Source organism: Polypterus senegalus, chromosome 8 (assembly GCF_016835505.1).
Source record: "Polypterus senegalus isolate Bchr_013 chromosome 8, ASM1683550v1, whole genome shotgun sequence".
NCBI lineage: Eukaryota > Metazoa > Chordata > Cladistia > Polypteriformes > Polypteridae > Polypterus > Polypterus senegalus.
Genome location: NC_053161.1, coordinates 175,045,490 through 175,117,578, shown reverse-complemented (window position 1 = coordinate 175,117,578; position 72,089 = coordinate 175,045,490). Strand labels below are relative to the sequence as shown.

Below are 72,089 nucleotides of genomic sequence, written 5' to 3'. Positions count from 1 at the left end.
GGCTATGTGGCAGTTACAATTTAAGAATCTTTTTTCAGCTTATAAAAGGATTAATGTTATACTGTCGGATACATGTCGCAAATAATGAACATCACACATAATAATTGATTATACAATATCAAAAGCTACCTTAAAAGATAGTTTAGTACATTTGTCTTACAAGAATACACTCTTACAGCTTACCGTCAGTATTGGGTTACATTTTGTTCGATTGGCTTAATTCAAATTATTCTTTCTCAAGAGTAACAGGGATTCTGGAAGAGAGGTGAAAAAGAGTGCAGGCAGGGTGGAATGGGTGGAGAAGAGTGTCAGGAGTGAATTGTGACAGACGGGTATCAGCAGAAGTGAAAGGGAAGGTCTACAGGACGGTAGTGAGACCAACTACTGTACTCGTATGTTATATGGGTTGGAGACGGTGGCACTGACCAGAAAGCAGGAGACAGAGCTGGAGGTAGCAGAGTTAAAGATGCTAAGATTTGCATTGGGTGTGACGAGGATGGACAGGATTAGAAATGAGGACATTAGAGTGTCAGCTCAGGATGGATGGTTGGGAGACAAAGTCAGAGAAGTGAGATTGCGTTGGGTTGGACATGTGCAGAGGAGAGATGCTGAGTATATTGGGCGAAGGATACTAAGGATTGAGCTACCAGGCAGGAGGAAAAGAGGAAGGCCTAAACAAAGGTTTATGGATGTGGTTAGAGAGGACATGCAGGTGATGGGTGTAACAGAGCAAGATGGAGAGGAAAGGAAGAGATGGGAAAAGATGATCTGCTGTGGCAACCCCTAATGGGAGCAGCCAAAAGAAGAAGAAGACAATTCAATACAGCACAAGATTCTTGCCTCAAGGAGCAATAGTCCTGCTATATTCTGGCTATGCTAGTAGGTAGGAAGCTCTCTTTTTGTTTGACTTCTGGCTCCACGACATACACAAATGCTTTGTATTTTTATATGTTTACAAACATTTTAGCATTTGATAGCTTTGAACCTTTTATTGGTACTAACGTGAATTCTATTTTTGACCCACTTTAAGATAAAGCTCCTTCCATGATCAAGAAATATATTCCTCCTGCCTCTTCTGCTCTTGTGAAGTTTATTTCCAGTGTAGTTGCTTCATGTATATCTTAAACCCAAAAGTGAAAGAACGTGGTTTATTTTTCCCTACATCAGAGGTTCTCAAACTCGATCCTGGGGACCCAGTGTGGCTGCAGGTTTTTGTTCCAATCAACTTCCGTTTTTCATGGGACTCAGCCTAATTAAGTGAGTCATTATTTCCAAGTTTCTGTGAGTTGGAGTCAATGTAGAAATTACAGACCAAGTTTGGTAGATTTTTATTGAAATTTAATAAGCAGTTATATGGAAAATATGTAGTTTTTTTTTTAGCTGTTAACATTAATTTCAACCGCATTTTCATTCTGCTTTTCCAGGTGCTCTGGATCCTTTCTCCGAGGATCGATTTTCTTTTTATTCAGCGGATTTTAACATAATAGCTGCACTTTGACTAAGTTGTCTGTTACTGTAGTCGTGTTGCAGTTTATTTAAAACTAGCAAAATACCCGCGCTTCGCAGCGGAGAAGTAGTGTGTTAAAGAAGCAATGAAAAGAAAAGGAAACATTTTGAAAATAACGTAACCTGATTGTCAATGTAATTGTTTTGTCACTGTTGTGAGTGATGAGTGTTGTTGTCATATATATATATATATATATATATATATATATATATATATATATATATTTACACACACACACATAAACATATATATACATATCTATACATATACACATATATATATACACACACACATATATACACACACACATATATAAACATATATATACATATACATACATATCTACATATATACACACACAGCTATTTCGTATCAGTGCAATACGCTGTTTGTTAAAACGGTTGACTCCCGCTCTTACGTGCAATAACAAATCAAATCATTCAGTTGTCTTTGCTCATATGTCATTTTAGAGCTGGGCGCCTGGCATCTTTTTTTGGCCACAAGTTCGTTTCTGTTTGGTGTGAGGTTCTGTGTTGTGGAGATTCTCAGGATGGATTGCAGTTGCTCATCAGTGAGGCGACTCCTGTGTGCTGTTTTGTTAGTCTTTATCACTGAGAAGAGCTTCTCACACAGATATGTGCTACCAAACAGGCACAAGGTTCGAGCCGCATGTAGACGGACTTTTTTTGTTCTTCAAAGTCACCAAAGCGCCGTGCAAACTCAGTGCGCAATAACTCTAGCTTCGCGAAGCGCTGCATTATGGGATCTGTAGTTTATTGTGTTACCAGCGCTTCATATACCGGGCTTTAATAACAATAATACAGTATATAAAATGATCTCGGGCGGATATAATTACGCCGGGCGGATGTGGCCCCGCCCTTGAGTTTGACACATATGGACTAAATAGAACTTGAAAAGATATATTTTTTCAAATGTGATCGCGCAATTCAGATAGAGTTGACGCACACTACAGCCTGCATGCCTCAATGAGTCATCCTCCCCTCGCTCTTACTTTTTTACCTTTCATCTAATTAATACACTGAGTATGGCTTTACCAAAACAATCATTGATGGCGAATAAAGTATCCATTATTCGAGTATGTAGAGCGGGATATATATATATATACATATATATATACCCGTATCACAGGAGAAGTAGTGTGTTAAAAAGCTAGAAAAGAAAAGGGAACATTTTAAAAATAACGTAACATGACTGTCAATATACAGTATTTGTTTTGTGAGTGTTACTGAGTGTTGCTGTCATCAAGGATTTGATTATCATTATTTCTTTCAATCAGGTTCGTATTTGTAGGATGTGTTGTGTTCAAGTTACATTCCGTGTTTGTCAATCGTTTTAAAGATGACAGGTTTCATTCATCGATTCGTTTCTTACTGCATCAATAAACAGCTCGTCTTCTTCTTTATCTGAGACCTGACACACTGCATGCACGGGTTTTTACACTGTCTTCCTTTATCGGGACATTGACTTTTTCCAAGCGTGTGCTTTGTTTCGCAGTAGCTGGATTTATGAATATGCTTATCAGACGCTTCATATTTTTTGCTGCCTTTTCAATTGTGTAATTCGGTTTTTGTTCAGCGCTCTTTGGAACTGTTGCCTTTTATCTGTGCACTGCGTCAGTTCATGCGAGCCACTCGGTGTACATGCATCGAAGGTTCCCAGCTGTGCTGGTGCCATCTCGTGCTATGTCCATGGCTGTATTTAATGTTACCTTAGTCCTGGCACTTAAAACTTTCTCTCGCAGTTTCGCTGAGTTTGTGTCAAACACCACCCTGACCATCTCATCTTCCTCTCCATAAGCACAGTCCTTCACCCGTGAATATTTACCCGTGGCAGTTTGCTATTGGATTGCCGCTGACGGACGGCCTTATATGGGCAGGCACTAAATTACAAACGCCAGCGGCAGCCTGTCTATGAACTTAATTTAAAGTGTAGGTTTACATCGTGCTTTGTTTCCGAAGTAGCAGAACTCATCAATATGGTTGTATATGTCACTCGTTCGCTTCTTATTGTTTCGCTGCCTTCTCAATTATATGTTTTCTTCAGCGCTTTTTTGAGGTCTTCCTGATTTTCTATGTACTCCGTGATTACGTGGGAGGCGTGATGATGTCACACGAAACTCCGCCCCCACGGCGTTGAAGCTCATCTCCATTACAGTAAATGGAGAAAAACTGCTTTCAGTTATGACCATTACGCGTAGAATTTCGATATAAAACCTGCCCAACTTTTGTAAGGAAGCTGTAAGGAATGAACCTGCCAAATTTCAGCCTTCCACCCACACGGGAAGTTGAAGAATTAGTGATGAGTCAGTGAGTGAGTGAGTGAGTGAGTGAGTCAGTGAGTGAGTGAGGGCTTTGCCTTTTATTAGTATAGATAAATACATAAGTGAAAGCGACGCCTTCTCGATCTCAAAAGTATTCCCCAGGGGACTGAAGAAACAGACGGCACAGAATGAATAGAAATCAGTGGCAGTGTTCGTGTGAGCTCTAAAGCAGAAATGGGAATCGAGAAAGTAAAGTGCAGTGAGCTGCAGAAAACGGTAAAGAAATGACAAACAGAAATTCAGTGAAGCAGAATGAAAAATCCCACATTCTTTAAAGTGACGGATCCGACCTCGGATCGCTTACTTTTCTTTCCAAGTATTGTGACAAAGCCGAGTCACTCAAGCACACGAGCACAGCGTCTTCTTTTCTGCCACCAGCTGACTGCTCAAGTTTTGAGTAGCTTCCACTTGCAGAGCCACAGCACCATACGTCACCGCAGTTGTAGACCCACAGTTACAGACCCGGAAGTGGCGTCACCTTCGTTTCAGGACTGACTTCGTAAAATTACTTTTGGAAGGTTTCAGCAGGTCTCGGCAAAGCCCAGAAAGTAACGTCAGGTGAAGGACCCGTTCAGACATTGAATGAGAAGGAAAAAAAGTACATCAAACCAAATAATATGCATCATTGTGAAGTTCAGACGGTTTCTGTCATCACGTCGTGTCACACATCAAATTAAACAATGCGGATCGTTTCTGTGAAATATTAATATTAACATTTACGTTGTGTTCGGGTCTGTGGGAACCATTTAACATGTTGACAAAATTTAAATCATCAAGATCTGTGTTAATTGAAAATAGCTTTTCGTTTACATTCATGAAATGAAATGTACAATATAATTACAATGTTTGCACCACGTTAGAGTTTAGTAAACCGTTTATAATAAAAGTGATTACGTTTTTTAAAATGTACTATGCACGTGTGCAATATTGTTCTAAACCAATTTAGAATAAACATTTAAGCCAATCTAATATTTTTAAACATGAATGTGAAGAAAACGGCAATACGTATTCTACGCTAAATTATGCTGTATATTAATTGCCTTATATAGAACTGCTCTAGTTTTTGTCATTATTATTATTATTATTATACACGATGGGCCATCAAAAGAAAAAAAATAAAAATACTAATAAGAGCACACTTTATTTATATAGCACCCTTCCTATGTCCAAAATTCAGAAAGAACAACAGGATCGATATAACATTGGCTACAAATAATATCTTCACTAAATGAAGATGAATACAGGATATACAAAATATTCAAATAGAGTAAAAGACAATAATTTGGACTAAAATACAACATATAACAAATTCTTGAACAAATAACATAAATTGTGACAAAAATTCAAACCCCGAGTACCTGAACAGATAGAGGGGGTAAACTGAATGAAGGGGCAGAAAGTCAGGTCTATTTAATGTCTTCCTAAACAAATGAGTTAAAAAAAAAATGAAGTGAGTCTGCTGATCTCATTAATTTCGGGAGGCTCAGACAGCAAAGGAACACCGTTCCAGATATGGCCCAGATATACTATAACATCAGGACCAGACCTGGCATACAGACCCGGTCCAGTGTCTTTTTGCACAACGGCCCAATACCGGCACAGATCAGGATTTTTTACCTTGGCAAGATTTAAACCAGAGCTGGACCAGCATGAAATAATTTTGTTAAAATCCAGGCCTTTTCTGGCACAAATCTGTTACAGCCCCAGACTGACTCTGTGTCAGATGTGGCCCCTGTAGAGCCAAGTTCTTAAAATTACCTCAGCTTCTAATCTGGATATGGCAAATAGGGCTAACTTCTGATAAAATGTTGAAAAAAAAATGTAGATGAAATGATGATCTTGCCTTAATGAATGAGTAATACAGGGTCATCCTTCTAATAGTTAATTATACCTAATTATGCTATGGTCTATAAGAACAGCCTCAGGAAATCAAGGACTGGGCTAATAAAGGTCTCAAAAGCATTCTACAGAGATGCTAGCTTACTTCAACTCCAGTTGAGTTGGTGGAGTATACCTTTGTCGGTGGCACTTTCCAAACACATAGCATGAAAAAAAAAACCCTGCAACTCATCCATCCATCCATCATCCAACCCGCTATATCCTAACTATAGGGTTACGGGGGTCTGTCGAGAGCCAATCCCAGCCAATACAGGGTGCAAGGCAGGAAACAAACCCCAGGCAGGGCGCCAGCCCACTGCAGGGCACACACACACACACACACACCAAGCACATACTAGAGACAATTTAGAATCGCCAATGCACCTAACTTGCATGTCTTTGGACAGTGGGTGGAAACCAGAGAAGACACAGAGAGAACATGTAAACTCCACACAGACAGGACCCTGTAGGCAAACCCTGGTCTACTTACTGCAAGGCAGCGGCAAGTAGACCAGGGTACCACTCTGGTTTCCACCCACTGTCCAAAGACATGTAAGTTAGGTGCATTGGCGATTCTAAATTGTCCCTAGTGTGTGCTTGTTGTGTGGGTGTGTGTGCCTTGCGGTGGGTTGGCACCCTGGCCGGGATTGGTTCCTGCCTTGTGTTGGCTGGGATTGGCTCCAGCAGACCCTTGTGACCCTGTGTTCGGAAAATGGATGGATGGATGGATATATCTATATACAGTATATATATATACTAGCAAAATACCCGCGCTTCGCAGCGGAGAAGTAGTGTGTTAAAGAAGTTATGAAAATGAAAAGCAAACATTTTAAAAATAACGTAAGATGATTGTTAATGTAATTGTTTTGTCATTGATATTGAGTGTTGTTGTCATATCTATCTATTTATATATATATATATATATTTATATATATCTGTATATATATATTTATTTTTATTATTTTTATTTATTTATTTATTTATTAATTTTATTACAATCAATACATAGCAATCAAGTTTTACAAAAAAAAAAGAATTATGCTAAGAACAGATCGATCCCCACCCTTGAGAGAGAGAGCAAGCCAAACGGTGTAAAATTTAAGGCTTTTAAAAATACCTACATCAACAAATTCTCTGTGCTTTATAAAATCATTTCAAAATATTACTGATTAGATCCTGCCATGTTTTGAAAAAATCTGCACAGATCCTCTAACTGAGTATTTGATTTTTTCCAATTTTAAATAATATAACACATCAGTTTCCCACTGACTTAAAAAAGGAGAGTTTGGGTTCTTCCAGTTTATCAGAATAAGTCTGCGTGCCAACAGTGTAGTGAATGCAATCACAGTTTGTTTGTCTTTCTCCACTTTAAGACCCTCTGGAAGAACCCCAAACACAGCTGTTAATGGGTTAGGAGGGATTGTGAGTCCAAGGCTGTCTGAGAGGTAATTAAAAATTTTTGTCCAGAATAATGTTAATTTGGAGCAGGCCCAGAACATGTGACCTAGTGAGGCTGGGGCTTGGTTGCAGCGTTCACAGGTTGGATCATGTCCTGGAAACATTTTGGAGAGTTTTAGTCGAGACAGATGTGCTCGATATATAATTTTGAGTTGTATAATTGTATGCTTTGCATATGGAGCTTGAGTGAATTCTCTGCATTGCTACTTTCCACTCCTTTTCTGATATATTAATTGAGAGGTCATTTTCCCAGTGTCCTCTTGATCTTTGAAAGGAAGGGATTGTAAAAGGATTTTATATATTGTAAAGATGGAGTCTAACTCCTTGAAATTGAGCAATAATTTTTCCAGCGTGGATGAGGGTGCAAGATGAGGAAAATCTGGAAGGTTCTGTTTAACAAAGTTCCTGATTTGAAGATAGTGAAAGAAATTTGTAGCTGGAATGTTAAATTTGGAACGTAATTGTTCATAGGATGCAAAGACGTTGTCTATATAAAGGTCTCTAAGCAAGTTAATTCCAAATTTTTCCAGATATTAAAAACTGCATATGTTTGTGAGGGTTGAAAGAGGTGGTTCTTTTGCAGGGGTGCCACAGAAAGAAGCTTCTCCGTCTTAAAATGCTTTCTACATTGGTTCCAGATTCTAAGTGAGTGGAGCACAATTGGGTTATTAGTGTATTGCCGATAACGTGTGTTTATTGGAGCGCAGAGCAGGGAATACAAAGAAGTACTGCAGGATTTTACTTCTATTGCGGTCTGTATATATATATTTATATATATCTGTATATATATATATATATATATATATATATATATATATATATATATATATATATATATATATAGCAAAATACCTGCATTGGCAGCGGAGAAGTAAAAGAAAAGGAAACATTTTAATAATAACGTAACATGATTGACAATGTAATTGTTTTGTCATTGTCATGAGTGTTGCTGGCATATATATATAAATATATATATATATATATATATACATCTATACACATATATATACACAGTTATATATATATATACATATACACACATACATATATATACATACTGTATATATACATACTGTATATACACATATACATATCTACATATATACTGTATATACACATTTATATATACAAATCTACATATATATATCCACATATATATATATATTAGGGGTGGGACTCGATTAAAAAAATTAATCCAATTAATTAGAGGCTGTGTAAGAATTAATCTTGATTAATCGTATGTAATCGCACACGTAAATTTGCCCCAAATCGCAAATGTTTTTTTTAATTTAAAAGTGTTTTAGTGGGCGACAGAATCAAATAATAGACATGTACATGAATATTGTAAACTGAAGCTGTTTTAATTTCTGAAAAAAAGCCTTTAAACTGCATTTGAATTCAAAACAGAAACAAAAATATCATCCCTGGTTAAAATTGGGCAGACTTAAAAATAAAGTGGTAGTTTAAGTACTTTAAGTACATTTTCAGAATAGTATTGTCTTTAAATAATAATAACCAAAATTTCAACATAAAGTGCAGTTTTCTTCTTAAAAAAATAAGTCAGAAACATAAAAGGTAATTTGACCAACTTAATCTTTAAACTCTGAGTAACCTTAGCCAAAATTATTTTGTACATTAGGCTAAAACAGTGTGATCATTGAACATTTTGTAATTAGATGTAATTAGAATTACTAACGGTCACGGAAGTCCAATGATCCCCAGTAAGAGCCACAAAGTCTGCTTTCTGTAATGCATCTAATTTTGCTTGCTTTTCAGTGTGCACAAAACCATGCTTTTATCAAGGCTTTCGGAAGTCGAAATGATCAGTCGTAGGAGCGCGCTTTATTCCGACTCTAACATTTTTGTAGCTGTGATGTGTGCATCAGTGTAATGGATGTACCAGGAAATGATGCATTGACAAAAGTTCCGTTTGCTTGGAATTGAAAGTGTGATTAAATGCGTTATTTTTAACGCGTTATGGAGTACATGCATCGAAGCTTCTCAGCTGTGCTTGTGCTAATAAAGGGAAACATTTTAAAAATAACGTAACATGATTCTGCGTTAACCTAATATTTTTCATACGTCCCAAACCAAGGAGATCGAAGGTAAAATGAATCAGTAGCGCGTACATACTCAGTACATCCCTCTCGGGAATCGAACCTCGAATGTCGGCATTAGAGGAAGACTCTACAATTGAGCCACAGCATGTGGCTTGTCTATGCGAGTATGTACTGTAGATAGGGGTATATATATACATTTAAATATATACCCGTATCGCAGTGGAGAAGTAGAAGTTATGAAAAGAAAAGGGAACATTTTAAAAATAGCGTAACATGATTGTCAATATACAGTAATTGTTTTGTGAGTGTTATTGAATGTTGCTGTCATCAAGGATTTGATTATCATTATTTCTTTCAATCAGGTTGTATTTGTATGCGATGTGTTGTGTTCAAGTTACATTCCGTGTTTGTCAATCGTTGTAAAGATGACAGGTTTCATTCATCGATTAGTTTCTTACTGCATCAATAAACAGCTCGTCTTCTTCTTTATCTGAGACCTGACACACTGCATGCACGGGTTTTTTACACTGTCTTCCTTTAGCGGGACATTGACTTTTTCCACCGTGTGCTTTGTTTCCACAGTAGCTGCATTTATGAATATGCTTATCAGGCGCTTCATATTTTTGCTGCCTTTTCAATTGTGTAATTCGGTTTTGTTCAGCTCTTTGGAACTGTTGCTTTTATCTGTGCACTGCGTCAGTTCACGTGAGCCACTCGGTGTACTTGCATCGAAGGTTCCCAGCTGTGCTGGTGCCATCTCGTGCTATGTCCATAGCTTTATTTAATGTTACCTTAGTCCTGGCACTTAAAACTTTCTCTCGCAGTTTCGCTGAGTTTGTGTCAAACACCACCCTGACCATCTCATCTTCCTCTCCATAAGCACAGTCCTTCACCCGTGAATATTTACCCGTGGCAGTTTGCTATTGGATTGCGCTGACGGACGGCCTTCTATGGGCAGGCACTAAATTACAAACGCCAGCGCAGCCTGTCTATGAACTTAATTTAAAGTGTAGGTTTACATCGTGCTTTGTTTCAAGTAGCAGAACTCGCTTCTTATTGTTTAGCTGCCTTCTCAATTATATAATGCATGTTTTCTTGGCGCTTTTTGAGGTCTTCCTGGTTTTCTATGTACTGCGTGATTACGTGGGAGGCGTGATGATGTCACACGAAACTCCGCCCACGGCGTTGAAGCTCATCTCCATTACAGTAAATGGAGAAAACTGCTTCCAGTTATGACCATTACGCGTAGAATTTCGATATAAAACCTGCCCAACTTTTGTAAGGAAGCTGTAAGGAATCAACCTGCCAAATTTCAGCCTTCCACCCACACGGGAAGTTGGAGAATTAGTGATGAGTGAGTGAGTGAGTGAGTGAGTGAGTGAGTGAGGGCTTTGCCTTTTATTAGTATATATATATATACACATACATACATATATATATATATATATATATACATATATATATATATATATATATATATATATATATATATATATATATATATATATATATATATATACATACATATATATATATATATATATATATATATATATATATATATATATATATATATATACATATATATATATATATATATATATATATATATATATATATACATATATATATATATATATATATATATATATATATATATATATATATATATATATATATATATATATATATATATATATATATATATATATATATATATATATATATATATATATATATATATATATATATATATATATATATACATATATATATATATATATATATATATATATATATATATATATATATATATATATATATATATATATATATATATATACATATATATATATATATATATACACATATATATATATATATATATATATATATATACATACACACCATTTCCAGCACCACAGCCACGCACAAATAATTGAAATCAAATGGGCATTCTGTGTAAAATATGCAGTACTCCCCTGTGAAAAATAATTACTAAAGAAATAAAAGAAAATGCAGACTTATTTCAGACATTCCATCAATATCATGCCATACCTTAAAACTAGTTTATTTATTGTGGATATTTGGGGCACTGTTGCCCTGTTGAACCCGTCAGACAGACATCCCAGACACACGTGTAAAAACACCAAGAAGATTTTATTAATAATTTTCTCCTATAAAGTGCCCAACGCACCGCACTCTCCCCAATTCTCAATAATCACAAGTAATAATAACAATAATACAATCCTCCAACTCCCAGCAGCTCCGTCACACTCCCACCCAACTCCGGCTCGGTCTGCTGGGGATTCCCACAGTCCTCTTAAAGTCTATGACCCAGAAGTATTTCTTCTCCGGGTCAACTCCACATCTTCCTTTCATCAAGTGCCCCGGAAGTACTGCAGGCTTCCGTCCTCGTGACCCCGAAGTATTTCCGGGGTGGTGTAATCATAAAAGTCCTTGGGTTCTTGGTGAGCTCCCCCTGGCGGCACCCACGGCACCCAACAGGGCTGAAGAGACGGACTCCATGTCCCATGCAGCCCGGCGGGAATCCGAGAAGCCATTTCTATCCAGGGGAGCTGCCATCTAGCGTTCCAGGGGATGTAGTGTACTGAACAGGCTGGTTTTTCCAGTTGAGGGGCATCCTGTCCGAAATGAAATGCTGGCCATCCCTCACATTAGAAACATAAAATATTTTTCCATTGAGAAGTAACTTCAATTTGACAGGTTCTTATGTTGCCTATCATTGGTATATAATGTGTAGATTTGGTCTCATCCTATAATGTACAAAAAAATTAGTAATTGTTTAAAATTATGACACAAAATCCAAGTGAATATTTTAAATTAAACCAAAACCAGAAAGTCTAGCTTTACAGTCCATACCATGTTCTTTTTCTTCAAAGCATTGGTTGGTTGTTTCAACCAGGCCTCAAAGTCATCCACTTCCTCCAATAATTGTAAAGGAAACTGGACCTCCTCGGGCATATCAGGTGAGCATTCATTGTTTAGCCGCCCAGATAGTGAACTGATCATGACAGCCAATTGTGACAGCTGGTGCTTCACATGTTCAAGCAATGTGAAGATATGAAGATCTGCAGCTGAAAAATAAATACCAACACAATATAAAAAGGATACTATTCATTTTAATACTTTGTCCTTTATTCTAAAAGGCAATGAATCCTACTACTGCACTTTGGAGCAAACAACTCTCATATATGTTAAAAGAACATCCTTTGAAACATGTAAAATTTGACATCTTAAAAACCAAAACACTAAAAATTAAGGAATATACAGTGCATCCGGAAAGTATTCCCAGCGCATCACTTTTTCCACATTTTGTTATGTTACAGCCTTATTCCAAAATGGATTACATTCATTTTTTTCCTCAGAATTCTACACACAACACTCCATAATGACAACGTGAAAAAAGTTTATTGAGGTTTTTGCAAATTTAGTAAAAATAAAAAAAACTGAGAAATCCCATGTACATAAGTATTCACAGCCTTTGCTCAATACTTTGTCGATGCACCTTTGGCAGCAACTACAGCCTCAAGTCTTTTTGAATATGATGCCACAAGCTTGGCACACCTATCCTTGGCCAGTTTCGCCCATTCCTCTTTGCAGTTCCTCTCAAGCTCCATCAGGTTGGATGGGAAGCGTCGGTGCACAGCCATTTTAAGATCTCACCAGAGATGTTCAATCGGATTTAAGTCTGGGCTCTGGCTGGGCCACTCAAGGACATTCACAGAGTTGTCCTGAAGCCACTCCTTTGATATCTTGGCTGTGTGCTTAGGGTCGTTGTCCTGCTGAAAGATGAACCGTCGCCCCAGTCTGATGTCAAGAGCGCTCTGGAGCAGGTTTTCATCCAGGATGTCTCTGTACATTGCTTCAGTCATCTTTCTCTTTATCCTGACTAGTCTCCCAGTTCCTGCCACTGAAAAACATCCCCACACCATGATGCTGCCACCACCATGTTTCACTGTAGGGAGGGTATTGGCCTGGTGATGAGCGGTGCCTGGTTTCCTCCAAACGTGACGCCTGGCATTCACACCAAAGAGTTCAATCTTTGTCTCATCAGACCAGAGAATTTTGTTTCTCATTGTTTGAGAGTCCTTCAGGTGCCTTTTGGCAAACTCCAGGCGGGCTGCCATGTGCCTTTTACTAAGGAGTGGCTTCCGTCTGGGAACTCTACCATACAGGCCTGATTGGTGGATTGCTGCAGAGATGGTTGTTCTTCTGGAAGGTTCTCCTCTCTCCAAAGAGGACCTCTGGAGCTCTGACAGAGTGACCATCAGGTTCTTGGTCACCTCCCTGACAAAGGCCCTTCTCCCCCGATTGCTCAGTTTAGATGGCCGGCCAGCTCTAGGAAGAGTCCTGGTGGTTTCGAACTTCTTCCACTTACGGATGATGGAGGCCACTGTGCTCATTGGGACCTTCAAAGCAGCAGAAATTTTTCTGTAACCTTCCCCAGATCTGTGCCTCGAGACAATCCTGTCTCGGAGGTCTACAGACAATTCCTTTGACTTCATGCTTGGTTTGTGCTCCGACATGAACTGTCAACTGTGGGACCTTATATAGACAGGTGTGTGACTTTCCAAATCATGTCCAATCAACTGAATTTACCACAGGTGGACTCTAATTAAGTTGCAGAAACATCTCAAGGATGATCAGGGGAAACAGGATGCACCTGAGCTCAATTTTGAGCTTCATGGCAAAGGCTGTGAATACTTATGTACATGTGATTTCTCAGTTTTTGTATTTTTAATAAATTTGCAAAAACCTTAAGTAAACTTTTTTCACGTTGTCATTATGGAGTGTTGTGTGTAGAATTCTGAGGAAAAAAATGAATTTAATCCATTTTGGAATTAGGCTGTAAAATAACAAAATGTGGAAAAAGTGATGCGCTGTGAATACTTTCCGGATGCACTGTACTGGCACAACATGAACATAACAACAAATACCATAACATAACTAATAACTTGTTGACTTATGCTCCAATATGTTCAAAAGGTTGTTGAATATGTAAAACAAGTACAATCAATAGTCTGATCATAAATTACTAGTGCAAGGTATTGGTTCTGTTCCACATCGACCCACTCTGTAAGTAGGCCTGAAGAGTTCAGAAGTATTTTGCATTCTTGAAAGGTTTCTGGAAATTTGTTGAGATGTACTTTCAGAGAACAATAGCGACTGGTAAGGAGGTGGCAACTGAAGCGAAGAGTGTGGTGGTGAGCGACAAGGTGGCACAGATGGTAAAGGTGGTGATGGTACCTGAGGTGCAGAATGTGGGGATAACATGCGAGGTCCAATTGACTGTTGAGGTTTTGAAGATCTTGTCAAGGTAACTTTTGTTTTATTAGCTATGTCTTCATGTTCACTTTCATAGTGAGTGTCACCATAGTAGTGGCTGTTTACAGAAGATTGAATGTGCATATATTACTCAAAACCAAGGTTTCATACATTCAATAAAACACAAGTGAAGTCGAATCAGACTTACATTGGTTTAGGTGCTCTTTTCACCCTGCCTATATCCTCCTCATTATCTGAATCCAATTCTGAAGTTTGACACATCAAAGATTTCTTCATCCCTTGCCATACAGACATGTAATCACCTAAAAGCATTTCAAAAAGTTAATGTCAGGAGATGTAAACAATGTGCAATATAACATTATCACTTCTGTGCTCTTTTAAATCACTGCGACCTAGGCCCTATTTACACCTAGGATTCACATATTTTCTTTTTTTGTAATCGTATCACAGTTTGATAGCATTTAACCACCAAATTGAAACTAGGAAAAATTGTAAGAGACCTACATGAGAAAGTACGATTGGGTTTCAATTTGGATAAATGCAATCACTAGAGATCCCTTGTGGTGTTATGGGTCCACAGCTCGCTGAGCAAAGGGTGGTTTTTAAATAAATAATCACATGGTGGCCATAGCAAGCCACGGGGCTATCTGTGGTGTGGGCGTTTCTCACCGTGTGCACAGGTGAGGGACTGCCCACATCCGTGATTGTTCCCGTGGCTAATGTGCTGCAGCTACTGTGGCCTCTCGCTGTTTAAAAGAAGCGCAAGTCGGTTGGGAAAGGAAACAGATCGGAAAAAAAGAGAAAGAAAAGGACGGAGGTTACAGGGAGCGAGGAAGCAAATCGGTGAGAGAGAGAGAGAGAGAGGCACACAAGGAACGTGTGGTCGAGCGAACGAGCGCTCATGGGCAGCTGCAAGGAAGCTGGGTGTTAGGCCGACGCCCAGGAGTCGTAGTTGACGTCACTCCCGCTGAGTGAACAGGTAGCGGGAGTGACCAGGGAAAGGCGACTGGCCGCGGAAGGCCAGAAAGGCAGTGGGAATCGGGAGGCTTGGTGGTGGAGTCCCCAACGTGAGCGATCTGGCCGTTGGTGGGAACCAAGTCTCAGGACTGGGATGAGTGCCAGACCGAAGCCAGGGATCGGGAGGTCTCCAGTCTCATGTGGACATGATACAAAAAGGGGCAGCTGCAGAGAGCGTCTCGCCTGCTGCAAAGCCCAACTGGGAGAAGCAGGTGAGACACTAGCATAGAAGAAGCACCGGGCTTGTTGTTGTTGTTTTTAAAGACTGCTTCCTGTTGAACATTTTAACCTCTGGTTTTAAAGGATTGTTTTTGTGTATTTTTAACCTCCACGTTTTTCTTTTATTGGATTATTTATTTGAACTTTGAAAGCACTGCACTATTTATTGAACACTTTGTTTTTGATTGTTTTTTTTAATAAAAGCACTTGTGCACATTTATACCATCCCTTTGCTCAATTGTTTATTGCCTCAACTGTCTAGCTCATCGGTGACATTACCGACGCTGTTGGGTTGAAGGGCTTCCAAGCAGCAGATGGGAGTGTGGAGCCAAACCCACATCGTCACATGCCTTTCTAATGAAAGGAGTGAATTGGTTCCTGATTTCTCATGAATACTAGTATGAATGTATGAAGGTTGTTGGAAAAGAGGCCTGGAGACAGCGAAATGTCACCTGATTGCAACATGAAAATAAGGCTTTAAACAAATGTTTGTTGCTTTTCTATTAAAAAAATGAACATAGCAAGAAATCAATATTTTACAACAGTATTTCTCTGGTGAAACAGATTAAGTCGGGGACATATCTTGAACATTTCAATTACCGCAGGATTTTAGTACTCTAACGTCATGCTTGGTCCAGTCTGGGCCTGGTTCCTCAGCATATCTTGCTGCTTTGTGGAGTCTTTGATCGCTCTTATAATTTGGCCAAAAGGTTGTGCCATCACTGTACCAAGACTGTGGTATAACAGTTGTTCATCTAAAAACTGAACTACCAGAAACATTCTGCAAAAGAAAAAAAGACAATATTCAAAATAAACATAATATTTACATGTTGCACACAAAATGCATTACCCAAACAGCAGGTGACACCACCTAGCACATCCTCACCCCTGATTTTAATAAAAACAGGAATGCTTTTTTGACTATGGATAAAAGATAAGCTTTGTTTGGCAGTTTGCAATGTGCAGCAAGTTCAAGCATTGGCCACTGATAAAAAATGTTTATACACAAATGAAACTGATATATAACAAAGTACAGTGTGATGTGTATAAATACATCAACAGTAGAGTGAAAAAAGGGCTGAACGTACTTACAAAATGTAATTGTGATTCCATCTGTGCTGACTGATGAACAAGCAGAACAATCAAAAATGCTATTTACATAAAATAACTGTCTGGTTTAATATTTTTGAGAATGAATTAAAGGTATTGCCAAGGAACCTTCTCTGTGGGGCAGAATTATGCACTTTTGACAGATGGCTGACACACTTGCATACTTGATTGTTTCGGATATGTGAGAAATGAAATATATATTTAGGAAATCTGACTTAAATAAATAGGTAAAAAAGACAGTCGTCTTCAAGAACACCTTGTACACAACATAGACTTGTTCACTGGATTCAACAATATTGTACATCTTGCACACATCATCGCCTATAATGAAGACATCCGCTGTTGAAACTTTAATAAGTACAGAAAGTCCATCTGGAACTGGTCCAACATAATGTAGTTTTTCCAAAGACTTTGACACCAGACCAGTGGGTGTGCAAGCAGTTTGTTCAGACAGTCTTCGGACAATCTGAGCCAATGGACGTTCAGGCTTTCTCACAAGTTTCTTAAGTCTTTGGAGGTGGTTTTCATAAGGGAAAGATGAAAAGCAGTCTAAAGAACCATGCCACTGTACATCCAGAGGGAGATGGACTAAACAATGTACAGTGGAACCTCGGATCACGAACGTCCCGGTTCACGTACAACTCGGTTCACGACCAAAAAGCTCGCCAAACTTTTGCCTCGGTTCACAACCACACACTCGGTATACGAACAAGCCAGTTTCCCTTGCCTGCCTGAGCTAAGCTGAGAGAGAGAGAGCAAGAGCGAGCGAGCACGTCCCTGCTGGGGAGGGGGAGGAGGAGATTGCTTCACGTGTTTGCTGAACAAGCCAGTTTCCCTTGCCTCCTGAGCTGAGATAGAGAGAGAGAGAGAGAGAGCAAGAGCGAGCGAACACGTGCCTGCTGGGGAGGGGGGGAGGTGAATATTGCTGCACGTGTTTGCCTGGCTATCTGTAGGCTGTAGTGCAAGTTAACCACCCCCCCCACCACAGGCAGCCTGAGAGAGAAAGAGAGCTGCCATGCTTTTTCATTTAAGCAAAGCCGCTCCTTGTTCATTGTTTTCAATAAGACGTGCACTCTCTTTGTGCTCTACAGTATTTCGTGTGCTTTTGCAGTTAACTATGGCTTCTAAGCAAGTGGAGAGTGGTCAGAAAAAAGTTTTGAAGAAAATTGAAATCAAAGTAAAGAAAGAAATTACAAGAGGTGGAAAAACTGTTTACCAGTTTACTTATTTACCAATCTGAGAACCCTCGTGCTTTCAAGCAGCACAATGTAAACAAAGCCAGACTGCCAGTAATGTGGAGGGCAAACACGAAGGGTTGGGTCACAAGAACTTTCTTTTTGGAATGGCTGCATGAGGCTTTCGTTCCCACCAGCTAAACAGCTAAAAGCACCAGAAACCCAAGAAATCACAAGATAGAAAACACCTGAAGGAAAACACTTCATGCTAGAACTCGTTTCATGCAAGGTTAGTTTTCTTGGTGGTTTTTGTATTACGGATTTTTCAAAAGTTAATTTTTTAGTTCATAATGCGATTTGTTGCAATGTTATTTTCTCTTTTTCAAATGTTCGCTTTTTCCTTGTGCTTAAAACTCATGAAAGTGTTTACAGATGGAGTTTTTCATAGCGCGATTAGGTGCGATGTTACATTTGTCTTTTTTCAAATGTTCGCTTTTTTCCTTGTGCTTAAAACTCATTAAAAAAATTGTTTACATGGAGGACTTCATCGTGTGATTTGTTGCAGTGTTACTTTTTTGGTTGCTTGTGAGTTGGTTTTTAAATGCAGTTCGGATTTGTGCGATGTTTTTTTCTGCTGTGCTTAAAACTCATTTTAAAACATTGTTTACAGCGATCAGGCTTTAGGTTTAATAGCGTGATCTCCTGCAATCTTACTTTTTTGTTTGCTTGTGAGTTGGTTTTTGCAAGCGCTTCGGATTTGTTTTTCCTTTATTTTTCTGCTGTGCTTAAAAGTCATTTTAAAAAAAATGCTGCGCGGGCACGTGCTACAGAGAGATTAGAGAGCGCGAGTGAGCAAGCGCAGAGAGAGAGAGCACGGGCAGCTGACAGGGAAGGGATTGGGGGGACGGATAGGGGTGTGTGTGTGTGTGTGTGTGTGTGTGTGCGCGCGCTCGCTCAAGCGCTACACAGAGAGAGAGCGCGTGAGCCAGCCTGCTCCTGTAGCTGAGGTAGGGAGGGAGGGAGGGGATTTGGTGGTGTGTGTGCTTCAGAGAGAGAGAGAGAGCGTGAGCGAGCCTGCTCGGGTAGCTGATCAGGGAAGGGATTGGGGGGACGGATAGGGGGTGTGTGTGTGTGTGTGTGTGTGTGTGCGCGCGCTCGCTCGCGCTACACAGAGAGAGAGCGCGTGAGCCAGCCTGCTCCTGTAGCTGAGGTAGGGAGGGAGGGAGGGGATTTGGTGGTGTGTGTGCTTCAGAGAGAGAGAGAGAGCGTGAGCGAGCCTGCTCGGGTAGCTGATCAGGGAGCCTGTGTGTTTTGTGTCAGTGTTATTCAATGTTTTTACATTAGTTTACTATTACACTGTGGATTCTATGGTGTAATTTACTATATTTGTGCTTAATCTTTACATATTTTTACATATTTACATACAGTTTGTACGGTCTGGAACGGATTAATTGTATTTACATACAATCCTATGGGGAAACTGCTTCGGTTCACGACCAACTCGGTTTACGACCAAAGTTCTGGAACGAATTATGGTCGTGAACCGAGGTTCCACTGTACATTGTATACAAGCTGATCATTGCCATAAATCTCACCAAAATGGTTCACAAACGTTTGAAGAAATGTCTGAACATACTGACAGTAGAATGAAGAAAGCACTGGACTGACTAAAATTGAGATGGTAGAGAACAATAGCATGAAGTTGTTATACATCCTGTTATCCAGGAATGAACACAGAACAACAGGGCCCATGTAAAGTAGAAACAGTTGTGGTGTATGGCCAACAGTTCATCCCGGCCAATACCCCCAAACCGCCAGGTGGAGCCCTCCATGCAGTATGGAGGTTCCCCAAAGACCAGCAGGGCATCATGGACATTGGAGTTTTTATACACAGCCCTGCTGGATACCATGGGGACCACTAGGAGACGCTGCAGGGAGGAACAGTGTTTATTTACCCTACGCCCCGGAAGTACGTCTGAGTCACATGGACAGGGGGAATGACGTACTTCCGGGGAGAAGTAAAGGACATTTGATCTGACCCGGAAGTGATAGAAGATCACATTGACTGGGGATTGGAACACTTTTGGGTCAGGGACTATAAAAGGATTGTGGGAGCTCCCAGACGGCGAGCTGAGCTGGGTGGTAGGAGGGCAACGTGTCTGGGAGTGGTGGAGAGTTTATTGATTTGTGATTGGTGATTTATATGAGTATTGTGGAGGAGAGAGTGCTTTGTGCACTGTTGTACTAAATAAAGTCAGCATTTAGACTTTTTCCTGGTGTCTGGAGTCTTGGACAGGGGTTCAAGGGAGCGATAGCGCCCCCTATCTGTCACACAGTCTAAATTCTATTGCTTTCCAGCGGTCAATTTCTCTGTGTCCGGGCAAATTCTACTGGTATTCAAGGTTGCAAGTCATTTAAACGGTCAGATAATCTAGTAATGATGTTTGCAGGTAATCAAAAATTTAGAGGACCTCTGAGCCAAATATTTAACAATTTCCTGACGACCTCCAAACAAACCAAATGCATGTAATCAACTGGAAACTGTGATACCATGCCAATGCTTGTTCCTTGAAAAGCATGCAAGCCGAACAGATGATGTTCTTCATCAAGTTTTTGTGAAAAAGATTTATCTGTTCTGAGTGTGTATTCAGTTAAAGGAAAAGTCATCCTGTTGTTGACTACTGCCGTCGCTGTGCACATTTGTCGCATCCATGATATCCATTATGTGCTTTTATTTTCTTTAAAAAAAGCCCTGGCAGGTGTGTCACACACAACAGAATCTACCTTCAAAAAAAACATTTTATATCTCCCTTAACTCGGTAACAAAATCTTTCATAAACTCCTCAGATGAGTTTGGTTTGTTTGGTCCACAAAATAGTCCAATAACAACAGGCACTTTTGGAAGGCTGAGGAGAAGTCCCAAAATAAGCCAAAGCTGAATGCTAGTGCTTTTAAATAAGGGCAACCCATCCACATTGATCTGCAAACGTCAAGGTAAAACCTTCTGTGATTGAACTTATGGTATCTGAAAGAATTTTACTGATTGAAGCAAGGATACCAAAATAGTAATAATGGTCACCAACCTTATTCTGAATAGAATACCCACTCTTGGTATTGAGGAGAGTTCTTGCATCTTTTGGGAGTTCAGGATGATAAAGTCTCAACAGCTCTAAAAGTGCCGTTAGAGCAACAAGAGATATCCCAAAGGTTAAAGCCCAGTTACAAATACTGTCACTGAGGCTACATGGCTCTTCTAAATTCTCATCAGAATGCAGATCCAAATCAGACTCATCCTCAGAAAAGTCTGCTGACTGAGGACACACAAAACTGTCTGCGGTGTTGTCTATATAAATGTCCTCATTCCCAACATCATCATTCTCCACTTCACTTCTATTTTCAAATTCATTTTGCTCCACTCTCTCATTGCTAAGATCACCTTCCTCCATCCTTTCCCCATTCCTAATTCTGAATGCAAAGTTAAGCATGCTACAAAATATACATGTCTTAAAAACAAAAGATGATTTTTACTGTCAATTTGATAAAAATATAAATCACTCAAGTGATGTCTCCAGATCTGCACTAGAATTCCACATTTTAATTTATACCAAAAGATAAATACAAACATTAAATGCTGGTAACTTTACTGCAGACATTAAAACAAAAATAGCCCTGATGCCCTGTCCTGGATTTGTTCCTGCCTTTGGCCCAGTGCTAACTGGAATACAATCCGGCAGCTCATGCAACCCTGGTTTGCATTAAGTGAATTAGAAAATACTGACTGACAAAAATAGCTACTATCCATCATCAATAATACAAGAGGTAATGAAATAAAGCCAACTACTGCAGATGATCCTTGCTTAAATAAAACAGATCTACAAACACATTTAATTAACAGCTTTTTAAATGTGTACCAGGATTAGACAAAAGCCACCGAAAGAAAAATAAATGATATCATTACTGACAGGTAAATGCCTCCATATCACTTAAATTGTCAGTCAGTCATTTTCTAACATGCTGAGCAGTGTTGTGGGGGTTGCTGGAGCCTATCCTAGCTAGTATAGGGTGCAAGGCAGGAACAAACACTCAATACGGTGCCAGTGCATCGCAGGATGAACAAACACACAAACCACACATTAGGGCCAATTTATTTTATCCACCTAATCTACATGTCTTTGGACTGTGGGAGAAAACTGGAGCACCCGGAGGAAACCCACGCAGACATGCGGGGAGAACATGCAAACTCCACAGAGGGAGGACCTGGCATGTGAACCCTGTGGTCTCCTTACTGCGAGGCAACACTGCTGCCATGCCACCCTCACTTAAATTGTAACCTATCAGTTAAATTGTAATATGACAAAAAAGACATTAATTCATTTACAATTTTTTTTTTTTTTATTATTATTTAGCAAAACCCAGCAAGCTACCATATATGTGAATATATAGTTACCAGTCTAAGTTGAATATTCACAACCATTAACTTTAAAAGGACAGTGAAAATACATGTGATGTACAGATTACTGCGGTGGGCTGGCGCCCTGCCCGGAGTTTGTTTCCTGCCTTGCGCCCTGCGTTGGCTGGGATTGGCTCCAGCAGACCCCTGTAGTTAGGATATAGCGGGTTGGTTAATGGATGGATGGGTGTAAAGATTATGCTTGTGAAATGTTGCTAGTTAAAGTATACATCCCCATCAGGATTCTACTAAAATATTTAAAATAACAACACATTAATGTTAATGCTTTTTGTATCTAAAATTTAAGAAATCGTTTATATATTTTTATCATGTCATTTTTGTACAAATTAGGAGTGCAACACGAATTCTATTGGCACTTTATTAAAGCGAAGAACTCAGAAAAGACTAAATTGTGTATCCTTTCATAAAATAAACCGAAACTGAAAAAGTTTACAAAGCAAAGCAAACTAGCACAGGTGTAGTTCCATTCAATTCAAAGTGTTTTTTGACCGGCGCGTCGCCTAAACCACATTTCCCCGTATTCGCTGAGCGAACACCCAACCCTCTTTTCCCAGCTCTGACGGATGGTCGCGCTCGATTCATTAGGCGGTCCTCTGACATGCCCCACACCCGCTTTGACGATTCACCAACGTAACCCTCTCCAGCGGCCGCGAAGCCACTTAATAATCTCTGAAATAAGTCCACGTTCAACACAAAACGTCTGAAAAGTAATTTTGAACACAGCATAGGAATTTAACATGGTGGCCTAAATATGTACAAATATTAAAAATTCTTATAGTGACATGCTAACATAATTAATTACATTTCACTTTATCCACTACGATGGCGACACATTAAAAAAATAGCAAAGCTAACTATATATAAAAAGATGATGAACTTCTCACATCTTTTATAAAGGTACTATTGACTCACTTCCTTCCAGAACAATTCCGTTCTCTTTTTAAATGTTTTCAGGACTGCTCGTTGTGGCGCGCAAATTTGAGCGCCAACTAACTCAAAACATAAGCGTGCTATGCTCACGTTAACTTAAGCTCTCGCGGAATGAGATTGAACTGTCAATTAATGTACTTGACGAAATGTGGGCGGATCCATTTGTACCTCCCACAGAAGCACGCACTGAGCTTGCCGGAATACAGACGGATATGTTACGGAGTCAAAAAAAGAATGTGACTGCTATACGACTTTGCCATGTTGTGGCCGGATCTGTTCCTGAGTCAGCTGCTGTCGGGACCCGCAGTCTAGGCACTATACAGCTGAAGGTCCTGCTGTCACCTACAGAGTGCAGGTTAGTGTGGGGCGCAGAATCAGAGGACCTTAGTGGGCAGGTCAATAACAGAATTTGATATTCAATCCTGTAAAACACAGGGAGCGCGCAACTCGGGCAGGCACCGCAGATCAGGTAGCGACAGATAGTATCAGGATAGTATTGCAAGTTTTGGGACGATACTGTTTTCGTCGCCCTTGATGACGTACTTAGAGTACTTTGACCCGTGACGTCACCGAAAGCGGCAGATACGGAAGTCGGCGCGCGCTTCTCGCTTGTATGCAGCAAACCGAAACAGGCTGCTGAGTAGGTCGGCTTTAAAAATTATCACATTGCACACAGGGGGAAGGTAAGTGATATGAGTTTGGCGCCGTCATGTTATGAATGTGGATTTTTCATTTGCTCCAGACGGAGTCAGTTTTGAAAGAAAATCATTACCGAGAGACGAATGCGTGAGTTTACATCAGCTCCAGTCAAAGTAACTAAGTATAAGAAAAAAGGGCGTTTGTGTCTATCACGTCAATTTCACTAACACACACAGCGCTTTACTTTGTACTTTTCTTTCTCCTTTATCATTCCACGGTGTTCGTGATCGGTCGGCATTTCAGAAAGTAGCGAGGAGTCAGTCGTGCTTTACAATTCTGAAAGACAAACGAGAACTGAAAGAAACTGGAGCCCGCGGCCGTAGAGAAAAGTCGAAGTTCATGCGAAACCAAGAACGAAAACAAATGTATAGAAGGAGAGAAAGTGTAGCGCTGTCGTGCCGGTATTCCTCGGGTAACCCGCCTGGAGAAGTCTAAATGTAATGTTCATATCTGTTAATGACGGCGTCCATAATCAGTGTGTGTGTACTTATATACACGGCTTAGCATTCTGAAACCTGCTTAATTCAATGTAGTCGGCATTCATTTAGATGCATTGCATGGATGAACAATTAAATGGATGTTGTTTTGTTTCTCTTTTAGCTCATGTCATATGAAAGCCTATGTTTTGGTGCTAACATTCAAAACCAGTAATGCATGTTGATGAATATTGGGAGGTTAATAGAGATTTGTGTTTGGTGTTACTGGCTTACAGTTCCAGCAAAATGAATTTTATGGTCTGGGTGCTTTTTCCACGTGTCTCCTATTTATTTATTTTTATTTCGTCATTATTTCTAAAGATTTCCAGGTTTAGCGGGCTGGTAAACCTAACCTGACTTACTATAGTGGTGGATACGCATGCAGTTGTACCCTATGATGGCCCGTAGTTGGTTCCTACCCTGCACAGCTACTCTGGTTTTCTTCCCATATCTCACTGACCTCAGTTTCTGTGTGCTTTGTACTAGATATAGAGATGAGGTGGATGGTAAAACTCATATGGCGGCTGCTCACTATATGTAGTTTTATCACACTGAGCTCGGCCAGGGTGTGTGGGTCACCTTTTTGTGCCACTGGGAACTCTTAACTGAACACCACAGACTGGCCTGGCATCCCTATTCCCAGCAAGGATCTGCTTGATTTAATTAAAATCTTCATGAGGGTCAGTAATTGATTGTTCTTTAGGTGGACCCTCCCCATGGGGGTTACCCATAGTACATTGGTCACTGTGGAGCACAGATCTCCAGTCAATGGAGCACCAAGGATGAGTGAGGCTCTCAAGGTCTCAATACTGGGAGAAGTTATTTAGTAGGAGTTTATTCCTATTTTTAAATTTTTTTTTTCTTATGGTTTTGTGTGTTTGCGTGCAACATTTACTTCCTTATGATGGATCTGATAAACTTAATGCTGGATTTGTGTTGTTGGAAACATCAATAAAGTTTTTTTTCAGAGCGTTAGAAGTAAGCTCTACAAACATTCGTTAAGACTTGCACTATTTAGTTGCTGTCCACCATTATTATTAAGCATTTTTTTTCCAGACAGTTTTATTTCTAAGCTCTCTACTCATACGTATGATGCCCATTATACATGACACTCCTTGAGTCTTCAAACTGTGAGGTCAAAATTGATGTTATAGCTGTGGACAGAAGTAGATTATATTAGAAAAGAATTCAATAAAGAGGGCAGGAAAAGATTATGTGAAATAAGAAAAGTCCACAACGATGCTGGTTCACTGAGTATTTTACTACATATCTTCACTGTGATTATATATATTTAGTTGTCTTTGAATTTGAGGAGGAAATTTTCAGAAGTAATAGTTTTTATTACTGTGAAGTCCTTCCAAATTTTTGATTACTCACGGTAGACATCAGAATCTGCTACACTGACAGTAAACCCCCAATTAGTAGTAAGTGAGCAGCCATTGTAGCAGTGTATTAGTTTAAAGAAGTACAAGCCTTAAATTATTCAAAAGGGTCTCTACCTGTGTGATTTGTAAAACTTCTTTAATGTTTTAAATCAGTGAGTTGAAGTTTTTAGCTCCTCCTGATCCCTGCCACTGTTGTATTTGTTTTTTACACTTGCAGTGTTCTTTCTACTGTACTGATCAGCTCAATTTTCTTCATGTTTTATAAATTTAGTGAAAGTTGGAAACCTGTGGTTGACACAGACTTCCAAAATAAAGATTAGATGTTTGTCTTATTAAAAACTGTTCCTCATTTGCCATAATCCTACTGCATTCCCTCAACTTTTATAATCTTTTCATCTTTAAATGTGCTTTTGCAACTCTTGTTAATTTGTAGCCAACATGTATTTCCTAAATTGAAGACCCGCTCACACCATAGTTTGAGCTCAGATGTTCATATGATGACATCTTGTCCTCTCACGGTTTAATATTTTTTACCTTATTAAATGTAGAGCCCCTACACCATATTTTTATTAGGGCTGTGCTACCTCTTACCAGCTTAGTTCAGGACTGGGGATGTGCATATCGTAACACAGGCCAATATCACTGGTTATTTCTGTTCCTAAGAATTTTTTTGAAATGACATAATAAAGCTTGAACCACCATCTTATCAGAGTTGTAATAGTCAGGTTTACAAGTTTCAGGAAAAATACAAGTTGTAATCAAACATCAATCAAAACACCACATAATTAATATTAATAAGTCTGTATGAATTTTCAAAGGAAGCACATAAAATGAGTTGTGCATTACAAACTAAAACGCTAACAAAAATCCAGCAGACTATGTTCACCACAAATTGAAGCTCATGTAACACAGGCTAACAAGAAAGTGCTGACAATTGAAATACTGTATTTGAATTCTTCCAACTTAATGTGTATTTGTGCGAGACATGTAGTGTAGGATCGTTTACTTTTTATTAAAAAAAAAAAGTCTACACATGCCAAGAATACATAACATGACAATTGATATAACTAATATAAGGCCTAAGGTTATTAGTTTTTAATACACAGGATTAAACCGGAAAAAGCTAAAAAAAAAAAAAGAAAAAGCAAATTGAATAATAAACTTAGATTAAGTTAAGAATTCTTAACAGAGCAGTTGATTTAGTTAATGTTTTTTTTGTTGAGATTACAAACCTATGAGTGTAGTTGACTTTATTTAATAATAGATTGGTTCATACCAACTATATTCTGCAAATGATGGTATCCATCTCTTACATGTGCTAGTATTTGGTAGGATGCAGATTTAAATCTCTTTACTGCCAGAAGGACCCTTGAGCGAGGCCCTTAACCTGAAAATTTCTTCAGGGGCTCTTGCTGTACAATGGCAACCCCGCATTCTGTCCCATAAAGGTCATGCGAAAAGACAATATCGCCTCTGGATCAATACAGTGTACCAAACTAAAATATATATATATATATATATATATATATATATATATACAGTATATCTTGTATTGTAGTTACAGAGTTATTAACTGTGTTAATGGATGTATTATCAACATGTAATTGTATATAGCAGCTTTGAAAAGGGAACTGACTACGATTATTTAATTCATGTTCAATAATGGACTTCTCCAAAAATTGCAGTCAAACGCTCAACTACATTTACTTTTATTTGGCTGATGCCTTTATTCAAGGTGACGTACAATATTTATGATTCAATTGGTAACATTTCTTTTTTGGTTAAAAATAAACCTGTAGGATTGAATGTTCAGCCCCTTTACCGAACATACAAGCATCTCTTATGTCAAGGGACTTGTTGAATATTGTTTTATTAACTGGTTAGTGTTATTCACTTATTTTTAGGCAGGAATTCTGTCATTTTGTTTTTAATAAGGTACAGATGGAGTCAACGCCATTTGCTTCTTTAAGTTGGCCATTGAAATGTCACTGGTGGGGTCAGTATTATGATTTAACTAGCAAAATACCCGTGCTTTGCAATGGAGAAGTAGTGTGTTAAGGAAGTTATGAAAAAGGAAAGGAAACATTTTAAAAATAACGTAACATGATTGTCAATGTAATTGTTTTGTCACTGTTGTGAGTGTTGCTGTCATATACACACAGACACACACATATACATGTATAAATACATACATACATATATATATATATATATATATATATATCACACACATGAGGAGGAGCAAAACAACCCCAACAAGTGAAGACAGTGTGCTAGACCTTAATCCAGTTGTTACTCCATTAAGAAAACAATTAACTCATGGCTGTCTAGAGATCTGACCGTTCATGGCAGATTCTTACTACCAAAAGCTGAATACTTATCTCTCATTTTTCCTATACATTTTCAGCTCTAGAAATTTCAGACTCCTCTTGTACCTTTCACTTCATTGCCAGCATTTAGCAATTGAAAAATAAAAGTAGTAAAAGTTTAATAGATGTCATTGAACTTAATCATCAGTTTGTGTAACGTTAATGCAAATGGCCAGTAGATGTCACTAGGGAGGCGAGTGTTTAATGCTTCAACGTGATTTCAAACGCAGTTGCTTCAAATGTTTCGATGCTTCTTGAGGCTTCACTCTGCCCATTACTACTTTACACTTCTGATAAGTCTTCTTCTTTCAGCTGCTCCCGTTAGGTGTTGCCACAGCAGATCATCTTTTTCCATTTCTTTCTGTCCTCTTCCTCTGTCACATTAATCACCTTCATGACTTCTCACACTACAACCATAAACTTCTCTTTAGCCCTCCTCTGTTCCTTCTACCTGCCAGCTCTATCCTTGTCATTCTTCTCCCAATATTCCCAGTATCTCTCCTCTACACCAAACCAATGCAATCTTGTCTCTCTGACTTTGTCTTCCAACCTGAGCTAACCCTCTAATGTCCTCATTTCTAATCCTGTCCATCCTTGTCATACCCAATGCAAACCTTAGCATCTTTAACTCTGCCACCTCCAGCTCTTTCTCCTGGTTTCTGGTCAGTGCCACCCATATAACATAGCTGGTCTCACTACCATCCTGTAGACTTTCCCTTTCACTCTTGCTGATACCCTTCTCTCACAAATCACTTCTGACACTCTTCTCCACCCATTCCAAGCTGCCTGCACTCTCTTTTTCACTTCTCTTTCACAATCCCCATTTCTCTGTACTGTTGATCCCAAGTATTTAAACTCATTTACCTTCTCCAACTGTACTCCTTGCATCCTCACCATTCCACTGACCTCCCTCTCATTCAAACACAAGTTTTCTGTCTTTTTCCTACGGGCCTTCATTCCTCTCCTCTCTAGAGCGGATCTCCACCTCTCCAGGGTCTCCTCAACCTGCTCCCTACTATTGCTACAGATCACAGTGTCATCAGAACAAAACTTTGCAATTCTGATAAGTAAAAGAGAAAAAAGAACTGAGCAAAACTTGAGTCTGTGACCGTGGTGGACAGAATGTGAGATGAGAATAAGTACAAATGAATAGACTGGGAGATAAGTGTAGTTCCTCACTGTAATTTTTCAAATTTTCTTGTAGATGTTAATAACTGGCAAAGGTTAGCCATCAACTTTCTGCACGCTTCGTTTTGTGGATTTAATTTTATATTTGCCAGTTTTAACCAACAGTGTACACTCACAAACCCCTAATGGCAAAGTGAAGAAATGTCTTCGAAAAGGTTTCCAATTGTAATGCAAATCAAAAAACGGAACCTCTCATTCATGTAAATATTCAGACTGTTACTTCTGTACTTCGCAGATTCCCCCTTGGCAACAGTTCCAGCTTTGAGTCTTCCTTAATATGTCTATATAGGCTGAGCACACCTTTGGGCAGTTTATTGAATTTATCTTGGCAAATCTTCTCAGTCCTGTGTGCCGTTTCGGAGTTTTGAGAAGTTATTTTATGGTGGCTGGAGTGCCAATCATGCTGGCAACCCCCAAGTTTTCCCTGTAAGTTGGAGGACCACTTGCAGGACCGGATGCAGTTTAACATCCTACTCAGGACTGAGTAGGGGGATTTCCAACAAGGATCGCGAGGTGTTTTGTCATGTGGCGGGTGTGGCAACACACTGTACCGATGCATGCTCCCCAGCCTGATGTGACCGGAGATCTTCTCAAGCTCTGTTAGATTGTATGGGAAGCATCTGAAAATCAGCCAGGTCTCTCCACTGCTTTTCTTTGGGGTTTAAGTGTGGTCTTTAGCTGGACCACTGTTGGACACTCAAACTTGCCCCAAAGCCAGCACATCATTGTCTTGGTGGTATACTTTGTGTCATTATCATACTGAAAGGAAAGCCATCTCCCCAGTCTGAGGTTGTGTGTGTAGTCTGGAGCAGGTTTTGCTCAAGGTTCTCTGTGTATTTGACTGCATTCATTCTTTCCCCAGTTCTGACCACTTTTTCCATCCCTGCTGCTGAGGAGCACCCTGTAGCATGATGCCGCCACCACCGTGCTTCAATGAAGGGATGATATTAGGCAGGTGATGAGCAGTGTTTGAAGTCAACTGGTAATGCCTGATAATGAGTATTAAAGAAATTAACAATTTGAAGTCTGTGTTCCTGTCGCACAGCTCCAGTAGTGCGAGTTTAAATCTCAGCCAGTTTACTTCCCATTTGCAGTTTTCATGTGTGCCCTGTTTCTGCTTTTATTATTATTATTATTATTATTATTATTTATTATCCCACATTCTAAAGATGCACTGACAAATCTAACTTTGCTTTGCAAGGTAGTTTTAGATTGATACTGTTTTATTTTGGTAGAGTAACATATTGCTGTACTTTCCCCTTTGTATTATTAATATGTAGCCTCTGTCAGAACGCCTCAAATCCCACAGACTTACCACTGTTTATAAGGTATTATTGTATGTAACTTCTCCCCACCTTCCCTTCTATATCTATAACCTTGCACAATTAGATGTAGTACAAAGACAAGCAGGAGTTGCGTTACAATTTAAACAATGTATTATTGGTAATATTTATAAATAATAACAATATGCAAAGTACATTTGAATATTGGCAACCATACAACCTGATTAAATGGTGATGTGTAGTTTAGGTGGCACACAGACTTGTTTGTTACTTAAAATGTCTCTAGTTAAGCACCATTTGTGCTCAGCTTTCTTCAGAACAGGCCGTATGCTTGTTCCAATACGGCTGATGAGCTGTGCTGTTCATTGTGTTGTCCTTTCCTTCATCAAATGTTAGTGTGAGGTTAAGCAAGTAAATTTATAGATGTTCTGTGCAACCCCTGGAGCCAATAGGGCATCATAGTACTTAAAGGCCTCTGAGACAAGCCAATTCCAAACAGCCGTACCTCAGACCAATGGGGAAATAGAATATCTTAACACCTGCCACCCCACAAACCATTTGTTGAGCTAAAATTTGCCAGTTAGGCAACCTGGCTTTTGTGTGGGTTGAAAGACTTTAGCAGAGAAAAACTCGCCAGACTGGTTTATGGCACATCAACCCCCACCTCTGTCATAAAATTACAAAGAGACTCAGTCATAAATGGGAGTAAATATGAATTCTTCACACTAAAGTAACACTAAATTACATTGCTTTGCCTAAATTACAAATAAAGACATACAAAATATTTATCAAGTTATATGCAAAATCTTGCATCACAACAGATAATAAGTGGTTTGACTTTCAAATCGCAGTATTGCTACCAATTACAGTCATCCCTACATACCACCTGGCCTCTCTCCTCTTATCAAGATCCGCTTTGATTAGAATATTCATGAAGGTTAGTTATTGGTTGCTACTTATCTGGTTTCTCCTTTTAGGATTACCCACAGCAGATTGGTCATCTTGTTTCAGCTTATTGGACCTTCCCTCCGCTCCCAGGATTGTTTCAAATCTGATCATTTGAAATAAAGAGTAATGTTACTGTTAGCATGCTATGAACGGTCAAACGTTATATAAACCTTAACAGAGAGGGTGTTGTGAAATGATATTCAAGTGACTTCAGATCTAAGTGATGAAGTTTTAATGAAGTCAATTGCTGTTCTTTTTACAGAGAAAAAGAAAAAGCTGATGTTTACTGGAACATCTCAATGGATGTGAAACGGGAGAGCTGTGATGTGGACAGAAATATCATGGATATTAAGGAGGAAGGCTGTGAGTTGGAGTCCATCTACTTTAAACAGGAAAGTCTGAGCATTAAGGAGGAGAGCAGTGAACTGCAGGCAGTGAGCATTAAAGAAGAAGCTGAAGAGAAGTTTCTCAGTATTGAGACGCTTAACCATACAAATCTGGACAGTGTAAAAGAAGACACCCTTCATGATGGGTGTCAAGATGGAGTGGTGACCAGGTTAGACTTTTCTAAAGGCAGTCACTGTTCATCTCCAGAGCCTTCTGTCAATGTGAAGAATGACTCATTACAGTCTAAACCAAAGAGTACTGAGAAAACTTCATCTGTTAGAGTTCAGGAAAATCGGCCACCATCTACAAAGAAGTCTGGAAGAAGTAAGTGCAAAATAAAAAATGGGCAAGTTTTAGGGTTGTGGTTTATGTGCTTGAAAGGTCGGGTCTTGTGGTTTTTATGAGAAATACTGTGTTTTATTGTGTGCTTAAATGTAGTTTGAGATTTCATCAGTGTTTATGTAAGATTTAGCAAATTTTCAAGCAAAAGTACTAAACATATCCTTGGTAAAGAGTGCTATACAACAGCTGCAATAGAAGTTTGTGAACCTTTTGGAATTTTCTGGATATCTGCTTTAACTCACCTTAACAATGTGGTCTGATCTTCAACTATGCTCTAAATTCAGGCCACCACACTTGTCCTAAGCTAATAACACACAAACAGTTGGACGGATTCTTGTTACTCCTGAACACATTTTAATATTCACAGTCCACTCTGTGGCCCTCCTATCTTTACCGACTGGTTGACCCTTCTTTAATAGTAATGGCCTTCACCAAACTTTTCATGTGGCTGCTGATCAGCCTTGAATTTTAATCCATACCTTCTCTCCAAACCTTTTTGGTTCCTTTTATTCCTGAGAGCTCTTCTGTGATCAGTTCTCTTTAGGTCAGGCCACAGCATCACATGTCTCTTACTGGCCGTTCCAAAACACCAATTTCCTTATGTTTAACTCTTTGTCCTTTTTTATTTCTTCCTGGTGACTCTGAGGCTAGGGATCTGCACTGGCATTCGGAAGGTTGCCGGTTCAAATCCCGTAAATGCCAAAAGGGACTCTGCTCTGTTGGTCCCTTGATCAAGGCCCTTAACCTGCAATTGCTGAGCACTCTGAGTAGTTTGAAAAGCGCTATATAAATGCAAAGAATTATTATTGTTATTCCTGTGTTTGGTCTCATTGTCCTGTGTCACCACTCAACTTTTGTTAAGCTTCTGATATCCTAATGTTTTGCTGTCAGATTTTTTGATAATATTTTGAATTAACTGTCCCTTTGATCATGTTAAGCTCTCCAGGCTTTGATGAAACAAGCAGGTTGCTGATGATGCTCCCATTATCCTTGAGGCTTTAGTATCAATGTGCAGTTGTCTCCTACCTCCAAACATGGTGTCACGTGTTTTGCTCAGTGATGCTTTTGTTAGATTATGCTGATTTCCTTGGTGTTATCCTTCTGTAAGGAACACTCTTATGTTGGGCCCTAAAAAATTAAAGGAACACTTTTTAATCTGATTATAGCATCAAGTCAATGAACATCTGGGCTATTGATCTGGTCAGTAGAGTAGCGTTGAGCGTTGTTAATCAGTTTCAGCTGCTTTGGTGTTTATGAAATGAACAACAGGTACATTAGAGGGGCAACAATGAGACGACCCCCAAAACAGGAATGGATGGATTAACAGGTGGAGGAAGACCACTGACATTTTTCCCTTCTTATCTGTTTTTTCACTCATTTTGCATTTGGTTACGGTCAGTGTCACTACTGGTAGCAGGAAGCCATATCTGGACCCTACAGAGTTGGCACAGTTAGTCCAACTTCTCCAGGATGACACATCAATACATGCCTGTCATTGCCAGAAGGTTTGCTGTGTCTCCTACCACAGTCTCAAGGGCATGGAGGAGATTCCAGGAGACAGGCAGGCAGTTACTCTAGGAGTGCTGGACAGGGCCCCTTGTAGAAGGTCCTTAATCCATCAGCAGGACCCACTGGTATCTGCTCCTTTGGGCAAGGAGGAACAAGATGAGCACTACCACAGCCCTACAAAATGACCTCCAGCAGGCAGGCAGAACACTGGTGCGAATGTCTCTGACCAAACCATAAGAAACAGACTTCATTTGGCCCAACGTCCTCTAGTGGGCACCATGGAGCTCGCAGTAGATTCTGGGTTCGTTCTAGTGCATGACAATGCCTGGCCTCATGTGTTTGTGAGTTCCTGGAGGATGAAGGAATTGATTCAGTTGACTGGCCCCCGCACTCACTCGCCTGACCTCAATCCAATAGAACACCTCTGTGTTAGACATTTTGTTTCGGTCCATCCGACACCTCAGACTGTCCAGGAGCTCAGTGATACCCTGGTCCAGACCTGGGAGGAGATCCCCACCCCCCAGGGATCCATCGTCTCATTAGGACGTTGTCAGGCATGCATACAAGCACATTGCTCTATGCAAACTACTAAGTACCATTTGGAGTTGCTGCAATGAAATTTCGGCCAAATGGACTCATCTGCCTACTGCATCATTTTTTCCCTTTGATTTTCCAGGTGTCTTTGAACACATCACCATATCAGCCCATAGCAGTAGAGATAGCCAGCAGGATTTTTTTTCCCCATTGAGATCTGATGGGTTTTCAAAGTGTTCAAAAAAAAAAAAAAAGGAACAGATTTTCCTTTTTTTCTGCAGGCCCTTTGCTCTTCCTCTCAGTTTTTTTTTTTTTCCCCCCCAACCTCTGCCTTCACACTGTGATCTTTGCTGGATGCCAACTCCAGTAATGAATTTGCTCCATTTTTGTAGACAGTTTAGCACAATGTCAAGCGTTTCAAAATGCTTTGTTCAGGTTTTCCAGTTTTATACAGCTCTTCAGCTTGTGACAAGCCTTATGAGGTATCTGGATGGAACATTTAAGCACTGAATTGGAGCAACAACGTGAAGTGACCCGTTAACATCATTCTTGCATTGTAAAGTGAAAAAGGATGTGTGTATGTGTTACTTTTGTGTGAGAGTGAGTTAAATGTAACTTTTGCTCCTGAAAACTTTGTTTTTGTGGTTACCGTTAAGGAGCTCTGAGGGTGTTTCATACCTTTTTATCTATTTGTTTTTCATTTTTTGCTATCTACACAAGAGCTACTTGAATGTTTAGTAAAGGTACTTGTATTCAAACCTTTGTGTCTCTTGGTCAGAAAGCAGAGAAAACTTTTGCAGTTGCCGGCAAGCCAGTAATTAACTGGTGTCGTAGCAGCAAACAGTCAAGAGAAACTGGGATTCCTTACTAGGAAGAAGTTAAACATTTGACATATGATGCAGGACAGATTTAAAGAAATTAATCTTAATTACCCACTGTAGAGTTCTTATTAAAGAATCTGCAAATGTAAAAAATAGCTAAATAAGTCATAGAAGACTAATTACCCCAATGCTAACAGTAGGGCATTTAGAGTAAAAGGGAAATCATTAAGAAAGATATCAGGGAAGCAGAAATGTAGTTACAGAGGAATATTGCAGATAATTTAAAAAGATGCACCAAAGAGAGTTTTTCAATATTTTAGTAATAAAAGAAAAGCCATGGAGGTGAAGCAGATCAGGAACAATAAAGGGGAATTACAATTCATAGACAGTGTCGCAAAAACGAGACATAAAAAGCACGAAAAGGTTTGGGGCAGCCACCCGTGTAATTGTTTTCTTGGCTGCAAAGTCGATCAAGTGAATACCGCACTGATGTGCACAAAACCGAGTCCAAAACAGAACTGAGGGTGTAGGGAAAAGGTGGAGGCTTTTAAAGGGGGAGACAGGAAGTGTTGTCAAAAGGGTCCGGCTCATGAAGGTCTTCTGCCATTGGTGCGAGCCCGGACGTGACATCACAGGGGCTGGAGCCAGCAAGGTCTCCTTCCATTGGCTTGGTCCCGGAAGTGACATCAAGAGGACCAGGTGGAATTTCCCGTGAGTGGTCTGCAGGCAAGGGAGAAAAAGAGTCAGTGCACTCTGACACATCCCGGTATGTCTCGTAACTGCCCTTCCTCAAGCCCTTTAGCTTCCTCCCATGCGCACATGTGTGACAACGGTGAAACATCAAATGCACTAAAGTTATTTTTTTTTCTAAGGTCTTCACAGGTGAGCAAGTGGATAACCTCCCAGTGGTAAAAGTGACTACTAAGGAGGTACTAAGGGATTTGGAAATGGTGGAGAGAGAAGTGCTGCTGAGATTAAATAGGCTGAACTTAAACAAATCACTAGGACCAGATAATATTTATCCTCAAGTGCTTAAGGGGGTAAGTGAATACAGATATAAACCTTTGTCACTGTCAAAACACAAAGGGAGAGCAGAAAAAGATATGGGGATCCACCCCATATATTATAACAAAAAAAAAAAGATGGCTCCAGAGTACTCTCTGGTTCCTCGTCCAAAAAGGGACAAGCTAAAGAGGGAAGGTGCTGGGTTCTTACAGAGGTAGGGGAGGAAGAGGTGGGTCCAAAATCAAAGAGCAGGAAATGATGTTGATGGGAGGTGTAGCTAGGAAATGGGTACAGGAACTGGAGGAAGGTTTTTAGTAGGGGTGGGCGGAATGACCAAAATTCTATATCATGGTATTTTTCGTAATTCTTCCGGTTTCACGGTATTCAACGGTATTTTTTTTCCCATGCATGAGTGGATTTTAACCAAATTTTCCACTGCAGTACACTGGCTAAGACTAACCTATGCCACTGTCATGAGCATTGTACATTGTACAAAAAGACATCTTAATGTGTACACAAGTATTAATACGTTTTTACCTGGCCCCATAAAGTTATAGTTTTCAAGGGGGTGGCACTAATGAAGAGAAGGAACCACATTGTATGACAGATAGTCAAAATATAGAACCTTTTTATTGAACAAATTTTGCAAAAACTTTTAAAAATATAATTTGGACAATATATTTTCAACCATCCAAAGAGGCCTTTAGACTTATCCAGAGGTGCTTGTCAAAAGTTGTATTGCACTGAACATGTCTTAGAAAAGGAATAATAATTAAATACTGTTTGTAAACCAACTACACTTTCTGTTAATGTTAACAATCTCTGTCCACTGACATGTTAAAGTGACTTTTTAAACAACTTTACCATCATTAAAATGGATATTTGAACTAATAAATAATACTGTAACAATAAAATAAATAATGTAACTTCCAGTAATAATACTATTACAGTACTTCAAAAGTTCAAGCCCAGGTACCTTACACAGTATTCACCAAGACAAAATAAAACAAGTGCAACTTGGTGATGACAGCTTTACCAACTGAACCGTCATTAAGGCAAATTGCATTAATATGGACCTTGCTTCAAGCTAAGGTATATACATAAATAATAAAACTGCAACTTGCATTTATAATGCTATTTTTAGTAGGTCTGTTTTTAAATTCAGTTCGCCGTGTCCGTCTCCGTGGGTGCGATTGCACGACCGATGAGGCGATTAGGGCGACTCGCACCCGATCATTCTCTGTTGCTTCATCAGCATGTGAATAAGGTGCTGTGCTGACGGAGATGTATATTTATGGGCCGGCAGGATAGGGGGAAGCAAAAACAAAAGCTAGAACACAAGGACGTTAAAGAAGGGAAAAGGCAGTCATGAGAGATGATCCAGACACCAGGAAAGTAAAGGCAGCACGAGCTGGGGCGATCTAGGGGCTGGTTCTTCCCACTGACTAAGCGTGTAGAGGACATCTGAGGAGTGTCTGAGTGAGTGCAAAGGAAGTCGAGAGGTGTGCCGAACTCGGACGGTGTGGCTGCGCAGTGTGGCAGCAGCCAAGACAGGAGTTGGCAGTAAGCAGTTCGTTCTGTAAAGGCTCCACCAGCAACGCCCGTAAAGGGGGAGCACTTGGAGACAGAAGGTGGTGTGCTGCGATCGGGCGAGGAGAGAGAGACTGCATTTTAACCTCTATTTTAACAGATTTATTTATTATGGATTTTATCCCCACGTTTCACTGGTTTTATGGATTTGCTCTTTATTTGGGTACTGTATTTTTCTGAACACTGCACATTGGGCATTTTTGGTTTTATTTTTGACTGTTTTTAACAAAAGCACTTGAGCACTTTCCACCATCCCCTGACTTCATTGAGATTTTTCAGCTCATCTCGGTCATAACTATTGATGGTGTTGGTTCAACAGATTCCCATGTGGGAAGAGGGAGTCTGTAGGGAACCGGCATCATCACAATATTACACAGTAACCAGGTACATTACACAGTATTGGGGGAAAAAAAAAATAAAAGAAGTACAACTTGGCTTGCAGTATTATCCAGTATTATAGAAACAGTATTCACACATTTGAACATAATGGTCCGCATCTGAACTTTTAAAACCAAAGTTTCTTTAGACAACAGACACGGCACCTTTTTTCGTCAAAAGTCCTTCTGTGTCATCATGTTCAATTTTATCATCTGCTACAGCTTCCATTTAGGAGTGTTCTCTGTCCATTTTCAATGCTGAATACCTCCACTGACGCATGTACTCTGCTGCGTTCCTGTTTAGCGGTGCAGCAGTGAAAAAGGTCCCCCCTTAAACAGTTTCCCGCCTCGCCTTTTTGCGAACATTGTTTAGGCTATATAAACCAATGTTCCGGTATAAGAAAAATCCATCTCATAACAAAAATAAAAAACGTTTTTTGGTATGAACCGGTATACTGCCCAGCTTTACTTTTTAGGCTGATTTCTCCTCGGGTCATCTGCAATTGAGGGAAAAGAAAGGTTTGTGCACTTTGTCAAGGCCTCTTCACATATCTTGCCCTCAATTAAGCCCTTAGCCTGCCTCTGAAGCGTACTTGTGTGACAACACATTTTAGAAAGGCATCGCACACTGCGGAAATTTGTTGACTGGAAAATGAAAAATATCTTGTTTTATGAAAAAGGTGATTGGGATGATCCAAGCAGCTATAGACCAGTAAGCTTAACATGGATCCCAGATAAATTAATGAAAGGAAAGGAAAAGATAGAGCAAGAAATGGAAAGAACAGTTTTACTGATCAGACCTCCCTCGCCTGAACCCATTCTGATGTGTTATTTTGGCCCCACGGCTAACTTAAGGCACAAGCTCTCCCTCTGTCACCATCCTTGTTTCAGTGCGGCTCCATTACTTTATCAAACAAATCGCCACAACCAGATAATATTCACCCTCAAGTTCTTACGAATGCTAGAGAGTACAGATTTAAACCCTTCCCAAGGAGACGTAGTTGCTCCTTTGAAACACCCTCTTAAACACTGATGCAATGGGAAACAAATATTTTTTTTTTTTTCTCTAATATAACCTTCTTTTGTTGATCAGCTGCTGCTGCTGTGCTGCGTGATCTTCATTTTGTGTAGCGCTTTGAACATTTACAAGCGTCTACAGCAGCTGTTCTACTATTTTTCTTTTATTTCTGATCCCAGGCGTGGTTAAATCTCTTGGCACAAAGTCTTGTCTCACAGGACATGAGTTCTTGATATATTTTTTAGTTTATAATTTAAAAATTGAATAAGAATCTGAAGATCTAACAACGTCACATTAAAGTTTGATAAATTCTGAAAAGAATAATACCAAACATATATATGTAGGTTTTAAAATAAGCCCGAATAAAAATGTGACATAAAAAAATCACATAAAATCATTGCACAAAATCATTGCACTTTTTGGCTTAGGATTTTATATACTGTATATAGAGCAGATTTGGATAGGAATATGAATAACAAGCTGGTTACAATTTCAGAAAATACCATTATTGGTGGATTGGCAGATAATCAAGAATCTGTTGAATTATTACAGAGAGACTTGGACAGCATACAGGGGTGGCTAGATTTGTGGAAGACAAAATTTAATGTAAGAAAATGTAAAGTATTACACATAGGAAGCAAAAGTATATGGTTTGAATATACAATGGTACAAAAAATACAAATATACAGAGGTCTGAAAATTCTAAGTATACTTGATGGGACGAATTTAGGAGTCATAGTGGACTCATCTCTATCAACTTCCAGACAGTGTTCAGAAGCCATTAAGAAAGTTAACAGAATATCAGTTTATATAGCGCCTTGATGTGTGGAGTACAAGTCACAGGAGGTTATGTTGAAGCCTTATAACACACTGATGAAGCCTCATCTGGAGTCCTGTGTGCAGTTTTGGTCTTCAGTCTACAAAAAATACAAAGCAGTGCTAGAAAAAGTTCAGAGGAAAGCTAATTCTAGGGGTGAGAGGTAGAATTATCAGAAAAGATTAAATGAGTTCAACCTTTTCAGTTAAAGCAAATGGAGATTAAGAGGAGGCATGAGTGTTTAACATCATTAAAGTAATTAGAGCAGTGGAGCCTGGCTGTTACTTTTAAAAAGAGTTCAACAAGAACATGAGGACACAGTTGGAGACTTGTTAAGGGACAGTTCCACATATATAGTGGGTACGGAAAGTATTCAGACTCCGTGCCTGGCTGTCTCCACACATACCGCTTAGAATTAAGGCCAAAAAGTTCTTGGTCTCATCAGACCAGAGAATCTTATTTCTCACCATCTCAGAGTCCTTCAGGTGTCTTTTAGCAAATTCCAAGATAGAACTTTTTGGCCTTAATTCTAAGCGGTATGTGTGGAGACAACCAGGCACTGCTCATGACTTGTCCAATACAGTCCCTACAGTAAAGCATGGCGGTGGCAGCATCATGCTGTGGGGGTGTTTTTCAGCTGCAGGGACAGGAGGACTGGTTGCAATCGAGGGAAAGATGAATGCAGCCAAGTACAGGGATATCCTGGACAAAAACCTTCACCAGAGTGCTAAGGACCTCGGACTGAGCCGAAGGTTTACCTTCCAACAAGACAATGACCCTAAGCACACAGCTAAAAAAACGAAGGAGTGGCTTCACAACAACTCTGACTGTTCTTGAATGGTCCAGCCAGAGCCCTGACTTTTTCCCAATTGAGCATCTCTGGAGAGACCTAAAAATGGCTGTCCACCAACGTTTACCATCCAACCTGACAGAACTGGAGAGGATCTGCAAGGAGGAATGGCAGAGGATCCCCAAATCCAGGTGTGAAAAACTTGTTGCATCTTTCCCAAGACGACTCGTGGCTGTATTAGCCCAAAAGGGTGCTTCTACTAAATACTGAGCAAAGGGTCTGAATACTTAGGACCATTTGATATTTCAGTTTTTCTTTTTTAATAAATCTGCAACAATTTCAAAAATTCTTTTTTTTTGTCTGTTAATATGGGGTGCTGTGTGTACATTAATGAGGGAAAAATTAATTTAAATGATTTTAGCAAATGGCTGCAATATAACAAAGAGTGAAAAATTGAAGGGGTTCTGAATACTTTCCGTACCCACTGTAGATCTCTAGCGGACTAAAAAACCCAGCTAAGATTCCAACCGTCAATAAGACAGCGATTTATTTATTTTTTCAGTGGGGATCCCAGAAATGCACCCAGCCTTGGCCCAACTCGCACACACTCCCTTGCAGAGACAAAAAAGCAACCAGTAATAGAAATTAAAGAATATTAAATTATCCTACCCCAGTTCCCCTTACAGCGATATACAATAAACACAAATTCAACAATAACAAATCACTAACAAAGATGATAACAATGATGAAGTCCATGTAAACGGCAACTAATGAAATGATGGCGGTAGGTAGTCCAATAATCAGAACGCTGTATGTGAATGTAAAGGTCAGTCCTACTGGTATTTCCTGATGAGATGATGATGTGTCAATGGGATCAGGAGCGCTTCTTTCTTTGCAAGATGACAATAAATCCTCAGACAGTCCTCATGTAGAAGAAAGACACCAGACAGTCCATACACCCAAAACAGGAGACGATCTCCAGGACAAAACGAGAAACACATGTAGCAAAACAGGAAGGCAAACAGATAGGCCACTCCAGACACTTAACGCAGAAGACTTTTTGTCCTCTGTTGAACTGGCCTCCTTTTAATGTTGTGCCTGCCTCCTTGTCCCCAGCAGTCCCTACATCCTCAACAGATGACCAATCAGAGCCACTGCTGGGAGTTGAAGTTTCATTCCCCAGTTGAACCGCTACACATTAAAGAGTTTTTCTTCAGACAGAAAACACCCACCATTACCAGGCAGTGTGTTGGAAAGTAGGACTTTGAAAACTTAAACTGATGTTGTTTTAGAGAGGTTAGGTGGATCAGATTGGCAAGAGTTGTTGGGCTGAATGGCCTGTTCTCATCAGATTTTTTTGTAATATTTCTAATTTCTGTTTAGTGAAAGGAAAATAATTTTGTAAGGCTGTGAATTTCGTCCACCTTTCTTTTCTCTGTATGAAGATAGGGTCTTCATCATTTGTATCAAAATGTGCTATATAAATAAATGTTATTGTTGCTGTTTTCTGGCTGTTAGACTGATGTCAAGGTGACTCGCGCACACTCAATTTAAGAAACTGAATAATACCCCCAGGCTACCGGCTGCAACACAAGCCCGAAAGATGATCGATCTTCTCTGATTGCTTAACATTCAGAGATGTGCTGTTGTCATGGAATTCTGCTCCCTTTTTACTCCAAACCCACCTTTGCACACTGTGTCCAACAACTTGTGTTTTGACTTTATCAGTCCACAAGACTTGTTTGCAAAATGCATAGCGCTTGTTTAGATTTTCATCTGCAAACTTCTGATGCTGAATTTTATGGTGAGGACACAGGAGAGGTTTTCTTCTGATGGCTCCTTCGTGAAGGTCATATCTGTGGTGTTGTTGCTGCACCAGAAGAACAGTGCATCACCACTCTAGAGTGTGACTACAAAACATCTTAATGAAGCTTTAGGGGTTTTGAATTGCCTTTCTAGCAATCTTATGAGCAGTTCTCTTGGAAACTGTTTTGATTTTCCAGAATTCAACTTGACCTCCACTGATGCTGCTAACTTCCATTTCTTAATAACACTACAAACTGAGGAAATGGCTCCTTGAAAACTCTTTGCTGTCTTCTTGTAGCCTTTTCCTGCTTTGTGACCATTAATTATTTTATTCGTCAGAGTACTAGGCAGCTGCTTAGAGGAGCCCTTGGCTGCTGATTGCTGGGACAACCTGTGAGGAGTCTGAGAATTGATACAGCTTTGACATGTGCATCACATGATGTTTCCTAATGATGACTGTGAACAAGCCAAAGCCCTTAAGGAGCTAATATAAAGTCTGACATCTTGGGGGTGGGGGGCAAGCAGTTATCCGAGACCTCTGATCACTTGGGGTGCCCATACATTAGTGGGGTACTCCTTCATTTTCTCATACTGCAAATTGCAAATAAGACACAAACACATTCCATGTCATAAAATCGGTAGACCAGTCAACCAACTGCAAGCCGATTTCACAATAAACAGCCAAAACTGGGCAATTTTGATTCAAGTCTGATTAATTTGTGTAACACTACTGTTTAATTCAGTTGTATGTATTGTTTATAGCACTCTTCATTGAGTGCAGGCTTAGACTGATTGATGTTTGCAGCCATAACAGAGATAATAATTACATACGTGAACACACACATTAGAGCAAATAGACAGGAAAAGTTGGCAAATTTTAGTTTACTGAACATAATTAAGTCCTGACAGTAGATACCTGTTAACATTATAATGGCAAGTATAAATGTCACCAGCATATCACAAAGCTTACCAGTCCTGGGGCCTCATGTATAAACGGTGCGTACGCACAGAAATGTTGCGTAAGAACTTTTCCACGTTCAAATCGCGATGTATAAAACCTACACTTGGTGTAAAGCAACACACTTTTCCACGGTACCTCATACCTTGTCGTACGCAAGTTCTCCGCTCGGTTTTGCAGACTGGCGGCACCCAGCGTCAAAGCAGTGCTACTGTTCCTGTGTGGTTACACCTTATTTTCCCGACGTGGCTTTATAAATACACTGAAACTAACCGCATATTGTTTATTAGTGTAACGCATCTGATTGTAATTAACTTTTAACAATATAATGGTCCAGGGAACAGCCATATAGTATTCCAAATACCATAACTGCTTTAGCGTTGTTACTCTCACTTCTCCTTCTTCTTTTAGCTCCTCCCGTTAGGAGTTGCCACGGCGGATCATCTTTTCCCATATTACTCTCACTGCACCACTCGGAGTATTTATATCACTGTATCTGAGTATGAATCACAGCAGCATCTGATCGGAAAGAGAATTATCGGTATACAGCTTCAAGGACACGCTGTCTCAGCCATTGCAAAACATTTCAAAGCCTTTCCTGTACGGACCTCGTGGTTCAGAAACAGTTTCATCCCAAGAACTTTAAATGCACTCAATCAATTGCTCCTTGTAGAACTGTTTGTACTTATAAGTACAATCACCTCACTGTAAACTCGCACTACAGTTATAATATTACACAACCTGAGCCACTTTATAAAGCGCGTATTTACATATGATGACAATATCATTTTTAATGTGAAATGCAGCAAAATATGTTTATTACATTATACAGATAAAACTTTAACTTCATTTAAATAATCTATATTCTTCACTCGGAGTGTCGTGAAGGATAGAATAATTAAATATGTACTACGAAGATATTTCAGTGTTCCTTAAACGTTTTGAAGAATCGGAGCTAAGCTTACAGATGGCTTAACTTCTATTACAGGGCTGATCGTGTACCAATCGGTTACTTGGGGATAGAAACGCAATTACTGCAGTGGCGGCTACGCCAATATATATTGAATATAAAACAGAGAAAATAGCAACACAGCTAAAAACGCAGTGACAAATTTCGGCAAAAGTTAAATGCTTGTGTCATGATCACGAGGCGGCTATGCAGTGTCTGCAACGGACGTGGCCATCCACCGTGCATAAGCTGCCTTACTGACATTGGCGGGCGAAGGAGCCACCGATTCTTCCTCTGCCCAGTGCCACCACAAGCCTAGAGCCACCCCTGAGTACTGCTGCAATAAATTATTTCGTCGAAGTGAAACCCATGTTTAATAATGTGCTTTAACTCCTATCATCATAAAAATGATATCACGTATACATCTCAGTATTTTAGTTATTCAGAGAGCTGTAATATCACGAAAGTAATGGATTCCGTGTCCAGTCGGAGGAAGAGAGCCGGTTTAAGAAGCAAGTAGTGATTCACACACACAGCGCACATAGAAAATCAAATACAAAACAAAGCATTTAACGAGCTACTTTAATTACAACATGATTTGAGAAACTGGTTAATTAAACGATTTTAAGATGAAGTTTATGATGTTCTACTTTAATGACAAAATAAACTACGTGATTAAAGTGGAAATGTCAAGATTGAAGTTAACATTTGGTGCTTTTTCCCCACTGTGTGCCTTTTTTTCTCTGTACCCTAATAAGCTTTCATATGACACTCAGACAGTGGGCTACGACTCGCCTTTTCACGGTGAAAGCACTTTTTAAGCACTTTGAGCTACTGTGTGTATGAAAATGTGCTATATAAATAAATGTTGTTGTTGTTGGTGACTTTGATATGTGACTTCTTTTTTTATTTCCGGCACTATGAGATTTTGTGAACGTGAGCTTTCAAGTTTCTCCAACACGCTATGTCACTCGATCAACTTCCTTTTGTTGATTATACCACGGTTTATTTGAACAAATAGTATGTTTTTCCTTTGCCTCTACTTGGTATTCGCTGAAATTCTTTTATTTTCCCCCGTGCTTTTCCCATTGTCTTTTCACAGAAGGCTGAGCTTAAGGGCGATTTATATTGATTTGCATATTCAAAGAGGTGTAATTCTGGGAGGAGTTGGGGCGTTACATAAAGGGCGTGCACAAGCCTTACTTTTCACTCTGATCGGGATTTATGTAGCGGAAGAACGTGGAAGTTGGAGTATGCACAGATTCCAGCATTTGGATTTTTCTGTGCGTAAGCACATTTCGGCTTTTGTGCTTACGACATGTTATAGTGATAGTTCTACGCACGGCGTTATACATGAGGCCCCTGGTGTCACCTGCCACTCCCCTATAGAGCGGAAACACCAACCGCTTCTCATTTTTCTCCGAGGTCACAGCAGCTTCTGTAGGCCTGGGCACTGAGACATCACTCATCCATTGTGTTGTTTTCCTTGGTGATTTAAAGAAGCCATTTTGTTGTTTGTTTTGGTGTAAAATGCTTTGAGTTTAATTGTGGATAAATGTCAGGACACATTCCGATTATTGAAAGTGCCCTTTTAATGCTTGGCATGGCGTTCTGTTTTATACAGCACTCTCCGTAATGGGTGAGACAAAGAAACATTTTTTTTCATTTACCCCTTTGCTCAACAGATAAAAAAATTACAAGTTAAATAATTAAAATCACATTATTCATTTTCATTTAAAGTGGATTTGCAAACATTTCAGTCACACCCTGTAGAAATGATAGCACTTTTCCCAACCATTTCAGGGCACCGTAATGTTTGGGCCAATTGATGTCAGAGGAGTTTGTGATTCCTCAGGTGTGTTTCATTGCAGTAGTCTTGTAGGCCTAAGACAACTCGACTTGCTTCTACCCTTTGGAGTTTGTGGAGACCATTGTTCAACATGAGGACAACAGCTGTGCCAATGATAGTCAAAGAAGCTATTATGAGGCTGAAAAACAATAATAAAACCATTAGAGACATTAGTAAAACATTAGGATGACCTAAATCAACTGTGTGAAATATCAATAAGAAGAAAGAATGCACAGGTAAGTTCAGTAATCACAAAGGGACAGATAGGCCAAGGAAGACCACCACTGCTGATGACGGACGTTGTTGCTGCAGATTGCATTTTGATCACAGCTTGCACATCCTGATAGTAAGGATATTACATTTATCTCTGTAACATCTTAAATGTACCACCCCATACAGATGGCATGTTGTGACTCAGGGTGACTGAGAGATTCCTCACTCGTCAGGCCATCGCCAAATAACTCGCAGTTGTTAAGACCTGTAAGAGAACTGAGATTGTGTGATTTCTGTGTGATGGTCTCTGTAATGAAGGCATATGTTCAGCACACACTTCAAAGAGGATGACAGTAGGGAACCAAAATCGGCTTATAATTAAGTCATCATCATGAGCCGAAATGTCATTGTGATATATTAAAACTCACTTCTTGTTCAGCCTGTCAAACATCAGAATGTGAAATGTGCAATGAAATGAGATTTTCTGTTCAGTTCGTTTTTCCACCAGCTGTTGCTAAAATGCCAACACAAATGAAGTCTGCATGCGACTTACAAATGCTCAAAACTTGCCAATTTAAGCCAATTTAAATGCCAAGTTCTAGTTTTAAAAATCCAAATTTGTGTGAGAATTGGCTTACACATGTTGCTGAGCATAAGGAAGTTTTATACATGTGACCCTGCTAAGTCATTGTAATAGAGAATGTAAAATTAACAAATTGAGTGTACTTTCCATGTACGATGAGGAAGAGAAAACATTATTATTTAACTCACAGATATCAAAGACTGTGTTTTGAGTTGATTATGCTGCAGAGAGCTATATGATTTGTTCCTGATTTATGCAGAAAAGGAGTTTGGCTGTGTGCACAGCATTAAGGGACTAACTTTTATCATTTATGAGGAAAGGCTGACCTCTGATACTATCAGAAGACCCTGTGAAGAATGTAAGATCTTTATGGTCTATAAGAATGTTTAAATTGATTCTAAGTGTGTATAATTAGAAGGGTGTATTCCTTAGGAATGCAAATGGCTGTTTGTTTCATGTTTTAGGACATTCAAGTATGTCATAAATTAAGATTTAACCTTAAACTATGTATGACCTCAGAATGAACTGCTAGGGTTTTTTTTCCTTTTTCTAGGATATAAATGAGAGAACGGGTTTACTTTAGATATTCGGCCAAAATCCAAATCAGTTGACTGATTCTCTACTCACCAAGAATTAAGAATAAAGAAATTATTTTTACTTTAATTGGGTTTAAGTTCTTACGTTGTTTTTCGACTTCAGCGCTCACAACGACTAAAGTTTTTTTATTGCTTTTGCTTATCAAAGGTTGTTCCTAATTTCAGCCATCATGTATTTATTATGATTTAATGTTAATAATAAGGCAGTGGATTGAAAATAAGCTCTTTTTTCTCCTTTTCTTTTAAACTTTGTACAGGAAATAAAGATCAGTGCAGTTTGGAATCTGGAAAAGAATTCTCTGGCAGGAGTGCTCTTCAGATCCCCACTAGAGTTCACACGGGAGAGAAGCCATATTGCTGTACTGAATGTGGTAAACAGTTTTCACGTATAAGCAGTCTAAAGAACCACTCTAGAGTTCACACGGGAGAGAAGCCGTATTGCTGTAATGAATGTGGTAAACAGTTTTCACGTATAAGCAGTCTGAAGGACCACACTAGAGTTCATACGGGAGAGAAGCCATTTTGCTGTAATGAATGTGGTAAACAGTTTTTACGAATGGACCATCTTCAGAGACACACTAGAGTTCACACGGGAGAGAAGCCATATTGCTGTAATGAATGTGGTAAACAGTTTTCACTTATAAGCAGTCTGAAGATCCACACTAGAGTTCACACTGGAGAGAAGCCATATTGCTGTAATGAATGTGATAAACAGTTTTCACGTATAAGCAGTCTGAAGGATCACACTAGACTTCACATGGGAGAGAAGCCGTATTGCTGTAATGAATGTGATAAACAGTTTTCACAAATGAGCCATCTTCAGAAACATACTAGAGTTCACAACAGAATAAAAAGGGTAGTAGCTCAAAAATCAGTCCAGAAAAACAAGCAACCTTCAGAACTCGAGTGTGAGGTTTACTCCTGTCTTGAAAAGTAAGCAAACTAAACTATTGTTGACAAATTAATCTCTGAGAGAAGCCATATTGCTGATTGGAATGTGGCGATCAAATCTGTCAGAGGAGTTCTCTTCAGCGACGAACTGGAATTCACACCGGAGAGAAGTACAACTGAATTGTCCTGACTAAAGAGTGAGGTTCACTCCTGCCTGGACCGTAAGCACATGTAACTGATTGGAATCCATCCTACTTAGTGTTGTGTCAGAAACAAGTCAACATAGGATATAAACATCTGATTCTCCTCTTTTTCCTTTTCCAGAAACAAATTAAGAACAGGGCATCATACAAACCGCTTCTCACCAAAGCCGTACAGCCTCCACCATGCACCTAGCTCTGTTTTCATAACATATGTATTGTATATAGAACTATTTACGATATACACAGTTCATCAGAAAACAACTCTTTACAATATACATAAGCTCACATAATAAATCATAGTTCAGTTATATAAAAATAGAAAAATATATATTATATAATACAATAAAGTAACCTACATTTCCAAAAAAAAAAAAATGTAAATTAAAAATGAAAATCCAAAGCACCCATATAATCATGTTGTACAGCATGCTGAATTATATTAAAACGCGGTGGCAGTGCACTTAAAGAAGAAATGCTGTTTTTTAAAGTTTGTTTTGTTTTTGTTTGTTTGCTTTTGATAATAAAACATACAAAGACTGTATATAAGAACTTGGGGGGCATGGGGGGCACATTTGTTGTTTAACAGAATTTCCAAATATTCATGTCAAAAAATAGAATAAAATTAGAAAACGCTTGGAGATAGCAGACTTACCTGTACAGCATCCACCATCGCCTGAGGGTGCATTAAGTCTGTGGGGAGTCACATTGATTAGCATTTGTACTACAAAATACCATTGGTATGAAACTAAGTACACACAAACAATTGCTTTTCGGGAAATTCATAACTGAAAGCTACAAACAAACAAGATGTTTTCCAAAGCCTGAGAACTCTCCCCTGTTTCAGGCTCAGGTTGAAGATGTGCTGTTGAAGACTACCCAGCTCCAATGCACAAGCCTTCAGCAGTCGTGGCGATACTCCATCTGGACCCACTGCTCTGCTGGCACGAAGTCTCATCAGTTCTCTGCTTACCTGCGCTGCTGCAAATGTGGGTTGGGGTAGACTCCTATGCTGGTATCAGCAGAAGGATGGGTGGAGGATGCAGTACTCCGAGTTGAGAGTTGGTTAGGGTGGTCAAACCTGTTAAAAAAGTTGTTCATTTGGTTTGCTCTCTCCACATCTCTCTCTATGATGAAACCCAACTTCGAGCTGCAGCCAGTGATGATCTTTATCCCATCCCAAACTTCCTTCATGCTGTTGTTCTGCAACTTCTGCTCCAGCTGTCTCCTGTATTGCTGCTTCACCGCCCTGAGCTGGACTCTGAGTTCATTCTGCACTCACTTGAGCTCATGCTGATCATCGCCTTTAAATGCGCTTTTCTTCTCGTTCAAAAGGCCCTTGATGTCACTTGTAATCCATGGCTCGGTGTTAGCATAGCACCATACTGTTCTTACTGGAACTACAATGTCCATACAGAAGTTGTTGATTGGTTAACCAATCTTGGGGCCTTGGTGCTAAAAATGGGCTGGTCAACTTTGTAATCCAAGACGGACCTTCGGGAAACTGTAAGGTGTCAAAAGGTAAATCACCAATGGGGCAGAGCAGGCATCCTGCTCCTATGTGTGTACAGACAGTACAGAGAGCGTGAATAACAGACACAGAGTGAGGATGAACAACAAGGCTTTAGAGAAAATCTATCACCCAAGGAGCCGGGCAGTTTTTTGGTATTAACAGCTTCTTAAGAAATGTATCAAGTCACCGGAAAAGTGTCAAATGATAAAACGCGTTGGAATGGATGAGTGGACAATATATACTGCTCAAAAGAATTAAAGGAACACTTTTTAATCAGAGTATAGCATAAAGTCAATGAAACTTATGGGATATTAATCTGATCAGTTAAGTAGCAGAGGGGGTTGTTAATCAGTTTCAGCTGCTGTGGTGTTAATGAAATTAACAACAGATGCACTAGAGGGGCAACAATGAGATGACCCCCAAAACAGGAATGGTTTAACAGGTGGAGGCCACTGACATTTTTCCCTCCTCATCTTTTCTGACTGTTTCTTCACTAGTTTTGCATTTGGCTACAGTCAGTGTCACTACTGGTAGCATGAGGCGATACCTGGACCCTACAGAGGTTGCACAGGTAGTCCAACTTCTCCAGGATGGCACATCAATACGTGTCATTGCCAGAAGGTTTGCTGTCTCTCCCTGCACAGTCTCAAGGGCATGGAGGAGATTCTAGGAGACAAGCAGTTACTCTAGGAGAGCTGGAGAGGGCCATAGAATGTCCATAACCCATCAGCAGGACCAGTATCTGCACCTTTGGGCAAGGAGGAACAGGATGAGCACTGCCAGAGCCCTACAAAATGACCTCCAGCAGACCACTGGTGTGAATGTCTCTGACCAAACAACCAGAAAGACTTCATGAGGGTGACCCAAGGGCCCCATGTCCTCTAATGGGCCCTGAGCTCACTGCCCAGCAGCATGCAGCTCGATTGGCATTCGCCATAGAATACCAGAATTGGCAGATGCACCACTGGTGCCCTGTGCTTTTACAGATGAGAGCAGGTTCACCCTGAGCACGTGACAGAAGTGAAAGGGTCTGGAGAAGCCATGGAGAACATTATGCTGCCTGTAACATCATTCAGCATGAGCAGTTTGGTGGTGGGTTAATGATTGTCTGGGGAGGCATATCCATGGAGGGTCACACAGACCGCTACAGGCTTGACAAAGGCACCTTGGCTGCCATTAGGTATCAGGATGAAATCCTTGGACCCATTGTCAGACCCTATGCTGGTACAGTGGCTCCTGGTGCACGACAATTCCTGGCCTCATGTGGTGAGAGTATGCAGGCAGTTCCTGGAGGATGAAGGAATTGATACCATTGACTGGCCACCACACTTTCCTGACCTAAATCCAATAGAACACCTCTGGGACATTATGTTTTGGTCCATCCAATGCCACCAGGTTGCACCTCAGACTGTCCAGGAGCTCAGTGATGCCCTGGTCCAGATCTGGGAGGAGATCCCCCACAACACCATCTGTCATCTCATTAGAAGCATGCACCGATGTTGTCAGGCATGTATACAAGAACACAGGGGCCATACAAAGTGCTGCGTACAATTTTGAGTTGCTGCAATTAAATTTTGGCAAAATGGACTAGCCTGCCACATAATGTTTTCACTCTGATTTTTGGGGCGTCTTTGAATTCAGGGCTCTGTAGGTTGATCATTTTCATTTCCATCAAACGATGTGGCATCCTTTCGTTCCTAACACATTACCCAGTCTATATCAGTATAGATGTCTAGGAGGATTTCTTTTTCCCATTGAGATCTGATGTGTTTTCAAAGTGTTCCTTTAATTTTTTGAGCAGTTTAGTAAGAAAGAAGAAGAAGAAGATATCGCACAGTCTGGAGTAGAAAATCATCTTTTACCTGGAAAAACGAAACTACAAATCCCATCGTGCATTGCAAAATGGACAGGGCGTGTGTGAAACTCCGTGCCTGCGTAGCACTCACGGGACGGAAGGACAATCCCGACCACTTTTATATAGAAGGATAGTAAATTTGTTGTATTTGTCCCTAAATCAATGTTGTGATTCTTACTATATTTCAGGTATATGAGACAAAAACCTTTGGTGAAGCTGTCTTGAAGTTTCAGGATTTTTTGACTTTAACAGAGTGCTTACTGTGGTATAGCGGGCCCGCGGCTTCCGAAAAAAAGTCAGTTTTTTTTTTAAATCCATATAGCCGTGTAGTTCTCCGTGGGCGCGATTGCACGACCGCGGAGAGTTAATGAGGTGATTGGAGCGAGTCGCACCAGCACATGTGGGTGCAGTCGTTTTTGTTTGCTTCATTGGCTTCCTGCGGTGTGTAATTAAGACGCTGTGCCCATGGAGGCAGAGGTGGATAGGTGTATATATAGACGGATGGATAGGAATGGAGGGGGTAAATGGTGGAAAAAAGAGAGAAATGGAAGGAGGTTAAAGGATAGCAATGGCAGTCTAGGCTGGATGATCTGGCAACCTGCAAAGAGAGAGACAGAACGAGCAGGTGCCCCGCGAAGGAGTGTTAGATGGAGGCGCTCTTGGGGGCTAGTTCGCCCCACTGACAATTAGCGAGTGGGGTGAGCAGGAGAGGTGTCATCCCGTCGGATCTGAGGAGCGACTACGGGTGCGCGAAAGATCACGGGAGGAGAGCCAACCTCGTCGGTCTGGCAGTGACGTCCGTTTGGAGGCCAAGACGGAGGTTGACGGAAGGAGCTCGTGACTGTTGGGTCTCCGCGGCTGCGAGTAATGGTGAGCCAGTGAGAGAGTGATGGAGGTGGGCCAGAGGACAAGAAGGGAGTGAGAGACTGCATTTTAACTCCTCCATCTTTAACCTCAGATTTTAAAGGATTTATTTATTGTTGGTTTTAACCACACTGGACACTTGATTTTATGGATTTATTTATTGAACTTTGACTCTGCACTTTTGCACTTTTTGCTTTGATGATTTTTTTTTTTTAAATAAAAGCACTTTTTGGAATATATCCACTGGCCTTGAGAGATTTGTCCCCATTTGTCAGCTCATCTCGGTGACATTATCGACGGTGTTGGGTTCAAGGGCTCCTGAACAGCAATGGGAGCATGAAGTCGAACCCGCATTGTCACACTTGCATGGGGTGATTTCTGTTGAATGTTCTAAACAGATTGTCGAAGAAGCCACAAATTGGTATCTTTTCGGGTGCACAAGAGGAGTATTTGAAAGGTGTGTGTATAGGTTGAACTTTCATTCTCTGAAAAGTTAGCACAGAAAAAGTTCAAATTGTGTATTTCTAGTAGCATAATAGTCAAATATTTGTATTATGTTTGTATACCTTTTATTATATTGTTCTGTTATTTAAAAGACATTTGAAATCTAATGTTCCTGTTAACTAAGATTAGAACTACCAACCCTGTTAAGAAATGGTTACAAAGCGATTACTATACAGTAAAACTTAGCAGATGAAAAAAGGAGAAAATCTCATCTTTACTGTAGTTGGCTTTGTTTACCACATTTCAGAACAATTCAAGTGATAGTTCTGTACATTTTATTTGCTTTTTAGATTCAAACAGGGTCTTTGTACACTTGGTGTTCTGGATGCAAGTCACAAGTTTCCTAAGGCATTTTATCCAGCCTTATGTTACACAGAAAAAACACTTGCATGGCAAGAAATGGACAAAATGTTTACTATCAGTTTGGAGTATCAAGGTAGCAATAAGCGACAACTGCAGACAACAATCATAGGATGGTGGCGAGATTACTTGATAGATGTGCAAGGTTTGTTTTGCTAATGAACTGCAGAAGTATAAATCCTTTTTTTGGTCTGCCATTTCACTCCTTTCAGGTTATTACTATTAGTGATACAATATCCTTTTTTATTGGAGGCAGTTTAATGGGGTGTGCTGCTGCCTCATGGATTCATTATACCAGGTGTGACAGATAGGGAGCTGTGTCGCACCCTTGAACCCCTGTCCAAGACTCCAGACACAAGTCCAATAGTTGACTTTATTAATCTTCCACCGTGCACAAAGCACCCTCTCCTCCACTATACTCATATAATAAGCAATATTCACAACAATCCAATCCTCCGACTCCCAGACGTGTTGCTCTCCTACCACCCAGCTCAGCTCATCGTCTGGAGTTCCCAGAGTCCTTTTATATTCCCTGACCCAGAAGTGTCCCCAATTCCCAGTCCATGTGATCTTGTATCACCTCCGGGTCAGGTAAAAAGTCCTCTTCTTCTTCACCCCGGAAGCACGTCATTCCCCTTGTCCATGTGACTCGGACGTACTTCTGGGGCGTAGGGTAAATAACTGTTGTTCCTCCCTGCAGCGTCTCCTAGTGGCCCCCATGCCATCCAGCAGGGCTGTGAAAATAAAAACTGCAATGTCCATGATGCCCTGCTGGTCTTCGGGGAACCTCCACCTGCCGGCTTGGGGGTATTGGCCGGGGTGAATGTCCGGCCATACACCACACAGGTTATTATCTAATACCCATTCACTGTCCATGTGGGGTTTGCATGCTCTGCCAGTGTCTGTATGGATTTTTTCCCAGAAGCTCCAGCTTTTGTTCCACGCCTCCCAAGACATGCATGTTGGTTTAACTTTGGTGCCTTTAAATAAGCATTGTGTAAGTGTAGGTCTACCTGTATGAATTAAGTGAGCTCTATGGTGGACTGGTACCTTGCCTTGGAAATTTTCCTGCTTCCAGGATACGCTCTTGACCACTCTAATATATAACTAAATTAAGTGAGTTTGACAATGCTGTGTCTTTTTATAAGTAAATATGTTTCTTGAGTATTTTGATACTGTACCTTTACTCCATGTGTACATGTGACTACAGGGTGGTCCTCAGGTTACGACACAGTTCTGTTCCTACAGCAGTGATGTAACCCGAATTTTGGTGTAAGTCGAAACACACTCTAGCCGAAGTCACTTACCTATCTTAACACATTTGCAAGATCATAATCTAGAACATAAAAACACAAAATCTAAGCTTGAGAAAAAAGAAAAGGACATAAATATACTGTACAGTAATCCCTCTTCGATCGCGGGGGTTGCGTTCCAGAACCCCCCGCAATAGGTGAAAATCCGCGAAGTAGAAACCATATGTTTGTATGGTTATTTTTATATATTGTAAGCCCTTATAAACTCTCCCACACTGTTAACATCATTAGAGCCCCCTAGACATGAAATAACACCCTTTAGTCAAAAGTTTAAACTGTGCTCCATGACAAGATTGAGATGACAGTTCTTTCTCACAATTAAAAGAATGCAAATAGATCTTCTCTTCAGGAGCAGAGAATTTCAGAGAGAGAGAGAGAAAAGCAAACAATCAAAAAATCAATACGTTCTGTTGGGCTTTTAAGTATGTGGAAGCACCGCGATAAAGTGGCATTTTTTAGAGGAGCGTCCCTATCTTCTAAGCAAACAGCCCCTCTGCTCACACCCCCTCCGTCAAGCAGAGAGAGTGAGAGAGACAGAAAAAAGCAAACAATGAAGCACCGCGCGGTAAGCATATCGCATATCATTGAGGAGTTTTAGTTAATATGTAATACGTGCTCTGATTGGGTAGCTTCTAAGCCATCCGCCAATAGCGTCCCTTGTATGAAATCAATCGGGCAAACAAACTGAGGAAGCATGTACCGTAAATTAAAAGACCCATTGTCCGCAGAAATCCACGACCCAGTGAAAAATCCGTTGTATATATTTAGATATGCTTACATGTAAAATCCGCGATGGAGTGAAACCACGATAGTCGAAGTGCGATATAGCGAGTGATCACTGTACTATAGTAACAGAAAAAATGAGTGTAAAAAATGCTTACCTTTATTCTTTCTTATGTCTCAATTTTTTTAAGTTTTTATGTGAGTGAATGTTGTAAACTCGAAACATTGTATGTCGAGACGTTGTAACCCGAGGACCCCCTATATATACAGTTTATATACTGAATGCATACTATATGTAATACTATGTATATTTATTTGTTTTCTACTTGCAGATGGGGATGGAGACATCTCACTTGGTCAAATTCTAGCATTTGCTACAGAAACAGATTAGCCACCAGCACTTGGATGGACAACTAAGCCATCCATTGAATTCATTTATAGTAAAGATCTGTTCCCCACTGCAAACACTTGTGCCAATATTTTACGTCTACCTACAGTTCATAATGTTTATGAAGATTTGAAATGCAACCTCTACTTCGCCATTCAGAATCCTCCAGGATTTGGGCAGACATAATAAATACAAACGTGCAATAATCCGATAATGACTTCATAGTGAGACATATACATAACCCATAAGTATTTCATTGTTACTGCACAAAAGGAGTAACTCATTGAAATTCATAAATCCATCTTACCCTTTTCATCATTCAAATTTTACAAAAAATAGTGATTGGGTTAACATTAATATCACATTTCACTGAGATTTGGAAAAGTATGTTGTTGTGGATTTAGAGAAGGAAGTAACAATCATCCTGTCTTCAGAACCTTGTCATCAGTATTTGAAATTACAGCCTTTATATATGTTACTATTGTCCACTTTATTGAGAGGTTAAAACTCTTTTTTTGAAAGATGTGCCAATTTTCACATTGTTAAAATTATCCAAAAATATTTTCCTGTATTAATTGTTTGGTTTCAGCTTTTTAAATTGTGCACAATCCTCTGGTATACAGTAATTTGTTTTTGTGTTACAGTACCATTACATTACAATGTCTGCTAATTTTTGAAGAAACGTTTAAACAGTTGAAACAACTGCATTTTTCCAATACATTTATAAAATTTTATTTTTGTAATAGGTAGGATAATAAAAGTTTTTGTGTTTGAGGATGTTACATTTGTGACTGACAATGAAAAAGTAAATATTAACTACCTTTAACTCGAAACATAGATGGACCCCAGGTATTCTTTAATAGTCAAGAAATGATTACTTCCATGATTATGATCATCATGGAGGGGGTTAACCATTTGGTGCAAGTGTTCTAGCTGTTCGGTAGATACAGTGAAAATATTTTCTGGAATGCGTTCCCTTTCAAGTGAAGAATTATGTGGAAATGAGTTGCAACTGACAAATCCTAAGCTGTTCACTCTGTCACCTGCAGCCAAGAAACCTGCAGTCCACAACTGAAGTGGTCAAAAATGATTCTCTGTGCTTAAACTATGGTTGTTCCTTACTGATTAACAAATTCATTCACAGCAACTTTAATTCGAGGCATATATATGTAGTTTAAACAATACATATCAACGTCTGAGTTGCTGTCAAGAACAAGATTTTCTTCCATAAACAGAAATATATTGTCACACAAATGCGAGTAGGAGGCAGCTAAAGGGTCTGAGTAATTGTAATAAAACATCCGACCAGGGGGCGGTGGAGTGCGTGGACTGTCTTTCTCAGTTCCCTACAGACCTTTCCCGGGAAATCCTGCAAGGTTCCGGCGCCTCTGATGATGTCACTTCTGAAGCCGGCCCCTCTGATGATGTCACTTCTGAAGCCGGCCCCTCTGATGACATCACTTCTGGTTCCGGCGCCTCTGATGACGTCACTTCTGAAGCCGGCCCCTCTGATGACATCACTTCCGAAGCCAACCCCTCTGATGACGTCACTTCTGAAGCCGGCCCCTCTGATGACCTCACTTCTAGTTCCGCCCCTTTGATGACATCAGTTTCTCTCAAGACCTTTAAAGTCTCCATCTTGGGCTACTATAGCCAGTTCTGTGTTGGACTCTGTGATATGCACATTGGTTGTTTGAAAAGAAAAGCCTTTTGCAGCTGGGAAGAACCTTTATAATGTCTTGGACTCGTTTTTATGACAATACCTTTAAAATATGAGGTCACTGCTCTATTCAGTTCTACCCAAAGAAGCTCAGTCCTTTGATTATGCACACTGCGTCCAACAATAAAACTTCCAACATGTCCTCTTTCGCTGATCATGTATCTTGCCACCAGCACATTCTCAGAACCTGCATCCTCTCGAACCCTTAAAGGTAACCCAAAATTCCTCACGCCTTCTCGAAAAAAGGTAAGTACTGTTGATGCAGAATTGTTGTTCGAAGCCTCAATGTACACAATTGCACAACTATAAAATTTACACATCCATGAAAAACAAACCTCCGTGGGATTAGTTTATGGTTGCTGTCTATGTGCCTGGACAGAGAAAATGGGTGATCAAAATAGGTAAAGATGAACTTTAAAAACTAGTATACAGACGTACCTTAAATAGTGAGAGAACCCCATAGTTGAGTTTTTAATTTCAAACAAACTTTTTAGGGACATATACCTGATACTATAATTTATTTGAAAATTAAAGCTGGGTTTACCTTATTACACATTTCATTATGAAAGCTACCTGACTGATAGACATGACAATATACATTTACAGTTATTGAATGTTAAGAACGTTAATAATGTGCAAACATTTTGCAACCTTTTGTGGAGGAAGTGTATATTACAATGAATACACTTTGTGAAAGCTATGTGTATTCCTACCTATTTAACCATTTTTTGATCAATTTTGATAAATTGTCCTTGGTGTGTGGGTGTGCCCTGTGGTGGGTTGGCACCCTGCCCAGGATTGGTTCCGGCCTTGCGCCCTGTGTTAGCTGGGATTGGCTCCAGCAGACCCCCGTGACCCTGTGTTCGGATTTGGCGGGTTGGAAAATGGATGGATGGAACACTATATACTCTTCTTTGAACTGCATACCTTATTCTCCATCGTTGCACTCGAATGTTACGTGAATGCAGGCTGCCATGTAAGGTGCTGAATGCCTAACTTCTAGAATTAAAGCATCAAGCTCAGAACCAGAGATGTTGCTGAACGTGGAGTCTGCAAGGAGTCCCACTCTTTGTCGATGACGATATAATGTCCGTGTGCCAATACAGAAGAGTCTTGCAATAGAAATGCAAGAAAATCCTAAATCAATTAGGTTTTTCAAACGATTTTTGGGTATCTGATAGCTGTACACATAAATATACATTGTTGACAGTAGACACGGGAGGACTGATAAATACACAGAAAAATACTGAATTCAATTGATACATTACCTTCTTAGAATTTTATCTGTTTATTTTACACAGGAACGCTGAAGTATACATACACTGTAAAATGTTACACATTTTGGTGTGATGCATAAGTATCTGTCACAGTAGCAAATTAGGAGGAAAAAGAAATAAACCTCTAAGCAGAAATGCCAAATGTCAAAGAATTTTCATATCGTATGCTACTGAAAATATCAGAAGCAAAAAAAAAATGAATTATTAAAATCCATCCATCCATCAATGACAGCTGGAATAAGGATTAGTTAAAGACTGAGAAGAATTAATAGTTTTATGGAAATTAATTATCTGTATGGTTGAGGATTTACATTAACATTTAAACATTACTGAAGTGCAATAGTCTGGGTGGACAATGGTGACAAAAGACTCACTACAACACCAGCTGAAACAAAGTAAAAAGGCAGATATGAAACCCTGAGTATTCTTTGTACACTTTTTGTATATACAGTGCATCCAGAAAGTATTCACAGCGCATCACTTTTTCCACATTTTGTTATGTTACAGCCTTATTCAAAAATGGATTCAATTCATTTTTTTCCCTCAGAATTCTACACACAACATCCCATAATGACAACGTTAAAAAAGTTTACTTGAGGTTTTTGCAAATTTAGTAAAAATAAAAACAACTGAGAAATCCCATGTCCATAAGTATTCACAGCCTTTGCTCAATACTTTGTCGATGCACCTTTGGCAGCCATTCCAGCCTCAAATCTTTTTGAATATGATGCCACAAGCTTGGCACACCTATCCTTGGCCAGTTTCGCCCATTCCTCTTTGCAGTTCCTCTCAAGCTCCATCAGGTTGGATGGGAAGTGTCAGTGCACAGCCATTTTAAGATCTCTCCAGAGCTGTTCAATCGGATTCAAGTCTGGGCTCCGGCTGGGCCACTCAAGGACATTCACAGAGTTGTCCTGAAGCCACTCCTTTGATATCTTGGCTGTGTGCTTAGGGTCGTTGTCCTGCTGAAAGATGAACCATCGTCCCAGTCTGAGGTCAAGAGCGCTCTGGAGCAGGTTTTCATCCAGGATGTCTCTGTACATTGCTGCAGTCATCTTTCTCTTTATCCTGACTAGTCTCACAGTTCCTGCTGCTGAAAAACATCCCCACAGCATGATGCTGCCACCACCGTGCTTCACTGTAGGGATGGTAATAGCCTGGTGATGAGCGGTGCCTGGTTTCCTCCAAACGTGACGCCTGGCATTCACACCAAAAAATTCAATCTTTGTCTCATCAGACCAGAGAATTTTGTTTCTCATGATCTGAGAATCCTTCAGGTTTAGAGAGTCCTTATTAACTCCAGGCGGGCTTCCATGTGCCTTTTACTAACGAGTGGCTTCCGTCTGGCCACTCTACCATACAGGCCTGATTAGTGGATTGCTGCAGAGATGGTTGTCCTTCTGGAAGGTTCTCCTCTCTCCACAGAGGACCTCTGGAGCTCTGACAGAGTGACCATCGGGTTCTTGGTCACCTCCCTGACTAAGGCCCTTCTCCACCGATCACTCAGTTTAGATGGCCGGCCAGCTCTAGGAAGAGTCCTGGTGGTTTTGAACTTCTTCCACTTATGGTTGATGGAGGCCACTGTGCTCATTGGGACCTTCAAAGCAGCAGAAATTTTTCTGTAACATTCCCCAGATTTGTGCCTCGAGACAATCCTGTCTCAAAGGTCTACAGACAATTCCTTTGACTTCATGCTTGGTTTCTGCTCTGACATGAACTGTCAACTGTGGGACCTTATATAGACGGGTGTGTGCCTTTCCAAACCATGTCACATCAACTGAATTTACCACAGGTGGACTCCAATTAAGCTGCAGAAACATCTCTAGGATGATCAGGGGAAACAGGATGCACCTGAGCTCAATTTGGAGCTTCATAGCAAAGGCTGTGAATACTTACAGTGGTGTGAAAAACTATTTGCCCCCTTCCTGATTTCTTATTCTTTTGCATGTTTGTCACACAAAATGTTTCTGATCATCAAACACATTTAACCATTAGTCAAATATAACACAAGTAAACACAAAATGCAGTTTTTAAATGATGGTTTTTATTATTTAGGGAGAAAAAAAATCCAAACCTACATGGCCCTGTGTGACAAAGTAATTGCCCCCTGAACCTAATAACTGGTTGGGCCACCCTTAGCAGCAATAACTGCAATCAAGCGTTTGCGATAATTTGCAATGAGTCTTTTCAGCGCTCTGGGGGAATTTTGGCCCACTCATCTTTTCAGAATTGTTGTAATTCAGCTTTATTTGAGGGTTTTCTAGCATGAACCGCCTTTTTAAGGTCATGCCATAGCATCTCAATTGGATTCAGGTCAGGACTTTGACTAGGCCACTCCAAAGTCTTCATTTTGTTTTTCTTCAGCCATTCAGAGGTGGATTTGCTGGTGTGTTTTGGGTCATTGTCCTGTTGCAGCACCCAAGATCGCTTCAGCTCAATGTGTTTGATGATCAGAAACATTTTGTGTGACAATCATGCAAAAGAATAAGAAATCAGGAAGGGGGCAAATAGTTTTTCACACCACTGTATGTACATGTGCTTTCTCAATGTTTTTTTATTTTTAATAAATTTGCAGAAATCTCAAGTAAACTTTTTTCATGTTGTCATTATGGGATGTTGCGTGTAGAATTCTGAGGAAAAAATTAATTGAATCCTTTTTGGAATAAGGCTGTAACATAACAAAATGTGGAAAAAGTGATGCGCTGTGAATACTTTCTGGATGCACTGTACATGTCCTTCTGCGCTGCCAATAAGTGTATCTGTTCCTTAATGAATGTGACTAAGAGGAGATCCGTCGAGATCATGCTATGGACATGCTGCTTACTCAGAACAATTTCTGAGGTCCCAACTAGTTGCACCAGCATTCTGTAAGGGTTTACGAGAGTTAATGGATTCTTAAATTGAGGAGTAATTACACCTGCTAAAATGCTGTGAAAGTGCTATCTGCAAGACAGATTAAAATTAATACAAAATCTATTTTTATTTAGTACATTACAACAAAGCATCATAATTGAAACATCCACTCATTTTCAAACTATCTTAATAAAGTTCAGAGATCTGGGGAATGGAGCCAATTAGATCAGCAACAAGTCAAAGGCAGAAAACAACCTTGGAATTTGTGTGTGTCCATCAGAGCTCAAATGCCTTCAAAGGAGCCAAATTAAGAGTCACCAATGGACTTGATGCACATGTGGGAGGAAAATCTACATATCTTGTGAAAAACCAGCATGGACACATGAAGAACAAGCAAAATCCTCAGACACAAAGACCAAGCCTAGATTTCAACCAGCAACTACTGTACCACTATGAAGTTATAAGATTCATTTATAGATTTCTGTTTTAACTTTACTTCAATGTAATTTAGTTTAATGGAATAATAAGGAAATGTCAGACAGGCAATGTGCTTCTTTTATTATAAACTGCATGGCCGGCACTTCAATAACCACCACTGTCTTACTGTGTAAAAGATCTGCACTTGTAAAGTGCCTTAGTTAGGATGACTTTCATTAGTAAAGAAATACATAAAATAAAGAATGTTTGGTATTGTTTTTTATGTCTCCAATACTATAGTTTTGCAGATTTCAGGAAAATGTTTTAACCTTTTACCAAATTTTGCTGAGTAACTTCATATACTTTGTACATAAACAATATACCAGGCTTTTAATTAATTTATTTCTACAGTTTTCATTACTTTTACACACAGGAGCAAAGAAGGGAGGTGAACAATAACACAACACAAAAATTCAACTAAACCAATCCTTTTGCAAAATTCAAGAACAATTTTCATATTCTGACTACAAAATATTACGCGGACATTTAGCCAGCTTTAAAGTATTTGTAGTTTACATTGTCAGTTTTTTTTCATGACCACAAGACTTTAGACATCACCAGCATTTACTAATATACTATACCTTTCTTTGTTATTATTTGTATAAAAATGTGCAATATAAATAAATGTTCTTGTTATTGTTTGATACTCAACACAACATGCAACTGCAAGTTTTAAAGCACAAGGATGTTTTTCTTTATTTTGTGCTGAAAACAATTGTTACTATTTCTTAAAGCAAAATGATTTATATTAGTTCAATTAATAACACAAATAACTTATTTACCTTGGTCTTCCTGGCCTACCAGAAAAGAAATGACTAATCATTAATCTTCCTTGATTTTCTGAAGGCTCTTGAATGGAAACATCTTCATTTCTTTCTAACCACAATATTCTTTCCTCTGTTTGATCATAAACAGATCTTAACACATTATGTAATTGGCTCAGAATGGAAAAGGCTTGATTTTCACTAGACAATGAGTAAAGGGTATTCAGAATTACAAAAATTAACTGAAGAAGATCTCCAAGATGACGATGGATTCTTTTAAGTTGGTTTGCGTCAGTCTGTACAGTTTCAGGCCTGCAAACTGTATCATTAATACTTAAAAAATAATTATCTCGTGGTCAGATGACATTTTAATTAATTATTTCAGAATAATATTTCAATAATTTCCCTTTTTAATTTGATTTTGACAAATGCCAACAATTTTTGTTAGGTCCAAACACACCAAAACAGCTGACAATTGATGCGAGGCACCAACTAAACTGTTTACGCTTAATTTCAAACTTATGGGCAAATACCATTAAACACTTTTATTTACCTCATAACCCTTTCAAAAACTTATTGTGCCGAAAACTTTCAGCGGTTTTAAATTATCGCTCCTACCCGTTCCTCTTCACGTTTGAAAACGGCTGATTGTGGCAGCCCCGAGTTTTCTTTTCCTTGCCCCTCCCACTGCCTCTGAAAACCACATGAACAACCAATGCAGTTCACACGCAGAACCGATATAGTTCACACGCAGAAACGATATAGTTCACACACAGAAACGATATAGTTCACACGCAGAACCGATATAGTTCACACACAGAAACGATATAGTTCACACACAGAACCGATATAGTTCACACACAGAAACGATATAGTTCACACGCAGAACCGATATAGTTCACACACAGAAACGATATAGTTCACACGCAGAAACGATATAGTTCACACGCAGAAACGATTAAGTTCACACACAACATTGCAATAGTGTGTGTTCATAAACCAATATGTTTCGTACGCAAAACCAATATAGTGCACACTTAAATCCAGCATGTTACGTTTACAAAGCCGGCATAGTACGCACGCATATAACCGGTAGAAGACTGACAAGGACCCAATCTAGTGCATACACAAAACCAATAGCGTTCATATGCGAAACCGATATATTACCCACGTGAAACCAGTATAGTGCAAATGAAAATCCAGTGCTATACGTAAGCAAACCAGTAGTATACGAACACAAGCCAATATAGTTGATATGCAAACTAACTGCATACGCACGTAAACCAATGCAATTCACTCACAAACCGATAGCAAACGCACGTGAACCAGTAATAAAGTTCAATTCAATATAGTTCATATGCAAACCAAAACCATATACAATCCGATAGAGTTCATGCACAAACCGATAATATACGGACATGAACCAGTGCAGTTCATATGAATGAAACCATTATTGTACATATGCAGACCAATAGTAAAAATACATAAACCAATAGTGTTCACGTGTCAACCAATAGATCACGTTCGAAAATATATGATTTATGGCCTGTTTGGCCCCTCATACGTGTGACTGCGATTGTCCTCGATTGCTTCATTGGCTTCCATGCGGCGTGTGATTAAGGTGCTGTGCTGACGGAGACAGGGGGTATACTGTATATACGAGTCGACACGGGAAATCAAAGAAAAGAAGGTTAAAAGACGTGAAAGGCAGGGTTAGCAGGAGGATCTGGCCACCAGTAAGGAGGAAGCAGCACGATGGGGCTCAGTGATGGAGCGATGGATGTGGTGCTCTAGGGGTTAGTTTACCCCACTGAATATTCGGGTGGAGTGTGGCGAGTAAGGCAGGTGCCCTCCTTAGGCTTCAGAGGTGAGACCACGTGAGCGCGAAAGGAGGAGAGCCGACCTCGGTTGGTCTGACTGCGGTGTCCGGAGGCGGTCAAGATGGGGTCTGCATGAAAGAGTTCGTGGCTGCTGAATCTCCGCCGGCTACGCGAGCATTGAGTGAGCAGGGAAGAAAGAGAAGGAGGTGGGCTGAGATCGGGAGGAGTTAGTCTGCATTTTCACCTCAGATTTTTAATGGATATATTTATGTACTCTCTTTTTGAACACTGCACTATTGACACTTTTGTTGTTCTTACTTTTAATAAAAGCACTTGTGCGCTTTTTTCCACCATCCGACCTCATCAGTGAATTGTCCTCATTTGTCAGCTCATCTCGGTCAGAACTATAGTTCTGTAGAGTCCCATGTTGGAAACGGAGAGTCTGTAGCGGACTGGCATCGTCACACAGTTTCACAGTTTCGCCCTTTAAGACATTTTTTTTCACGCATTGTTTAGATGGCCCTTTCTTTACCCGATAGTACGACAGCCTGAGAGTGTTTTTTTTTTTTCATTTCTAATGTTTGTAAAGACTTATTTAGGAAACACTGAGTGACTCGATGGAGTTAAGTACAGAGTCAAGGGGAGCAAAGATAATTAAGCTTGGAGATTTTGTGGCCATATCTGCCAAAAGCATAATCAATTTTGTTTATGGGAAATCTGCCTAAATACACAAACAGAAGAAGATATAAATTGTCGTGATATAATGTATATCAAAAATGCCAAGGAGCTTTATTTCCAAGCTTCATTTGTTCTGGTGGCTCAAAAGTGCCAAATATTAACATGCAGGGACGTGTTGTCATCATGAAAGGTAATACAAACTAATATCAAATTTGTCCACTGGTCTGTACTATTGATTTTCTTTCTGTATGATTCCAATAATTTTGATAATTTTTATAGTCCGAATCGCTGAATTGGCGCATTTCCTGTTCAAATACAGGGGAGGAACACGAGGTGCTGCAGCGACGAGTCTCCCCTCACCTCGGACTGCGCTCTCCGTCACACACGGGGTTGATGTGTGCAGTTGACGCGTGTCTGTTGCTGTCTCTCTGTGTGTCGCCAATCTAATGTTTGCAGACACGTTTGTTATACACGTTGACTTTCCAAAGTTTGGCTAATATCTTTAAGGAATGTGTGTGACATATTTAGTCTTGCTGATCGGACATAAAACAGCAGTGAAAAGCACACAGAGTGAAGCTGCAGACTGCAATAACTCACGAAATGCCCTCCATATCACGAAACGCCCTTCAGAGCACAACACACCACACACCCATGTAATGACGCGATTATCATAACGTCCTTTCCCAGCGTCACTCGCATCATGCTCTCTGTGAGACAGTGTTGACGCGCTCGTTGCACAGTATGCTGTAATTGTACAAATTACCAGTGCAAGATTTACGTATAAGCTACACAAGCTATAGCTTAGGGCCCCCAAAACAAATCATATGTGGCACTTACATAAAATATCTGGACTTATAAAGGGCCCCATGTCTCAAATAGTTAAGGGCCTTATCAAGTCTAAATCTGGCCCTGTAAATTACAACAGTTTTCTGTCTGGTCAAACATAAATGACTTCCAGTCTCATACTTATGCTATTCAATCATTCTAAGCTCTTTAACGATTCTAACACTTTGCCGATATAAAGTACAGTTTTTTTTTTTTTTACTATTTTGAATGGTTGCTAATTACGTTTTCTCCTGAAGCGTTACAGTATAGTAAAAGTAACAAATCTTATTACTATCCTGTGATTCAAATGTAATGTACCTCATGAAACACATACAGTGGGTACGGAAAGTATTCAGATCCCCTTCAATTTTTCACTCTTTGTTATATTGCTGCCTCGCAGTTAGGAGACCTGGGTTCGCTTCCCGGGTCCTCCCTGGGTGGGGTTTGCATGTTCTCCCCGTGTCTGCGTGGGTTTCCTCCGGGCGCTCTGGTTTCCTCCCACAGTCCAAAGACAAGCCGGTTAGGTGGTTTGGCGCTTCTAAATTGGCACTGGTGTGTGGGTGTGTTTGTGTGTGTCCTGCGGTGGGTTGGCACCCTGCCCAGGATTGGGTCCTGCCTTGTGCCCTGTGTTGGCTGGGATTGGCTCCAGCAGACCCCCGTTAACCGGTGTTTGGATTCAGCAAGTTGGAAGATGGATGGATGTACACACAGCACCCCATATTGACAGACAAAAAAAAATAATTTTTTAAGTTGTTGCAGATTTATTAAAAAAGAAAAACTGAAATATCACCTGGTCCTAAGTATTCAGACCCTTTGCTCAGTATTTAGTAGAAGCCCCCTTTTGAGCTGATACAGCCATGAGTCTTCTTGGGAAAGATGCAACAAGTTTTTTACACCTGGATTTGGGGATCCTCTGCCATTCCTCCTTGCAGATCCTCTCCAGTTCTGTCAGGTTGGATGGTAAACGCTGGTGGACAGCCATTTTTAGGTCTCTCCAGAGATGCTCAATTGTGTGTAAGTCAGGGCTCTGGCTGGGCCATTCAAGAACAGTCACAGAGTTGTTGTGAAGCCACTCCTTCGTTATTTTAGCTGTGTGCTTAGGGTCATTGTCTTGTTGGAAGGTAGACCTTCGGCCCAGTATGAGGTCCTTAGCACTCTGGAGAAGGTTTTTGTCCAGGATATCCCTATACTTGGCCGCATTCATCTTTCCCTCGATTGCAACCAGTCGTCCTGTCCCTGCAGCTGAAAAACACCCCTACAGCATGATGCTGCCACCGCCATGCTTCACTGTGGGGACTGTATTGGACAAGTGATGAGCAGTGCCTGGTTGTCTCCACACATACCGCTTAGAATTAAGGCCAAAAAGTTCTATCTTGGTCTCATCAGACCAGAGAATCTTATTTCTCACCATCTCAGAGTCCTTCAGGTGTCTTTTAGCAAACTCCATGTGGGCTGTCTTGAGTCTTCCAACAGGCCACTCTGCCATAAAGCCCTGACTGGTGGAGGGCTGCAGTGATGGTTGACTTTCTACAACTTTCTCCCATCTCCTGACTGCATCTCTGGAGCTCAGCCAAAGTGATCTTTGGGTTCTTCTTTAGCTCTCTCACCAAGGCTCTTCTCCCCCGGTAGCTCAGCTTGGCCGGACGGCCAGCTCTAGGAAGGGTTCTGGTCATTCCAAACGTCTTCCATTTAAGGATTATGGAGGCCACTGTGCTCTTGGGAACCTTAAGTGCAGCAGAAATTTTTTTTGTAACCTTGGCCAGATCTGTGCCTTGCCACAATTCTGTCTCTGAGCTCTTCAGGCAGTTCCTTTGACCTCATGATTCTCATTTGCTCTGACATGCATTGTGAGCTGTAAGGTCTTATATAGACAGGTGTGTGGCTTTCCTAATCAAGTCCAATCAGTAGAATCAAACACCGCTGGACTCAAATGAAGGTGATCTCAAGGATGATCAGAAGAAATGGAAAGCATTTCTTAAATAGAGTTAAATATATGAGTGTCACAGCAAAGGGTCTGAATACTTAGGACCATGTGATATTTCAGTTTTTCCTTTTTAATAAATCTGCAACAATTTCAAAAATTCTTTTTTTTGTCTGTCAATATGGGGTGCTGTGATAGAAGATACACCGTTCCTCCAAGGTTCGCCGGGAGGTTTAAACAATACAGCCAATGTCCGGATGACGCGTCTTCCTGGAGGAGGACGTCCCTCGCGGGGATCGACGCTCCGCCCCAGTTGTCGTCGCTAAGGGGGGGGAACTGTGGTGGATTGCCGGCATTTTACTCCGGTCCTCACCTCCTGGCCGCTAGGAGGAGCTCTCCCGAGAGCATATACGGGCCCCGAATTCCAGCAGGGCCTCATGGACTATGTAGTTTTTATACACAGCCCTGCTGGATACCTTGGGGGCCACTGGGAGTCGCTGTCGGGAGGCCAATGGACTCATTTGGGCATCATGACCCGGAAGTTCGTCACAGGAAGAGCGACGGGCTTCCAGGGTGAAGAAAAGTACTGTTTACCCTGACCCGGAAGGAATAAGGACTTGTGGAACTGTTGGGCAGAAAGACTTCCAGGTCAGGAGGAATAAAAGGACTCTGGGAACTCCCAGACAACGAGCTGAGCTGGGTGGTAGGAGGGCAACGCGTCTGGGAGTGGAGGATTGTTGATTATTGGTTTATTATTGTTATTGTGCTTTATGAATATAGTGGAGTGGAGGGTGCTTGGTGCACATTATTATAATAAATATAATTATTGTGGCAATTTTACCAGGTGTTTGGCGTGGTACCTGAGGGTTCAAGGGAGCACTACTGCCCCCTACTGTGACAATATATTGTATGTGTGTGTGTGTACAGTCCCTGACAAATGTCTTGTCGCATGTGTACAAATTGACTTGAAGTGCCGCTAAAATATATTTCTAATCAAGATTGAATCAAGATTTCTAATCAGTGATTGAAGGGGATCTGAATACTTTTAGTACCCACTGTATGTGTGTGTATATGTAGATATATGTTTATATGTATATATATATATATATATATATATATATATATTACAGCAACACTCATAACAGTGACAAAACAATTACATTGACAATCATGTTACATTATTTTCAAAATGTTTTCTTTTCATTTTCATTACTTCTTTAACACACTACTTCTCCGCTGTGAAGCGCGGGTATTTTGCTAGTGATAAAGTAAACCAATGAAGAATAAAAACTGTGGACGACATTTTCCCTTGCCCGGATGCAGGTCACCGGGGTCCCCCCTCTGGAGCCAGGCCTGGGGGTGGGGCTCGATGGCAGCCTGGTGGCGGGCCTGCACCCATGGGGCTCGCCGGGCACAGCCCAAGAGGTAACGTGGGTCCTCCTCCCATGGGCTCACCACCTATGGGAGGGGCCAAGGAGGTTGGGTGCAGTGTGAGTTGGGTGGTGGCCGGCGGGACCTTGGCGGTCTGAGTCTCGGCTACAGAAACTGGCTCTTGGGACGTGGAATGTCACCTCTCTGAAGGGGAAGGAGCCTGAGCTAGTGCGTGAGGTTGAGAGGTTCGGCTAGATATAGATTGGACTCTGGAACCAATCTCCTTGAGAGGGGCTGGACTCTCTACCACTCTGGAGTTGCCCCGGTGAGAGGCCGAGCAGGTGTGGGCATACTTATTGCCCCCGACTTGGAGCCTGTGCATTGGGGTTTACCCCGTGGACGAGAGGGTGGCCTCCCTCGCCTTCGGGTGGGGAAGGGTCCTGACTGTTGTTTGTGCGTATGCGCCGAACAGCAGTTTGGAGTATCCACCCTTTTGGAGTCTCTGGAGGGGTGCTAGAGGGCATACCTTCTGGGTATTCCCTCGTTTTGCTGGGAGACTTCAACGCCCACGTGGGCAATGACAGTGAGACCTGGAAGGGCGTGATTGGGAGGAATGGCCCCGATCTGAACCCGAGCGGTGTTTTGTTATTGGACTTCTGTGCTCGCCATGGATTGTCCATAACAACACCATGTTCAAGCATAAGGGTGTTCATATGTGCACTTGGCACCAGGACACCCTAGGCCTCAGGTCGATGATCGACTTTGTGGTGTGTCGCCGGACTTGCGCCATATGTCTTGGACACTCGGGTGAAGAGAGGGGCGGAGCTGTCAACTGATCACCACCTGGTGGTGAGTTGGCTTCGATGGTGGGGGAAGATGCCGGTCAGACCTGGTAGGCCCAAACGTGTTGTGAGGGTCTGCTGGGAACGGCTGGCAGAGTCCCCTGTCAGAAGTAGCTTCAACTCCCACCTCGGCAGAACTTCAACCACGCCCCGAGGGAGGTGGGGACATTGAGTCCAATGGGCCATGTTCCGTGCCTCTATTGTTGAGGCGGCTGACCGGAGCTGTGGCCGCAAGGTGGTCGGTGCCTGTCGCGGCGGCATCCCCAACCCGTTGGTGGACACCGCGGTGAGGGATGCCGTCAAGCTGAAGAAAGAGTCCTATAGGACTTTTTGTCCTGTGGGTCTCTGGAGGCAGCTGATAGGTACCGCAGGCCAAGCGAATGCGGCTTCGTTGTTGCTGAGGCAAAACTCGGGCATGGGAGGAGTTTGAGAGGCCATGGAGAGCGACTTTCGGACGGCTTCGAGGAGATTCTGGTCCACCGTCCGCGCCTCAGGAGGGGAAGCAGTGCAGTGTCAACACCATATATGGTGGGGATGGTGCGCTGCTGACCTCACTCAGGACGCTGTGGGTCGGTGGGGGAGTACTTCAAGACCTCCTCAATCCCACTAACATGCCTTCCAATGAGGAAGCAGAGCCTGGGGACTCTGAGGTGGGCTCTCCCATCTCTGGGACTGAAGTCACCGAGGTGGTCAAAAAACTCCTTGGTGGCAGGGATGATGAGAGCCCCGAGTTCCTTAAGGCTCTGGATGTTGTAGGACTGTCTTGGTTGACACGCCTCTGCAACATCGCATGGACATCGGGACAGTGCCTCTGGATTGGCAGACCGGGGTGGTGGTCCCCTCTTTAAAAGGGGACCGGAGGGTGTGTTCCAACTATAGAGGGATCACACTCCTCAGCCTCCCTGGAAAAGTCTATTCGGGGTTCTGGAGAGGAGGGTCCGCCGGATAGTGAACCTCGGATT

The 72,089-nt window shown here is 40.5% G+C and overlaps 1 protein-coding gene across 1 annotated transcript; it reads left to right on the top strand.

The window, feature by feature from the left end:
- The first annotated feature begins 24,041 nt into the window (after positions 1-24,041).
- On the top strand, positions 24,042-49,900 carry LOC120533461 (zinc finger protein 287-like). The gene is made up of 4 exons (XM_039760374.1): positions 24,042-24,159; positions 32,087-32,535; positions 48,226-48,515; positions 48,684-49,900. The coding sequence occupies exons 2-4, from the start codon at positions 32,124-32,126 to the stop codon at positions 48,903-48,905; spliced, it is 924 nt and encodes a 307-aa protein (XP_039616308.1). The 5' UTR covers positions 24,042-24,159; positions 32,087-32,123; the 3' UTR covers positions 48,906-49,900.
- Positions 49,901-72,089: the final 22,189 nt, after the last annotated feature.

Coding starts and splice junctions, on each gene's coding strand:
- LOC120533461 (XM_039760374.1), top strand. CDS start 32,124: ATGGATGTGAAACGGGAGAGCTGTGATGTGGACAGAAATATCATGGAT. Junction 32,536..48,225: donor TACAAAGAAGTCTGGAAGAA/GTAAGTGCAAAA, acceptor AACTTTGTACAG/GAAATAAAGATCAGTGCAGT. Junction 48,516..48,683: donor GTAATGAATGTGGTAAACAG/TTTTTACGAATG, acceptor TGTGATAAACAG/TTTTCACGTATAAGCAGTCT.